The sequence below is a fragment of the Neopsephotus bourkii genome, unplaced genomic scaffold, assembly GCF_033783945.1.
Source record: "Neopsephotus bourkii isolate Nb327-2 ecotype Australia unplaced genomic scaffold, CSIRO-AGI_Nbou_v1 NB_333, whole genome shotgun sequence".
Lineage (NCBI taxonomy): Eukaryota > Metazoa > Chordata > Aves > Psittaciformes > Psittacidae > Neopsephotus > Neopsephotus bourkii.
The window spans coordinates 962729-1034056 of NW_026900839.1; the positions used below are offsets into that span (position 1 = coordinate 962729).

The 71328-nt window shown below is 45.9% G+C and overlaps 1 protein-coding gene across 1 annotated transcript; it reads left to right on the forward strand.

The window, feature by feature from the left end:
* Window positions 1-26010: 26010 nt before the first annotated feature.
* On the forward strand, window positions 26011-31205 carry SPSB1 (splA/ryanodine receptor domain and SOCS box containing 1). Its single transcript, XM_061347929.1, has 2 exons — window positions 26011-26719; window positions 30170-31205. The coding sequence occupies exons 1-2, from the start codon at window positions 26026-26028 to the stop codon at window positions 30295-30297; spliced, it is 822 nt and encodes a 273-aa protein (XP_061203913.1). The 5' UTR covers window positions 26011-26025; the 3' UTR covers window positions 30298-31205.
* Window positions 31206-71328: the final 40123 nt, after the last annotated feature.

A 71328-nucleotide genomic window follows, 5' to 3' on the forward strand; every position in this document is an offset into this window, starting at 1 on the left:
CCAGCCTCACTCAGCTCGATAGGTGCCTGGCCCTGGCCTGGTAGTTGTGATGATGGATGCATAAAGCAGCAATTTAGACTTTCCTCCCGTTGAAGCCAAGGGATGAGCTTCAGCAGTGCATCCCTCTGGGGGCATCATATTGTTGCAGCGCATCAGCAGCAGGCTTTTGCAGCCTCTCTCCTCTGCTTGAGAGGCTGCTGAAGTGCACTGTAATGTGGTTGGAGCTTGTTTGTAAACTTGTGTTGGAGATTTTGGCCATGAGGGTTTGTGTTCTGGGAACCGGCTAGCTGCTGTGTGCTGTTTGTGTGGAGTCACCTCAGGATTGCTAGATCCTGGCTGTGGAAAATGCGTTCCGCTTGTTGCTCTCCCATGTATTTACTTCTTTTCCCTGGCACCTACGATTCATTTCCTTGGACAGGGTGAAGGGAACCTGCAGGGGCTGCTGGTCTTGTCAAGTCTGGCTTGTGAGGGCTAATTATGAATTCCTGAAGCTCCTGGAATGAAGACTCTGTAGCTAGTGAGGATGCTGTATGCCAGGCTTTGAGTGAGTGCAGACCACACTGCCAGTGCATCTTCCAAGTTACAGCATAGTGTATGAAGACTATTAGATGTGGAAGGGAGTATGCTCTGTGGCTGTCTGAGGTTTGTGCCTCAGTTGAATTCTGTGCCTGATGCCACTGAATATACTGGAGTTGGCAGTTGGTATGCTACCAGATAAGCCAGTGCAAGTTGTGTTTATAGTTTTGAGTTGTAGTGTACGTGTACTGACAGTCTGAAGTCATGGAGGGCTTGTGTTGACAAGGGGAATAAGGTTTAACTGGTGTTGGCAGGGAACATCAGTGAGATGACCTCAGTGGGGCTGTGCATTTTCATGTCCTGTGGAAGGAGGTTTGTGCATGTATCAACTGGTAGCTTAGTGCAGCATTATAGCAGTGGGGAAACAGCTTACTAGACCTGCATGGATTACTCTAGTGAGCTATTTTGGTGTGAGTTTCCCCTAAACTTGACTCTACCAAAGGCTGGTCTATGTGGCTGGCTTGGAAATAGCTGCTGTGCTCCTCTGTGTTCACAGGCATGTGATGTGACCTAGCAAGTCAAGTTGCTGGTACAAGATAGACCCTCGCTGCTTCCAGACCAAGCTGTGTGAGGCCTGTGGAATAAAACTGAGTAAGTGTCTGAGGACCAAGGTTAGCAAACTGCAGTCACTGGGCTGCTCTGCTGGTGGCCATTGCAGAATGTGTTGGTTGATGTCAAGGCGTTGACTCACTTCCAGTTACTACACTGCTCCGAGCAGCAGAAATTCTTTGTTTGAGTTACTCCATGTTAGTAACTGCTACAGCTGCCACTGTTTCAATGAATAATTGGTGGGGGGCATGAGGGAAGTTGCCTGTAGCAAAGATAGGATATGTGCTACAGGAGATGGCCAAGCACTCCACTCACTGACTGTTAGAAAGCCTAGCTCCAATGTACTAGTTCCCAAACACATGCTGGTTTTCCACTGTTAACTGTGTTTCCCCAGCAGCTACTTAAAGCAGTGCCACCTCTAAAAGAAGTAGGGAAGGGTTTGTTCAGATTCCCCTTTAACTCTGTGCTGCTCTGCTCTCATAGGTAATGCTTTGGAAGCTCCTGGGCTAAAGTAAGCTGTATTGATCTGGAAATGGTTCCACAGGGTCCTACTGTAAGTGAAGTAGTATCAAGCTAGAAAGAATATATAATGGATCTGTCTTGGGAAGATTTAGCAATTGAATATGATAGGAGACTGAGGAAACTCTCTTGTGCATGGCAGGGTGCCTTCCTGGAGGAATTAGTGAGCTACAGAAACATAATATGTATATGTAGTCATGAGTGTGACTGAGATGCAGCCTTGTCTTACACATGGGACAAGGGCACACCAAGTCATCTGCAGGATATGAGCATGCTACTGGAGATGAGGGTGTCTGGTTTGGTGCATACCACTGGGAGAACTCGTATGTCATTCTCTTTATGTCTGCTTCTGCTTCCCTCAGAGCTGAGAGGTCAGGAGCAATCTGTTGTCTACCCTCATCCTTCCACCAAAGGGCAGACTGAAACAGTGAGACTTAGTTGCAGGAACTGATGTTCTTGGTGGCAGTGAAATCTTCCTCCTATTCAGTGATTGCACCAACCAACCAGGTACCAAAGTGCCAACAAATCCTGTACAGCTTCATAGGATGGACTTGACTTTCCTCCCTTGCAGTCAGTTAAGCTGGAAGCTGCTCTTCCTTCCTAAATATGAAGGTTTCTTCAAGTCAACCATAATGTCTGTTGCAAATGAATCCTATTATGAGGAATTTAAAAGCCAGCAACATTCCAACAGTGACTTCTTAGCTTGTTGCTAAAGAATCTGTCACCATCTGCCTGAACACAGGGGTTCAGTGTGATCTTGGAGCAAGCCTGTCTGAGCTCTGAAGCAGGCTGTGCCAGCATGGTTTTGGTCCTGAAGAGGCTCAGGAGTTATTGGTGCTCCAGAGTTGCCAATCTGGAAAAAGTGTGTGACTTAGGAGTGGTTTTTACAGCAAATGTGATTTAAATCTTCATTCTGGGTGTTAATTTGGTACAGGAGCTGCTTGCTTCTGTAGCAGCGGGGTGGCACAAGCTGCCTCAACTCTGTAGCATTGACGGCAAAGAGCATGCTTACCCTAGTAAAATAGATATGGGGTGAGCTGGATGCTGTGTTGAGGTCCACCTCTAGCATGGGAAGCAGTAAAGGTGCTGACAAAACAGCCAGCTGAAACAATGTCCTGCTATTGAGCTGAAACTGGGTAAAACTTCAACTGTCCCATCCCAAGGGATGCCTGGGATACTGTAGATGTAGACTGCCTTTAGCAAGAGTACAGCGGTATGAACAGTTTCTTAGCATGTTAACTCCATGTATGGGGCTTTGGGCCACTGGGATGAGCAGATGCAAGTGCTGGCTAGTGAGGTGGGTGCTTGGTGCTGTCTCATGACTGCTGGGGACAGTTCTTTGTCACATGTCATGCTTGGGAATGACTTAAGCTCCAGAGCTTTCCAGGCCAGCTGGTGCTTGTGGCAAGCTGACAGTATTGTGTGTGCCCCAGGGAATGTGGTTTAGAGGGATGAGTGTAGGGCTGCAAGCCAAGGACAGCTGTGGGCTAATCCTTCCTATATATCTGACTTGATGTGTGGCCTTGCTTCAGTCACTCCACATTTTGCTTTAGGGTTTTTAAAGGAGAAAATAAAGCCAATGCTTTTCTGGTCTGATCACCTTTGGCAGGGGGGGATGCTAATACCAGGGTTTATTTAAGGGGTTGTACCCTGTGGCTCATCAAAACCATAAAGACTGGGGAGGGGGGGGAGAAGCAACAGAACCAAACTCAACCCCACCACCATCTGCTTGATTTCAAAGTCAGAGCAACAACTCTTGAGTCAAGAGCTCTGTGGCAGAAGGTGGTAATGTCTGCATGGAGTTACCAAGCCTGGGCTTTTGCTTTTAGCCTGGGAGGGGAATTTGATGAGGCTTGTAAGTCAGAGCAGCTGTGTAGATGTTAGCTTCAAACTGCTTTCTTTGGATAGCTGGTATGTTATCAAGTCAGGAATCTGTCCTGAGGAGATCCCAGATGGGGCCTTGACACCATAAATGTACAAAGGCACTCGGTTGCACAAAAACTGCAGAAACAGCTTAGTTCTAAAGACTGTGAGCCACAAATGGTAAACAGCCAAGAAAAGCAAGCAAGGGTTAAGGCCAAGCTGCTCGCTATGTGAGGAGGCTGCACTGGTCTCAGATGCTTAGAGATTCTTAGTCTAAACTTTAGAGAACTTCACTGTGGATACATTCTGGTTTGAATGGCCTTTTGAAAGTTAAACTCTGTTAAGTGGAGATGTGAAAAATGCCTGGATTCCAAGTGCAGTGTTTGGAGGCCTGAAGGAAGTCGTGGAGTTTGCCAAATTGCAGTTCAGAGTGATACGGTGCTTCAGGATCCCTGGGTCTGTTGTGGTACAGCTTAGTGAGCTGTGCTGCAAGGAAAGAAGCATTGCTTCACAGTGGGAAGAGAAGAATGGTCCTTGAAATACATCCAAGCAGTAGTCTTTGGTCTGTACTGTGGAGGAATTGGGACACTGGTGATGTGGAATGGATAGGGTTGGTTCTATGTTGCCAGCAGTTCCACATGGGGCCTGTCTCTGATAGACAGTCCTCCCATGCTATTTAAAGGCAAAACTGATCATGTTATTGAATATGGACAATGAAGGAAGGATTGCTTGGTCCCATGCTAATTTCAGGGCACTGGTATATCTGGGACTTAAAGCATCAAGTGGTGCCTGTGTAAGGAAATACCTAAACCTCTTTGGACCAACTGCTAAGGAGTAAGCTGAACTGGGAGTGTTTGTGTCCTAGTTCCTATGAACTGTTGAACGGCTGCAGAAGAAACCTATTGATGCTTCTGCTGAAGAGATTTGCAGCCTGTGTAAATGCAGAAAGTACCTGGCTTGACTCCTATGGGCAGGAAATAGTTGCTTGGACTTTGTATTCTGGGGTTATGTGGTGGGTACAAGCTGCTGCAGGCTGGGCTGTGGTGCTACCCTGCAGCTTGCTGCTGAGCTTCTGCACTACTGGCTTGAACACTTGGCTTCCTTGCCTGATGTTTCACTATTGATGTGCCGGGGTTTTCCATGTGGCATGTTGTGCACTTCCAGCTGGAACAAAGTAGAGCTGGGGTGGGAGTGAATCAATAGAATGAACAGTTCTTGGTTTTTTTTGTGAGCCAAGCCATTGCTTTCCTCCTACTACCTCAGAGCTTTTCTGGAGTGCTGTGTGCTCCTCCTGCAACAAGGATCAGACAAGCAGTTGCAAGCGGTTTCAGTGTCAGATTTGATTCTGGTACTGATTCAGGCACCTCTAAGATCTTGCTCGCATAACTTAGTTAGCAGCCTAAGAGGAAAAGGGCAGAAGGGCTGCACACATGGCGCTGATTCCAGCAGGATATTGCTCTAAGGTTAGGTATGTGGCACACTGTCTTGCCAACGCGCAGCTGCTGTGGAGGAGTTGAAAACGGAGCAGCTAATCTGCTGTGAAGTGGTTGTGAGCTTGGGTAATGGTGAAAACCCAGGGAGTGAAGGCAGACCAGCATGGTAATTGGCTTTGCAAGCTGTTGGTTTGATTTGCTCTATGTTGGGATGGGGAAAAGAAAGGGCAAAGTGTGTATTTTATGCTTGTTGATGTGGATCCATTTCAGTGGCTGAGGTTCATTTTAGAATGTGGATCCTGTAGTGTGTTCTTGATGTCTGCCTTAGTTAATGGACTTTGAGATGATCTACTCAAGGACCAGCAAGCTGCTGAATAGTGTACCTTAACTTGCTGTTAGCAAGAAGCAGCATTTGAAGGAACTAGGAGGTTTCCTGGAAGGTCCATTCTACATGTTCCCCAGCTGAATCTTTCCTGGTTTAATGAGGTATTGGTGTTCCTCATATGCCTCTGATCCTGTGGGTATGAGACATGCCAAGTGGCTGCAAGATGTTCCCTTCCAGTGAGATTGTTGAGGTCATAACGTGCCCACACAAGCCCAAATCTGCTCTTTTGGCATGAGTAACATTAAATCCCGAGGCTTTATCTGAGTAATCAGATAAAGCTGGTGTGTGGACACTGAACTGGATTGGCAAGAGGCACAGCTTTGTGTCAACACTTTAAGTGGGAGGGGACACCTGACTGGAGAGAGCCTGGAAGGAGCAATAGCTCGCATCTGCAGGCAGGCTGGGGTTGTGCAACCACCGTCCTGCTTGCTCCATAGCCAGAGCAGTGTGCTGTGTAACTAGGGGAGCCTTGCCGAGTATGCGGTGACACTCCAGGATGGCAGATACATCCAGACGTTTGCCTACAAGGAACTTCAGTGAATCTGCTGCTTTACTGGGCTTATTGGCTTTGGAAGAGGAGAACCTTTGCTGCTGTGTCTACTTGCATATGTTTGTGGCGGTATGTTTTTCCTATGAGGACACGTCCTCTCCAAAAAGGAATTTGGCTGTGACTGGTCATGTGCCTTTAGTCTTTGTTCCTTGATGTAGGGTTACCATATATTAAGACTGATGACAAATCCCTCTGTGTTTGGTACCCAAGAATGGTTTTCAAGCTTATGGCTATTCAGATGAAGAGGAAGGATGGGGTATTATAACCAGTACTCATTTGGAGGCATGTTCTTTTATGGTATTTGGAATAGGATGTCTTCACATGTGCCAAAAAATGCCAGTTTAGATCATTCTTGAAAGAACACTTGGCCTCATGGGAATCTCAATTCCAAGGCGCAAAACACTAGAGCAGAAAGCTCATCAGTGTTTTTACTGTTGGGATGGCTTTTGTGCTAGTGTAGTGCTCAATGTACTCATGTTTTGGCATGTCTAAGATGCCTACAAAACCAGCTTGTCATGGAAATTGTCTGTCCCAGGATTGTGGTGCTGGATAGGTAGCAGGCCTGAGTGGACAAAGGAGATGGTCCAGGAGGTGGCAGGCAGGCAGCAGTCAAAGAAGTGGCACTGTATGTTGCTGAGGGTAGCCCTTTCTGCTTGCAAGTCAGATAAAGGTGGACAGTACAATTAATACATGCCAATTAATACTACATGAATGTCTCTGTAGCCAGCTTCTTCAGGTCCTAGTGTGGTATTAGGCAGAAGCTCTTCCCTGTGAGGGTGCTGAGGCGCTAGCACAGGGTGCCCAGAGAAGCTGTGGCTGCCCCATCCCTGGCAGTGCTCAAGGCCAGGTTGGACACAGGGGCTTGGAGCAAGCTGCTCTAATGGAAGGGGTCCCTGTCTATGGCGGGGGTTGGAACTGGATGAGGTTTAAGGTCCCTTCCAACACAAACCAGCCTGGGATTCTGTGCTGTCACTAAACCACTGGGATTATGTAGGGGATGGGTGTGCAGGCTGACTTCAGCTTACGCTTTCGTTGAGTATTGGTAGTACTGTAATGAATTGACTATAGATACAGAACTGCAAGGTAAGTTTTTTCCGGTGTGAGGTTTTTAAGGGAGGAAAGTACTGTTGGATGTGGCGGCTTTGTTTGATATTCCAGGCATTAGACATTCAGACAGTTTACATCCATTCCATGTTTGGGAGGTTGTGGTGCACTGGATGGTGGGTGGCATTGGCCTCATTACTTTCCAGTTGATGCCTGTGAACAGCGAATCCTAGCAAAGCCATCCTGCCTCCTCAAAAGGAGGCGTGAGGACTTCAATAGCAGTTGAGAGAGTTGAACATAGTTTGGCTGAGACTGACAAGCCTTAGAAAAGACAAGCTTAGATAGAAGGGAGCAGCTAACAGAACTGTGCTAAGATCTAATTCTTGCTCACTGAACTCTGAAGAAGCAAGGCAGCTTATCTTCTGTGCTTGTTCCTGTGTCTTTATTAAGAACAGATCTTTCTACAAGGTTTCTTCCCTTTTCTCTCTTCCTTAAGTTCTATTAATGTGTTTCAGATTTGGTGTCCTAATTGGAAACTTTCCATTGATGTCATGGGAGCTTTCTGTGGCCCACATCAAATACTTGGTTCACCAGGAATTAAGTGACTGTACAAATGTTGATATTAAACACTTATTTAGAAGGCATGTTGACTTACGAGGACCTGTGATGACTACTGCGGTATGTTGGGAGGGTAGGTTGACTGTACAGCTTTTGTCTTGCCTTTGAACTGTAAAAGTACTGGCAGCTGTTTAATGCCTAGATAAGACAGCTCAGGCTGGCTTGTATCTACCAAGCTTGTCCCATCACTCACTGTTGCACTATTTCTTGTCTCATGTTGGAGAGGTTTTTGGATGGGTAACCTGAATGGAAAAGACTCAGATGGTAATGTCTGGAATAGTCACAGCAGAAAGCTCTTGGCTTAATTACAGGTACTGGAACTTTGCTGTTTTAGAAAGGAAACCCACAGTTTAGTCTGCTGAGAAGCCCTAGGGAGGGAAGGGAGGGATGATGAACATGTATGTTCTTCAAACTCTGCTTACTCAGGCTTCTGTGGTGGTGTCAGGGTATTTGAAAGGTGAAAATAGAAGGAATACAAACTGTTTTAGCATTCCCTGTCATCCAAAAATAGACATGGAGCAGTGGTTGTCTCTGCTTCCCTGTAGGAGATGGTGCTTCTTCCTAATTTAAATGGAAGACCTTTTCAAAGCTGTTTGGGGTGTTGGGGAGCCTTCCTGATGAACACAATGGTGTAGTAGCCACTCTCTCTGCAGCAGACTCTAATAAAAACCTTTGTATCAGTCAGCTCTGCAAGACTCGCTGGATTCCTGCACTATGTGGCTGTGCACTCTGGGTATGCAGCATCAATCTGTTTCTGAGTTATGGGGAGCAGGGGGAAGTCTGGTGTAGAGCTGCAAATTGCATTCAGTTACTTCACTTTTGAGGTCTTTTTGAAAACTTACTGTTGAAGCCTGAACAATAGGAGCAGCAAGGCTTTAGGTGTGACTTTGATATCTGAAATTAAGCAGTATCTTTTCACGTAAAGAATGTTTAAATGCTTTTACTGCTCTTTCCAAGAGGTCCAGTATTGGTCTGCTGTCAGACTAAACTGCCTAGAAAGCCAAGTGTGCCTACGCAAATTTGAACTGAGATCTTTGGTACGGTGCTCTGCCTTGAAATCAGGATAGATGTTTGATATGTAAGGGAGGAGATTCCATTTCCTTTACGCAAACTTTCCTTCTAGCATCCTTCCTCAAACTGATGGTGAAGTTGTCATGGATATTCTGATTGCAGTCTTTCCATGTTCCAGCATTGAGGCTGTTGATGTAACTGTAAATGGTGAGCTAGGAGGCTTTTTGCAAGTAGATGATTTGGGAGACACATTCTTGTTGCTGGGTGTAAAGATGGGCTGCTCCGTACAAGACTTGATGTTGTGAGTCTGGATCATCAGGCCAAAGTGGCTCAGAGTAAGAGTTTCTGTGCTTTCAGATGCTGTCTGAAGAGGTGATGCTTCAAGCTGTTCACAACCAAAATGCAGTTTATTGAGCCCATATATCCTGTCTCTTCAGCAATATATTGTTCAAAGCATGACTCTCCTAACTAGTTGTTCCAGTTGCCTGTGCTGAAGCAACTGATGTGAACTGTTACTTCATACTCATTTCTAATGAAGAGGTACTACCATTATGTAAAGTAATGTTGGACCTAATCATACACATTTGCTTCCTTGCTCAGATTAAACGATTGAGGTGCAGCTTAATTTTGGTACGCAGGAGATGATGAGGAAGCCACTTAAAGTATTACTTAATTTACAAAGCTTAAGCTAGTGAAACTGGGGTTTAGGAATGTGTTTGAGTGTGTCCCAGTAAGACTAAGGGACAAATTCCACTCCTTGCGACTTGAACCAGCCGCTCTGGACACCAAGCAGTAGTGAAGCAGCTGTGAACAGGGCTGTAGGTGCAAGTCTTGGTCATGATTTTTGGCAAAAAACCTCTTGTTCTGTATTACCACAACTGTTATTTCCAGGAAAAAGTTGCTCTTGGATATTTGGCCACCTGACAGTACAGATGTCCTGAAGGCAGCATGTGTATTCCTGCAGCCACGGTTTGTGTCATGTGCTTTAATCCGTTTCATTTGGGCGCACTCTGCGCTTTCAGATCTGATGTGTCTGGTTGTGCTTTAATAGGGATAAAGCTTGAAGCAGTCAGGCTAGGAAGGCTTTTGAAAACCAATGTTATGTGAAGCCTTTTGGTGGATGATGTAAGAACCCAGCTGATGCTGTGGTCACTCTGCCTATCTCAAACCACCACTGCCATTTCCAAGGACCCTTTCAGGTAATGGTGAAAGCAAAGCGTTGCATCATGCAGTGCCTGCACCCAGCTGTAGGCTTCACTGAGATGTACAATGCCTCTTCCTAATTATGGTATGTCCAAGGTCATTCGGCTTTAAACACAGAGTCCAACCATACCATTAAACCTTTTCTGGGTAATGACAAGTCAGAAGTGTAGTGAGGCACCATCCCAGAGGGCTGTGCTCTGAGGAGGTGCTGTGCGTGTTCCAGTAAAGCTGACACTGGGAGTTGGCTCTTGTGTAATCTGCCTGCCAGGAATATCCTCTTCAGCACTTTGAGAGCTGGCTCTGAGGTGGCTCCTTGTGTATATTCTTGCCTCTGGTGGGCTTACCTTCCTAAGCAGACTGATGGTGTGGTTTCAGTGTTGATGAATGTCTCAGCACTAGTCTGTTGTGTGTTTATCTGGCTCTTTCGTTGGGTTTTTGCTCATATAACTAATGTCTGAGTTAGAGCTTCTGGCAGCTGCCTCAGAAATGGGGTGAGCAGCATCTTTCTAGAGACTGGCAATGGGTTGGGTCAGGCAGAGTACACTGTGATGGCTTCTCTCTGGTATTATCAAATCATTTAAGGGTTAGATGGAAGCAGCTTTTCGTATTTACTGCTAATGAGTGGACGGATGAGGATCTATACTGAATTCCAGGCTGAAGTAGAACAATAAATGTCTGCATGTAATCAACACAGCATTTAGATTCTGCAAGTCTTGTACCAGATCCATGTTTCATAGCTGGTTCTTGTGAGCTGCTTGTACCTTGTACTTCAGTGCTAGCTGTCTTGTACTCTCCAGATGCTTGCCCCAAGCTCCGGCAGATGAAGCTTGATGCCTCTAAAAAACATGGAGAAAGAGCAGAGAACAGCCCTTTCCTACCCAAAACCTCAGGATGGCAGATCTAGCTGGCCCTTGGGAGAGACATTTAATGAGTCTGCATAGATAAGATAGAGGGACTTTCCCAGGTACTGGGAGCAAGGTGAGCAAGAGCAAGGTGCTTTTACATCCTGCCTGTTTAGATGGTGCAGGTGGCATTGCAGAACACCAGTTGTCTGTTTGTTTCCAGTGGAAGCCCATTGTACACTACAGCGTGGCTGCTCTTCCTAATGGATTCCATGTTGTGAAAGCTACCATCTCTTGCCCTAGTGTGTGCAGTGCCAGTAAATCCACATCAGGGCACTGCTGACCAACCCTTGATACACTTGTGATGAACTGTGCCTTGGTGACAGGGCTAGACTTGAGCATGTCTAGAAATGTGTTGTATAAGAAACTCGTGGTGATCCCGAGCTCCCTCTGCAAAGAACAGAGTGTACCAGGCAGACAAGGAATGCCAGTGCTGTTTTCCTTTCTCTGCTGCCTGGGTTGCAAGCCATTTGTACCCAAATGTTCTGGAGGTCTTTGCCATGGTGTGACTGCTTCCTTTCTGCTAAGGGATCCCTGAGAAACTGTTTTCCTTCTGAAGACTTGGAGGGGAAGAAAGAGGGAATTGGAAACCGAAGGAGGATGTCATGACTTGAGCAAGCCAAGGTGCTTGATTACACTGGGATAGCAAGTCTGGATTTGTCTGGACTCCTCGTCTCAATGGGCTGTTGTAGCAATTGGAGAAGAGAACTTGCATCTTCTGGCTATGTTGCTGGATTTGGAAAGGGTTTTTCCACAGCTTTTATTCTGTTCTAAGGGTTGTTGTTCCCAGATCAAGCTTGAATAGAAAATATAAGGCTGCTGCCAGCTTTCTGTCACAGACACCTTTTATCTTGCATTCATCTTGTCAAAGCAGATGCTGCTTTCATTTCTTCCACTATTTTGCTACAAGACTAAAATTACCAGCTCTTTGATGCAGGGGAAGAAATTGTATTTCAAAGCCAAGTACCTTGTTAACTTTGATAATAAAACTGTTGGTTTTATCTTGAAGGTAACTGTGTTCCTTTGAAACCAATCTGAGGGTTGGAAGCTCCTGAACCCTGCTTGCTCTAAGCTAACATACAGCTCCCTCTTTGCCTGGGAACACCAGTGGCTGTTGTTTTTAGGTGGGAGGTATAGATGGAGCTGATTTGCTCAAGGTCCACCCTGCCCTCCCTACCCTTCCTGCCTTCAAAGACTTGTACTGAGCATGAGGCTCATGAACATGCAGCTTCTGGCTTTCATCTCTCACTTAAAAAGATGAGCCCTGTTCCTGTAAGGTGCAGTACTTGTAAAGGGGTGATGGGGCCCAGCTACTTGCTCTGGGAGGGTTGTTTGCAAGGGGGATGCCTGTCCTCATAGGGAGGACAACCGGTGGATAAGGCTGAGCTTACAGCATTGCTCATGTAGCAGGTCACTCTGGGGAATGAAGAATTCCATGGCTGGCTTGGGTAGGGGTCAGGGCATGGAAGAAAAAATATGTTGCTGGCTTCATTTAGCATGTTAGAAGAACTATCCGATATGCAGTTATGGGTCCCAGATCTCACTGAGAGTAGGGGCTGCGGGAAATACCTCCTGGGAAATGGTAGAAACCAGGTGCTTTTGGAGATGAATTGCAAAAGGCTTTTCTTTGGAAGTGGCTGTTTTCTTGCCTGCCTAATCCTACTGAACCCACCAGACTTAAAGCCTCCTATGGCCCCCTCTTTGCTTACAGGCAGGTAAGCGTGAAGGCATTGAAGAGTAAGAACCTGACAAGTTTTTGGGTTAGGAAGCCTAAACTTGATTTAAAGACCCTGTCATGATTGCGTGATGCTTGTGTACGGGTTGACTTCTAAACCCATCCTTTTGCTTAAAGGAACAGATTGGTTTCCTCAACAGTATGAAAAAAAATCACTTCCTCTGACTCAGCTGTCTCCTCTTGTGAGGTTTTTGTCTTCAGAGGTGACACCTCAGTCTCCACAGCCCTCGGGACAGGAAAGATCTGACTCTGTACTTGAAACTATGAAAGATCTACTGGGTCTTTATACACAAGGATGTAACGTGAGCTTTCTTTTCCAATGTTTAAGAAGCCTTTAATGAAGAGATGTGGGTAAACTTTGTGGAGGAATGCTGAGTTTTACCATGTGGCAAGGTAAGACAAAGAGACGTGTGGGCTAAATCTGTGCTTAGTGCTTAATATGCTGTCACTAAGGGGGCAATAACAGCTGGTACAAGAGGCTGAACTATGTTCACTTCTTTAGGGTTTATTTGACCTGAGGTTTAACACTAAATTCAACCTAAAACTGGAATGACTTGAACAGGGAGGAAGATGCTTAATCTTAAGTACAAGGAGAAGCTTTGTCACCATGGGGCTTGTCAAGCATTGGAACAGGTTTGTCCAGATGTTGTACAGTCTTTTTTTTGTAGTTTTATGAGGTTGAACAGGATAAAGCTGTAACCTAATGTGACCCTGCTTTGAGGGAGAGATGGGTCTAGAGACCTCCTGAGGTCCTTTCCAGCCTGAATTAGTCTGATTCGATGAAGTAAGTTTGTATAGGCATCTTGCTCTGATATTATCAGAGGAGTTGCTGGAAATGGGCAGGCTGCTTTAGTGGTTGATAGCCAGCAAGACTGATCTTCTGCACAGCCAGGCTGGAAAGGACCTCGGGAGGTCCTGAATTGCAAAGTATAAGATCAGTTAAATGTATCTTTGGAAGATGTTTTGCTTCCTAGGCACTGCTGCCCAAGCCTTTAGCATGCTCTCTGCCTTCCAGGCTTACTACATGATGCTTACTAAGACAATAAATAAGCCAATTGCTAAACTGCAGAGCTTATATCTGTGGAACTTAGTTTGACTGCTTGATGTCAACCCCTCTATAAAGAGGGATGAGACTATCATGACAGGTCAAAGGAGCACAGATAATGTTCTCTCTTGACCTGGTGGTGAAAGGGTGGAGGGGAACTTACTGTACAGGCTGGGGCAGGCTGCAGTTTATGAGCTGGTGGAAGGAAAGAGCTTGGGGAGAAGTTGTGCTTGTTAATACTGCATCCTCCTCTGCTCTTTTTCTCTGCTTCAAGCTCTGTATGGGTTGGGTTATGCTCCAGCACTGGTCATATGTGGAAAGACATGCTAGCTATGCACAGATCATGAGTAGCATTAAGCCTCAGGGTTACAGAATGAATTTTCTATGTCTCATGATTTGATTGTCATAGTATCTGATCAGGTGGAAAAGACTCAGTCAGGAAACTCATTAGTTCATGACTGAGGGGCTTATTTCCTCCCTGAAAAATAGCAGCAAGCTTGCATGGCCGGATGGGAGTCTTCCTACATTCATCCTACTGACTGGCAGGATTGCTGTGACTAAATGCAGACAGTAAAAGGGAGGGTGAGAGGGATGAACTCGAAGTAGAGCATTATGTTGAATGTGAGGAGGAGGATGCCAGCTGAGCTGCTGAGGATGCAAATGTAAATAAATAGTAAAACTGGAGGAGAAAGGAAAGCTAATCTTTGCTTCCTTAAATATCAGGGATAAAGTGGCTTTCTGTGAGGAACTGAATACCATCCTGCTGGTATTAAGGGTGCTGGGCCTTAGGTTTCCCCCTCAATAGCAGGGAGTCTGTGGGGTGTCCTCTGTGGTCCTGTTGTTCACCTTCTCTCCCTGTGATGCAGCAATATGTGTATAACAATGCTTTCAGTGACCTGCTCTCACAAAAAGCATTTCTCCTGCCTTATGTGCAGGCTGACAGTGGCATTGATGCCCATCAAATGGGTGAAATCTATCCAAATCCAAGGAAAATGATGTACTGGAGCTTCCTACGCTGAGTGGCAATGAAGCAGGGATGGAATGCCGCCTCAGTTCTGCACCAGAGGGCCCTGATTTTGCTGTGACTGGGTGTACTGCTCTGCCCTTGTTTGCAGTGAGCAGTGTTCTGTTTGTGGTGCTTTGAGTCCAGTGCTCTGCTTGAGCAGAGAGATGCTGTTGCAATGGACCAAGGCTTATCTGTTACTAGTACTCAGCCCAGGTTTCAACTAGGCTTTTTCCATAGCGCTGATGAGTGGTACCAGACACTAGCAAAATTTCCCCTCTGGCAGAGATGTATTTGATGTAGATAAATGTACTGAAGCTTCAGACACAGTAAACCTATTTGAGGGCAAAAGGCTGAGTAATTTGGCGCTTGGCAGCTGCTCTGCTGGGGCTTTTCAGCTTTACTGTTACCAGTACTTGTGACATCTCTGGAAAGAGGAAGGAGGTGGCTCTAATCTTAATGTTAAAAGAGCTTGAACTGCTGTGGTTTTCCTCAGAAGGAATCCTGCTGGATTTTACAAGTCTCCTGACTGTCTACTGTATTACTTTTAGGAGCAGGGATTGGAATCCTCACAGTCTGCTGTGTACCTTATGTTTTCAAGCCATCTGTTTGAGAAAATGCTGCTTTTCAGGTCTATAATACCCAAATCTGTGACTTTAATACTGTAAGGGCTCAATTCCTGTTCTCATGCATTAGTATTAGTAATACTCTCAAGTATTAGTACTTGGGGTGTACTAGGTGACTTCATCCAACTCCTGATGGGATCTGCGTTTGTGGAGGTGGTGTGCATTGCCTTACTCTGCCCACTGAAAGCAGCACAGCAGCTATCCAGGAAAAACCTAGGACTTCTGAACTAGCACTTCCAGCAATTGGGATACCACAGGTCTACTCAAGCCTATAACAAGCCCAGTCATGTTACTTTCCCCATTCCTTCAAACATAGCATATGAGATATACTTCCTGAAACTTCGCTTCCAGGCCAAGGATGGCTGAAACAGGAGGCTGACCTGTGACCTGGCAGAGCATAGCACAAGATACAGCTCCACAAGTGTCTTTGCTCTGCCCTGTTGTCACCTAGGAAGGAGATGGGAGTTTTGGCAGGTGACTGCTGGGAATTTGAACATGGATTGGTTTTAATCCAGCTGCTGCTAGCATTAAACCACAGTAATGCAGTACCTCCTTAAAGGGGTGGAAGCAGCATTTTGGTACTAAAACCTTTGTCCTGATGGCTTATATTGTCGGGCAAAAAAGCACTTTTGATACAGGAATGGAAACTTTGGATAGAAGCAGAAACATCAAAGCTTCATTCTTTCCACCCACTGCTCCCTTTTCCACCTACTGATTGTCAGACAAAACTAATGAATCAAGATACTTCAGTGGACATGAGGATTGACACTGGGCTGTGTAGGCTGCAAATTACTAAGCGGGGAAATAACTAAAAGCAAGGAATTCTAATGCAAGCGGGTGGCTCGTGATGGATTATGTGGGCTTCTCTAATGCAAATAGTTCTGAACATAAGCATCTACTATTTAAAATTTATGGTGGCTTAATTGTGGAGGAAATGCCTTTCTAAATGCAGCCTATCTTGGGATGTTTGGCTTCAGTGCTCGAGGGAAGGAGGGAAAAACATTAGGCAGGCCTGGTAATTTGGTCAGGTGCTGGCTTGATTTTACAGACACTGATGTGGAGCAGCTTAGTGCTCCTCCTGTTGAATGGCTTTTGGAGGGGAGTGACTGTCAAAGTAATTGCTGCTTGCTTCTGCTCCTCTTGTGAGCTGGAGCAAATGTCTGCAGCACAGGGCAGTGAAACAGCTTTGGGAACATCATCCTGGATTGGTTCCCTAAACCCATCTTCAGTGTGATTGCAGTGATAACTGCATTGGTATAGCAGGGAAGGGCTGGAGGAAGAGAACATGGTAGCTAACAGACTGGTTTTCATTACACTTGAACAAGACCTGACCTGATGATCATCCTCCGGTGCAGCCAGTAACTGCAGTGAGGGGGTAGCCTGTCCTGCTTCCCCTGCTTCTTCCTGCTTCCAGGTGAGTTTCAGACAGAAGTTTTCGAGTAGCTGACCAACATAATCACAGTGACTGAAGTATGTTTGAATGGGAAGCTAAAGCAGACCAGTGCTGTAGTTTTGACTTTGACAGGGCAGGTAGCTTTGTCATTCATGTTCATTTTCCTGACGCTGCTTGGACCATCTTTTGATAACTACATTTTAAGGCACAGTTCAAAGGCAGACTTAAATGCTAGCTTCTTCCTCAAGTGTTTTAGGCTGGATTAAGAGCCCAGGGACTTCTTCCTGAGTAGCGTTCTAACCTACAGGTCCTGAGGGTAAGCTCATGTGGGACATTCCATGCTGGCTGCGTTAGCACTTGGCTGTCTTAGAGTTGAGAAGCTCCTTGTACAGATAAAATGACAGCCCTGTTCTCTGAAAGCCCTTATCAAAGGGTATATGGTATCTGAACCAGTATAATCCGTGGTTATAGAAGAATTGAAGAACTAGGCTGTTGTTTAAGAACGTTTGGCAGTAGAAAAGCAGCATGGAGTTGAGTGCTAAAGGACAGGGAAGTTGTAAGGCAAGTCCTGTTAGGCAGCGTTGTGGGTACTTCAGTCCCATGAACTAGTCTTTCAAGTGCAGCTTGTTTCTAGAACTGGGGTTTTCTGTTTACAGATGTGAGGCTTCCTCTGGAAGCTTGGTTATATGCAGAGTCTCAATAACACCAGGAAAAATGAATTGAAGGTGGTTGGACAGGTACAAAGACGTAAGAAAGGTGAACCTCTGGGCAAGGTGAAAGAAAAGAGGCTTGTCACCCTTCTTCTTGATACCTGTGTGATTTCCCTTAGTGCTTAGTGTACAAGCAAATCATAAAGCCATCTCTTGAGCACATTTAAAACTGAAAAGACTGTGCCTCTTGCAGGTGACCTCTGCAGCTGGCACATCTACACTAGACTAGGGGTTTTTTTCCTCCTTGGAGGAGCTGTTGTGAGACACAAGTGCCTTTTTCTGAAGGCAAAGACTACTGAAGCAACCTGGGAGCATCCTTCCATAGTTATATCAAACAGTTTTAATTTCATACACGCAAACTCTATCCCCAGAAAATAGATTCTTGCCCCAAGCAATGAGGAAAAGCATCACTTGGCTGAAAGGCTTAGGCTGGAAGTGCTTCCAGGAGTTAAAAAAATGACTTGGCCAAATGTGACCAGTGTGATGAGAACCCTGTGTGTGGGAGGGATGTCTTGCCTGGTCTGGAAGATACTTGATCTGGTGCTGCTGTGTTCTCCAAGTAGGTATCTGCACGCTGAAGCATGCAGAGAACTTGCTGTACTGGTGGAACATGTTGTAGCTGGAGTGCTATAGCCTTCCATAAGCTGCTCAAATCACTGCAATCAGCTGTAAACAGCTTGCACTCCAGAATGGCTGTGCTGATGGTGTGCAAAGCACTTTGAGAACAGGGCTGTACATAAGGATGTAGTAACCGTACCAACTCACTGGTTGCTTCCAGGCTCTCTGCAGTTGCTGCATTGGTTTGTGCCCCTGCTGTCACATCCCTGTTCTTACAGGGTCAGTCTTCCTGCTCCCATAACACTGTACAGGTGCTATCTCAGCTCAGACCTAACTGCCAAACCACAGCTGCTTGGTTATTTCCACCAAAAGAATCTATTTGGAGTGCTGATCTATGGTTCAAAGCTGAGCTTGACACATCTGATCACCAGCAACGTCCCCACTACAGCTTGCCCACAACTTGTGCATTAAAAACAAGCGATGTCTGTAATCCATCTGTATGTATTGTTAACTTCAGAGCCACAGGCAAGTGGTTAGGCTGCCAGCTGAGCTGTCATCTGAGCATGTGCCAGTCTTGTCTTGTGGCACGAAGCATGAACAAGATGCTGGTTTCTACCTGGATCCCAAGCTCATTCAGTCAGTCTTCTGCATTTGTAACCATGGCCTGCAAATACTTGCCAGAATGGAGTTTAAATTTGCTGCTGGAAAATAGGACTTCACCAGTTGGCTACAGACAAATGCAGGAAGTTAGGACAAAGGGGAGAGGTGTAAGGAAGGTCAGTGCTGCAGCTGTGGGACATGGGAAGGGACTCTGGCTAAATCTCTCAGTGCAGAGCTGTCATTTTAGTGAGGGGTGGTTACATTAGGGCTCCATCATACCCTATGAGGAAGAGCTTCAGTTGCTGGCTTTCTGGTCTGTTCAGCTTTCCTACTGACTGTGCACACTTTACCATGCCTTCTCTTGGGCCCAATTGTCAACTTAGCAAGCCTTCTTATGCCATGTAGTGCTGTTTACTCTGCAGTACAGGCACTTGTCTGCCTGTGAGGCAGTGTTATACAATGCTAGGGGTATGTTTGGAGTGAATTTGTTGTGCAACAAAGATGTTTGGAACCCAGAGCAAATGGCTTAACTCCTGCTAACACCTTGATGTGTCAGTACCAGTATGTGAACTGTTCCTAGCCAGGGTCTCTTTGTCCTGTTATGAACACTCACTAGTCGTAAGTGGCAGAGCCACGTTTGAGTGTGGTCTGAAGGCTTATTAGGCAAGAGCCTGTCATTTTAAGTAGAGGGTTTGAGTGAAAAGGACAGCTTGAGTCCAAAGGTTGGATGCTTTTGACTCGATGCCCACCAAAGATGGCATAGTCACAGACCTCTTAGAGCAATCTGCTTCTAAGAAGCTATTTTAAAGAGCCTTGAGGAGCCTTTGTGTCTGGTCTTTAGCATGCATTTGGCATTCCTGAGGTCCCTGAGAGGTGCCTTATGCAGGCTTATGGTCTTTCTGAAACATCCACTAAACTTTCTGTGACAAAAACCAGTCCAAGGTCACTGTGTTCATTTAAGGAAACGTTGTAGCTTCTCTGCAACCAAAATGTCTGTTTGTAAGTGGCCTGTAACAGGAGGGATCTCAGGTGGTAACTTATTGAACTCCTTTTGTCTGGGTTGCTTCCATCACTGCAAGACAGTTTGCAAAGTAACCTCTCTTACCTTCCTTAGTATTTCCTGCTAGATCCTGCAGTGCTGCAGTTAACAGGAACTGCCTGGGGATGTGAACGGTTGAAGCTTGCTTAAGTTGGTTTCTAGTAAGTGCTGAGTTGAAAATTGGGGGTGGTTCTTACTTTAGGTTTTAGTTTACTCAGATGGGCTGCTGTAAATAACCTCAGTGCTTTGCTTTGGAGAACCAGACACCTCACACCCAGTGTAAGAGAGCTTGCTGCCTCCATCACCCTGCCTGGCAACACTGCAAAAGTAGCTAGGTATCTTCTGCAGTCTGAATTATCCCAAGAGGAGCAATGTTGGAGTGCTCTGTTGGTACAGACAAGCTGGTTCTTAGTGGTTGCAAGTCGTAGCAGCATTGTATGATGACATGCTCTTGGCTTCCTTGGACAGAAGCCTTTCCTGGTAAGTCTCAGGTGGGCATGCTAATGCGAGCTGCTTAATGTACAGAGGAGCTCTTGGTGTCTGCTTAGTAGATGAATGAGGCTGTTTGCTTTGTGAAGCAGCTGAACTTTGTAGTATAGATAAATCAGCTGCCTTGTTCTCATCATCCCTGGTATATCTGGAGCAGTTACTTACCAGGGGCTTCTTACACTGCTGGAGGACAGTGCTGGCTATTTGCTGATCACTGGGACATGTGCCATCTTGCTTCATTCTTCCTTGCTCAACCTCTTGTGCTCTCAGTGAGTGCAGTTTCACTTTCTGTGGAGGCCTCAGCCCTGCCAGCAGCTCAACCTGCTGATCCAAGCCACCCCTGCTCATCAGTAGGTGGGGCTGAGGAAGCTGCCCCTGTGGCAACCCTCTATGTGTGGCACAAGCAGTGAGGCTGTTGGCTGCCAAACCCAATGCTGTGCACACAGGTTGCCTGCCCAGTCCTGATCTAAGCAGAGTTGCAACACTCAAACTAGTCCTAACCATGTTGTTAGTGCAGTTGTTCCTGTCATCTCTTCCATAGCTGCCTGGTCTCTGCTAACACAGCACTGAAACTTCAACTGTATAGGTGAGCTGACTCTCTTTCCCCAAGGCTTCATCAGTATTTAGTGGGGTGGGCAAGGTGCTAAAACCATAATGTGGGAAAGTGGTAGCATAAATGCTGAGCGGAGTGTCCCAGGCTTATGTGACCAGCATCTGTAGTAAGCAGAAATACCCAGTCCAAGGCAGGTGTGTGTTTGTGATGCTAAGAATTAAAACCAGGGAAAATGGAGCATCCTGGTCTTTTGAGGCTAAAATTTAAATGCTATTTGAGGCATGCAAGTTCTTCTCTCTGCAGCCTAGTTGTTCTGTAGCACTGCTGATCTACCTTTGCTTTTAGCTTGGTTTTACACAAGGTCTGCATGATCGAGGGATGTGTTCCTAGCATCACCAAGGGAGGAAGGGGAAAACCTCTGGTGGTGAAGCAGCTTCTAGAATCATGTTCAAGAAGGGCTGGCACTGTGAAGGATGTTTGTGGGAGTCATAACAACGTACAGCTTGTGCACATACCTGAAGGATTTGAAGGGTGTCCCCAGGTAAACTGCTGCCAGCAGGTTAGTCAGCAAACTACAAGTAGTGTAGCTCTTTTGTTGGCGTGTGGGGTGAACATGTAGCCTAAGAATATGGACCAAGTTTACTTAATGCTTTACTAGAAAAATCATGGAAACCTGAGCAAAGCAGTTGTCTGTTAGTATCATTTGTTAGTACTGTCTGGGATGCTGTTGGTCAGGTTTCCAAAGCTGTAAGCAAGGAAATGCCCATGTGCAGAATATATATTTCCTTTTTCTGAGGTGTGTTCCAGGATGGAAATCTTCATGGTAGGGCTCTGATTCATTGTCTGTTGAGCACCCAAAATATGCCAAGGTGTTTAAAGGTCTGGTCTCAGTGTAGCAGCACACTCAATGTTATGGAGGCGGTAAACAGAGCCACAGTCAACTGACCTGAAGGAATAAAGAAACACTGGGTCAGGAATGAAGGTATTTCAGAGCCTTCATGTGTTTTTGGAGTTGATGTTAAAGATGGGTGTTCTGTAAGCGCAAGGGAGTAGTCAGTGGTTTTCTGAACTGAAGTTATCCAACTTCCTGTGACTGAAGTGGTTCTGGTCCATATTTCTGGTGAGGTTTAACTGAAGAAGAATGGTTTGCTAGCCTCCAGCCTCCAGAACACAGATGTTCTCAGTGGCTGAGTGCCTCACAGGTGCTTTAACAACTGCAGGTGTCTTGCAATGAGTTTTGGGTTGTTTTTTTTTTTCCTTCCCTTTGTTTTGGAGAGATGCTTCTAAGAACTCTGCTCTGGATCTCTCAGTTGTGAGCCATCAGTGCTATACCATGCCTCTGGCAGCACTTTGGCAGCTCAGTTGTGTTAGTTACTGGAACCAGTGGTGACAGTGGCTCCTGAATGGCAAGTGCTAATACTTTGCCTTGCGTGCAGATGTTAGACTGGGACCTTGAGGCTCTTGCTGCTGTGCAAGTTCCTTCCAAATGGAGCTGGAAATCTGCACAGCAGCCTGTTAAAATTCTTGCATCACTCCGAGATGTAGGTACCTGAAGTAAACTCCCAGTGGGTGATATAACCTGCATGGGAAAGAACAGCCATTTGGCTTCAGATAAAACAGTGAGGGTATTTTGGGTGACTAGTCTTTGGCTTAAATTCACTATCTTGATAGCTTGGATTGCATTTCTAGTGTGTGTTTGGGTGAGGTGAAGGGTCTGAATAGGTAGGAATGAGGTAAATCATCAGGGAGCAGTAAGGAGCCTTGTTTTGAATGTGGATGGCTTCTTTAAACCTAGCTGTGTGAATTGTTTAGCCTGCTTAGCATCATGCTGGCAAGGTTTTGGGGGACACTAGGGAGGTAACTGAAATCAAGATTAGCTGTTTGATTCATACTGGGGGACAAAACATCACACAGGTCTTAACTATCCACAGCACAACATCTCCCTCGCTGGGTTCTTGGCTGCATCCTGAGGTTCACTGCAAGCTGAAGGGGGTAAACTGTGTCCATGGACAGAGAATGCCTGTGTTCTGTGGTACACAACATACTGGTAAACTAAATCAAGGTGACTGCCTCGGCTGGAGGAGTCTGTGTAGGCAGTTACCTTGCCTGGATCATGTCAGTGTGTAAACAGAAGATGGACACCAGCTCTGCTCTGCCATATATACTCTTTGGAGCTGCGTTTTCCCCATGCAGCAGCAGGGATGTCAACATCTGCCTCTGAAATGCCTTTGCTGTCTCCTGCCTTCTCTATTTGCAGCAAGCAGTGCTTTTGAAACCTGGCATGTCTTTAGTATGGCAAATTGCCTACTTGCTCAGAGCAGCTAAACTGAGGGAGATCTAATTCTCCCTGAAAATAGCAGTGAATATTTGTTTTCCTGAGACACTCTTATAATTTTGTTCCAAAGCTTTTAAGCCTAGAGGTGAACAAAAGAACTGAAAATAGCATGGGAGCAGAACAGTGTCATGGGGATGAGCTTGTGTTTACAAAGCAGAGCAGAATTGCAGCAAGCCTGAGCTGTTGATAGTGCCAGATAAAAGCACTTTCAGTGCTTACACTTGTACTTCAACCTGGAACAGCTCAAAGGCTTTGAAGTAGCTAATTCCCTTGCGTATCTGTTCATTTACGGCTGGCTGTGTCTCCTATAAAGCTGCCTAAGGCATTAAGCCATTCATTGAAGAGGGAGAGCTTTCCTGTATCTGTCCGAGTGAGAGTACCTGTATTGTCTTGCGTATGATGAGGCTTTTCCTTTTGAAGACTGAGGATGTAATTCTGCTTCCTGGCAGTAGGGCAAGGTGCCACCCTGCGGTTCTAGAGCAGTGCCAGGGACAATGGAGCCAGCTCTGAGCAGGAATTGTTGCCTTGCCCTAATAAGGAGCCATGATGCACTTAGATCTCGGCATATGGTGTTCAGCATTAGACCTGTTCTCACTCTAACCCACCCCTTTGCTCCAATCTTTGTCTTTCCCCCTTTGCTTTCTTCTAGCTGTGGTCCTTCATTTAGTGTTAATAGCTTGCTTGGGGAAAGTGTCATAACTAAATACAAGGTGCTTGTGTTCAGGAGGAGGTGCTTTCTTTCTGAAGCAGGCAATGAGAGGTATCCATATCCCATGTGCTTCAGAATTCCCTGTTGTCCTTCAGGGTGGTGATTCCCTTTCTGGTGCAGCAGCCTTTAGGAAAGTATGCTGAAGCTTCTGGTGACAAAAGGCAACAAGCCATAAGGAATGAGGCATTGTTTTGCTAATGGAGAGCACAGAATTGTGTTTGCTTACTTCTCTTGAGCATTTTGGGCTTCAGAGCAGTTGGTACCAATAGCCTTGCAGTCTGCTTTGGTTCTAGCTTCCTATGGAGTGTTCTCCTGCACGCTGTAGAGCCCTTAGGAAATCTGCCTTCCTCCTAACAATGTTTTGCTGCTTTATGCTAACCAAAATTCCAACAGCTGAATTCGTGTAGATTTCTGAATGTGCTTTAGCCAGTGCCTTGTTGACAGCCTTTAGTTGACAGCTTGTGCGTTGGGACGTGACTTTTAAAGACCCTCAGGCATTTTTCTTGCCGTATTTAAAAAGAGGGAAGGAAAAGTCATTTTGTTTCTCTTAAGAGCTACAATTTGAGCTCACAGTTCCAATGGCATACTCTGGACTAGTAGTAAAAACGGGTTGGGAAGCTGGTGAATTGCTCCCTAACCCAGAGCAACCATGAGCCTTCCCTGTCACCTTCTAGCTGAAGCTTTGCTTCTTAGGTTTAGTAACCTTATTTTTAAACCAGATATGATTCATGCTCTGTTTTCCATGCCAGATGAGGTCCTTGGTTGTGAGTGCTGGGAGTGCAGCTGGCAGGAGCCCTGTGTGATTGCCTCACTTCAGGAAATGTTAAAATAACACTTTTTTTTCTTTCTTAGAAAGCTGGTTCCCTCCCCTCCCACTTCTCATTCTCCTAATAGCTGCCCCCAGTTTGGCAGCTGCCTTAGGGCTTGTTTGTGTTGCTGAGTGAGAGCAGAGACGCTCTGGTGGATGCAGTGCTGGAGGAGAGGTACATGAAGTGAGTTAGTACTATCTCTAGCCAAGCTGGCTTCAGCTCTTCATAGGCTTCTCTGAACTCTGGAAGGAGAACTGCAGAACTGTGAGAAGCGTCTTGCTCCTCCCCCTGGATCCTGTTTCTCAAGCTGGGGATTTTTTCCTTTTGGAGAAGAGCAGCTGCCCCAGCTGAAGCTACTCATTCAAGACAGCAGACAGCAGCTTTATTTGCTTTTGACTACAGTAATTCAGCAGCGCCAATAGTGCCCATAGCTGCTGGAATGGGCATCCCTCAAGGCTGGACCCAGCAGGTTTTGTCTGCTGCTTCGCAGTCAGGCCTCTAAGGTACTTAGCAGAGCTGTAGTGGGGTTGCAAAGGATGCTCAAACGTGTATCAATGGCTGCTGGCTGCTTTGCCAGCTGCTCTGTGGAAGGTTTGTAACTCTCCAGATGGAGAAGCTTTCATTTTCCTTGCTTGGCTCTTACCTTCTTTGATCACTGCTATGGGGAGATGGTTTGTGTTCAGTGCTTTGCTTCTCTTTTGGAACTGTTTGTGCTAAGGGAAGAAAATCTTGCCTGTTGTTATCCTGCCATTACCTGTGTGTGTCTTTGCAGTATGTAGCCTTTATTCTAGGGGATGCTCATGTCCTAGAGATTCCCCAAGAACAACGAGTCAGCTATAGCATGTTACTACGGTGTCCAAAGTCAATGCCATTGTCAGCTCAGGTCTATATTAGAAAAATTGACTGTAGCTGTTGGGATTCCTCTTCTGTTAAATGCCCTGTGTGTTTTGGCTCCCTTGTGGATAGCTACAGAGATGGCTTTGGCAGGAGAAATTCTCCATGGTGGTTGGAAGAAGCTAGAGTGGGGAATGCCAGTGGGCAGCCTGGGCCTTCACTGGGATGTCTTCATCAGCCTGGCCTTATGGTATGAACTGGGGCAGGAAGACCAGGCAAAATTATGTGTATACAAGACCCTGTTGTCAGTCTTCTTTCCAACTGAAGATAACCAGGGCAGGCTTAAGTCTGCAGCATTACTGTGTACGGAGTTCCAAGCCTTCTGCCTGATTAAACTCTCTTGAATTTTTCTGGACAACATAGAAGTGATGATGATATAAAAGCAAGGTTTGCTGGAGGCTGCTTAAGTATAAATGTGCTCTCTTAAGGGTTAGTGATGCAGTAATAAGCAGCAGTGCATTCAGTGTGGAGAGATGATGAGCTGAATCTATACATTCCTTAGAGAAAGAAGCAGAAATTCAAGTGCCTTTCTGAAGGGGACATTAGAAACTTTGTACCCATCTATTTGATTTATATGCTATCACTGCTATGCCAGGCGTACTGCATAAGTAGTACGCATTACCCTGCTGTGCTGGTGGAAAAGAAGGATGAGTTGTCAGGATAAACAGATTAAAGCAGTGCTCTGTAAATGTTGCCTACAAGGCTGTGTATGGTGATGTTTAACTCTTGCCTTGTTTTTCTTTCCATCCATTAGGCAATACTGACTGGTGCACATCTTGACAGTCTCCAGGCAACCTGTTCTGTAGGGCTGAATGCCAGCAGGAGCGGCCGGCTAAATCCATGAGCCTATAAATAGGCAGCATCAGAACACACCATGGGTCAGAAGGTCACAGGTGGGATAAAGACTGTGGATATGAGGGACCCTGTCTACAGGCCACTGAAACAGGAACTCCAAGGACTTGACTACAGCAAACCCACACGTCTGGATTTGCTACTGGACATGCCTCCGGTGTCCTATGAAGTGCAGTTACTACATTCATGGAACAATGATGATCGCTCGCTGAATGTGTTTGTGAAAGAGGATGACAAACTCATATTTCACCGGCATCCGGTGGCTCAGAGTACAGATGCCATCAGAGGCAAAGTGGGATATACCAGGGGACTCCACGTGTGGCAGATCACGTGGGCAATGAGGCAGCGAGGCACGCATGCTGTGGTCGGGGTGGCAACAGCAGATGCCCCTTTGCATTCAGTAGGATACACGACGCTGGTAGGAAATAACCATGAATCTTGGGGCTGGGACCTAGGGCGCAACAGGCTGTACCATGATGGCAAGAACCAGCCAAGTAAAACCTACCCTGCCTTCTTAGAACCAGATGAAACTTTCATCGTGCCGGATTCTTTCCTGGTGGTTCTGGACATGGATGATGGGACACTGAGCTTCATTGTAGATGGGCAGTACATGGGTGTTGCATTTCGAGGACTCAAAGGGAAAAAGCTATATCCAGTGGTAAGCGCAGTGTGGGGACACTGTGAAATACGGATGTGCTACTTGAATGGACTTGACCGTGAGTATGATTTCTTGTTATTAGTGCTAACAGCACAGATCCATGTGCTACTTAAGTGCAGGCTTACTAGACCATCCTGGGGAGGGTTTCCATTCCTCTAGAGAGGTGAGGACTTCATATTGGTAGAAGGATTGCAGGATACAGCTCTGAAGCTTTAATGCCTAATTCTAACAGTTTGGCTGTACACATGTACCGTTCCTACGGCACTACAGGGAGTAAGTAGGGTTTGGGGAGGTGATGCCAGCTATCTGTCTAGACATGAGAGGCCTTCCTATTTTGCTACCTAAGTATCAACAGGAATGTCAGGACAGTTATACTATTGGGGACATAATCCTGGTGTCCACAGGAAACACTGAGGGACAATTCTCTTCCTCAAATGGCTGATGAAGGGACTTTAAAAATCCCTTGCAGTCCAGAGTGGGAAGATCTGTCCCTAAGAAAATGGGAATCTCATCTTCCAAAAAGTAGCTCCTTTCTCTGCTTCTTTCAGGGCAGGATGTGCTCATATTTAGTGCGGGGCTGGGTTTTGTAGCCAGCCCAACTTGCATGCCAGGCCTTCTACTAATAGGGGCATCAATCTCTTTAAGTTTAGTAATAAATTTGGCTGTCAGAATGTGCTAAAGTCTGTTATCTCTCATAGTCAGAAGTTCCCATGGGGCCAGACTGTGACTCAGTCCTCTGAGTAGGGTGGAGGAGAGAGGTGAAGGAAGTGGATTAAAATCTGGATTTATGATGTTAGTGAAATAAATTTGGCTGTATTGATATGAAAAGAGCAGTGTTTCCCCTGCATTCCAGAACAGTGTCTGCCCAAAGGCTGTAACATACTGGGCTCTGATGTGTGCTTTAGAACATGTTCTAATGCTGGGCGAACAATGGCAAACCTCTGACACTGGTGACATGAGCCATAACAAAGCTGACAGTGGGCACCCCAAAAACTGAGCTGTCAGAATAGCCAGGAAAGCCTTGCAAAGGGATAGGAGCAACAGTGCTTTGAGAAATATGCTTCAACTCAGCAAGACCAGATAGAGAGCTCTTCTTGGCAGAGCATTTTCTCACCAAGAGAAAGAAACCCAGTTTGCTGTGCCACACCAGCTTACAGTATCCAGGGGTTTCTGAAGGGTCAAAGCCAAAATCTGCAGCTCCCCTCAAAGCCAGCAAGTCTGTGGAGCTGTTGGCACAGAACTGCACTTAGCAAGGAAATGGCCACCTCCAGTACTGGATTTGGTTGTAATGTGCTCTCAGCATAGGAGTGAATTGTGGGCATAAGGCCAGGAATGACGGGATGCTATTTTGGCACAGATAGAAAGAAGGTGTCTGGCTCTAACCGATTCTGAGCATTCAATAGCAACACTGTCCAGTGATTGCAGTGGTTGTGAATGGAAGGAGGTCAGATATGTGTGTGCTTTCTCTTTTGGTCTTGAGGCCTCCTGTCAGAGAGGGTTATCAGTGCAAACTAGATGAGGACAAAGTTCTTGTCTTTAATTCTGTGGGAAGAAGATCCTCTCCTTTTAAGGCCATTAAACTGGAATGTGTTTGTTAGGCTAATGTCTATAGGCTTTTCAGGTCAGGGCCCCTTGTCCTCTGGGATGCTGGCTAGACAATGCCTCTGTCCCAGCTATCTCCATACAGAGCAGGAGTGATTGGGACAGACTTAGAATACAGCATATTTGTATCCCAGTGGTTTAAGAGTAAGCTACATTGGGAAGTGCCAAAGGAGTGCTGCCAGTAACAGGCTTCTCTGGCAGTATCGCAGCCAGAGCTGAGATGTGCAGGCCAGCAGTCAAGACCTGTCCCTGCAGAAGAGGCAGCATGGATCCTGAAGGAGGTCATGAGCAGGCAAGGCCAGCAGTACTTTGGGCTGAGAGCCTTCGTTTCGCTTGTGGCACAGAACATGTGTGAGACATGGTGGGGCTTGGGGAGCAACAGCACTGCCCTGATGGATCTGTTTGCTCTCCAGCAAGCTGTCAGTGCAGAAGAGGGGTGCATATAGAGATGATTCCTCACAATAACCAGTGCTTCGAGCACAGGGAGAACTTTGGAGAACTGCTAGGAAAAATGGTTCCACTGCCACTTCCCCTGGAGCAGGTAACAGCTTGTGATCCACAGCAGGGAAGGAGAGAGGGGAACAGGGCATTAGTTCAGCTCTGGCTGCTAATCTGAGGAGGAGACAGCTCAATTCAAGCATGCATTTCCTGACTCCGTTACCAAGTCTCCCCTCAGCTTACGAGCTCTCCTTCTCACAGACTTGTTGCTACGAGCTCTCCTTCTCACAGACTTGTTGCCAAACATGAGATGAAAATTAGCTTTTTTCCACTTCTCACTGGAAGTGTTTTCTACATGGAGCAGTCTGTTTACTTTTTCAGGAGTGGCCTGATCAGAGGCTACTGACAACACCTCTGCTTCAGCTTTTCAGTATTAGCTGTTTGTTATCTTTGAACCTGGAAGGGATGCACTTGTGTCCACCTTACTGACGGAATGAATTCTGGTGAGAAATGGAGTAACATGACCATGCTCAGAGCAAACAAAGCTTTCCCTGTGTCTCAGCTGTTCAAAACACTTATATGAACAGTCAGATTAATTTGGCTTGTCTAGTGGAAGTTAAAGCTGTTGGCTTCTATCAAGGTTCTTGAAAACTACAGCTTCTCAGCCAAACTCTCCCACATCCTGTGGATGTTTTTAGGTGTGTCTGTGTTTAGCCCAAGATGTCTGTAAAGGAAGCTTTCTAATGATGCATGCTGAGGCCTCAGGCTGTTAGAAGGATGGCCAGGTATCTGCTTCATTTGGGATGTCTTTGTGTTCTCCTCTTGGGGGAGGAGAAACCCCTTAGGCTTGAGCAGTGTGTTGTGTAAAGGTGAGCTTGGACAGACGTAGTGACAGAAGCTGTGAGAAACTAAAGCTGTATCTTCCTTCTGTGCAGCTGTGATGTGTTAACTCTGGCTTTGACCTTAGTACCCTGTATGTTGTGAATGACCCTTCAGCATCAAAGGGCCCCATGTGCCATTCCTGAAAAACTAGTATTATCTTGTTCAGTGTGTGTAAGTACAGGATGCAGAAAGGATAGCCAAAGGCTTGTGTCTTTCCTGGGTTTGACACAGGAGGGAATCCTCTAATGGAAAATGTCACAGTACAAGTAGTGATGTGAAGCTTTGACAGATGGCTTTGTTTTTCATGGGAAGCACTTATACAAATGAAGGGGTTGACAGCTGTTATCCTACTAGATGAGACAAATCGTGGTACTTTCTGGCTACTCATACCACATCATGCTATCAGAGTGTGCACTGCAGTGTTTTACTTCAGTGAATCCTAATAAGGTTTTGGGGTACCGTAGGAAGTGGCACAAGCTAGAAGATGAATTCTGACTTGAGTAACTGGTATTGCAGAGGGGAACTTCCATGTGGGCTTTCTAGTGTAACTTGCAGGTATATTAATGTCTTGGGTCTCTTTTCCCAGCTGAACCACTGCCTTTGATGGACTTGTGTCGGCGAGCTGTGAGGCTTGCTCTGGGCAAGGAAAGACTGAATGAGATCCCTACACTGCCACTGCCAGCATCCCTCAAGAGTTACCTGCTCTACCAATGACCTTCGTGTTCAAGGATGGAGAGTTGGAACCAAGGCAAAAATATCAGAGTTGACCCACTGAGCAATGGGCTCTCCACCCTTGTGTCATCGCTACTGTTGGAACTCCTTGGCCAAAGTATTCCTGCCACTGCTTAGATCTCCATGTGCCCTTATTGGCAACTCTCAAGTAATCCTTGTTTCACAACTGAAGTGTTTTGTTCTTTGGAATTCTTCCCTAGCATGCTTACAAAAGGAACATTTACAGAAGCTCTGTGCTTCCCTGCTTCTCCTGATGAAAGGCTGTGCTGCGTCCTTTGGGTTGTAGAGCTTAGGAGTGAATGGGTTTTCTGTACCAGCCCAAGGGAAGAACATAATTTGGGGAAAGGGAAGGCGTTAGGAGTGGAAATGTTAAAACCAGGTTCTAAGAATGGAAAGGCATGCGGTGACCAGCAGAGTTGGGAAGAGTGTGGAATACCAAGAATGAATTGCTGAGTTCTTAAAAACCAAAAAAGAAATATTAAAGAATACAACCCCAAGTCCTGAAACACCAAAACCAAGAACCCTTCCACCAGGAGACTTTCTAATTTGGCGATGTCAGTGATGCCAGTATGTCTGCCAGGACTTCTCACTATGTACTAATGTTATTTCATAGTGAATCCTGTGTGCTTGTTTATCACCATTGCTTGCTCGGTTCTCCTGCTCCGTTCTTTGTTCTGCTGCCTCTCAGTGGCTTTGACTAGGCTGACTGAGCAGTCATACTGTGTCTTTACCTGCTCTCTTCTTTCTGACTTAAAACTGCAGGCTTTAGTCTGGGATCAGGGGTCTCTTGCTGGTGTGAGCACAGAGAAGGGATGAACTTCTCCCTCAATAGGCTGAGACAGGCTGTACGAGCTGAGATTTGTTACACAGCTATACATCCTGTATTTTAAGTCTGTTCCATGTTCCAGGCTTTACAGAAGCATACTTACGTGTTTCTCTGATGGCTCTGCCAGGGAATTCTCTTAGATAAGCTGCTCAGAGGCATCCAGACCAGGCTTTCTTCTGCCATAGACCATCAGTGTAATCTCCACTTAACTATGCAGCCAGAATAGTTCTGTTTCTTGCTTGTGGGTGGGAGTCTTCCCATAGAAGGTGGCAGAAGTGTGGCTGCAGAATGTAGCTGTTGAGACTTTACCAGAAGGGATGATCTTCAGGCACAGCAAGAAGAAACTGAACCTCTCTAGAGCTGAGGGTGGGGGTAGGAGAGAACTGCAATAAAGAGAACAAGCAATTCAGGCAAAATCAGCACATCCCAAATAGATTCTCACCTCAGTAGCCAAGTAAAGAGGATGACACTCCTTTACTAGCAGGAGCTGCTCTCTTGACCTCTCCACAGGTTACTATGCTGCCTTTCTGGGGTTATTTTGCACATTTCTTTGTCTTGAAAAATGTTTGTGTGGTTGGTTTGTATTTTGTTTTTTTTTTGCTCTTGAGTTACCCCTTCAGTTCTGTGTAGGTACAAATGAGTTTAGTTGTTGAAAATGTTAATATATATATTTGTGGTGTTATGTATAAGAACATGTTTTAAACAGCTGCTGTAGGGTACCTTTTTTAAGATAAACTACTTGCATAGTATATTTTTTAAAGCACAGATTTGGTGCCAAGACTGGGTGGGGTGTGATGTGCCCCTTTTTTAATCTAATGTTATATGATTTCTTTTTTAATGTAGGGGTTTGTACTAGTTTCTGTTACAGGGTGGGACACAAGAATATTCAGTGTGGAGCCCTGCTTGGTTGCCTTCAACTTGAACCAGTGTCTTCCAGAACTCCAGGGAAGTAGCTGTGTTCTTCCTACTTCTAATGCTCTTCTTGCTCCCTTGTTTCCATCTCTTCTCACCTCACCAGTACATTGCTTTGTACAGTTTTAAATCCTGACTTTCTATTTTATGACTGTAGATAATACTCAGTAACCTAATAAACTTTATTAAGTATTACTTGATGTTGGTTTTCATTTGCATGAATCGAGTAGAGTGCTCTCTTATCTAGTTTCTACATGATTGGTGAGCTTACTCCAAGGAAGGCAGCTCAGACAGGTAAAGCAGGGGCTGTTGTGGCCTTATCTCTGCTTGGAAGAAAAACAAAGCTGGCATCTAAAAGGTGGAGATGAAGATGGAGTTGGATAAAGGCTGTGATGAGATACAGCCTTGGTTTCCTAACTGAACTTAGTTTACAACTGACTTACTAAAGCCCTACTCCTTTTTCTTTGCATAGATAGAAGTAGGTTCAATAGACAGAGCTCTGCTGTAGGTTCAATAGACAGAGCTCTGCTTGTCTTCATGCATTGGGCAGGTTTGCAAATTTCATTCCTAGATTACAACAAACAACTTTCCTTTTTCTATCAGGAAAAGCAGCTCCTATGAAAACAAATCACTAACCTATTTATGTTGATACCAAGACTGCCCTTTTTGTTAGGGATGGAGAAGGATAGAAGAAAGCAAAATAAAATGGTGAGGGCTAAAGGCATCCCTAGCCCATAGAACAGCAGAGTGAATTGCAGAAGGTGCTGTGGCAAGTTAAGCTGAGTGTTGGGACAGTCATTCTTGTATGATGTGTGCTTGAAAAGTGGCAGACTGATTTCAGTGTGTTCTGGGTAACTTCTTTAGGTCATGAACTTGATTTAGCTCAAGTCACTTGATATTAGTTTTCAGTCACTCCCTATGGACTGTTATAAATTGCAGTGTTTTCATACATTTTGAGATCTGTTTGCACAAGAGACTTCATTCCTGGGCTGTGAGGAGGTGGAGATTACACTGTGGAGAACAAAGCGTTCACTTGTGGATTGTGCCTTCCGTCTCTTCCACCTCCAACCTGTGCAGTACAGAGATGCTCTCAAATTCTATCAGTGGTGAGGTTAAGCCTCCCCAGAGTGGAAGTGAGATGACTTGGTACTTCTGTCAATTATGACAAAGGCTTTCATTCCCTCTCCTGTCCACGTGCTTTTTTGTCTCCCCTGCAGCTACCAACTTGTGTGTGGAAACCAAATGCTTTAATCAGTTCACACAAACACTACAGCATGTGAGGCTCATCTCAAGCTCAGAGCTATACTTATAAACTGCCTTATAAGGGTACTGGGTGAGGAGAGCTTAATAAAAAAAGCAAGTGGTTTCTTGCCTTTGTCTCCAGTCAGGGCAAGCATTCTGTGAATGTTGGATGGCTTGATCTTGTTTTTTCCCACATGTAGAAGACAGTGTTTGTAGATCCGAAGCCTAAACATGCAGCATTGAGTAATCATTTTTATTTTGCTCCAGGTAGTGGAGGAATTGAGTGGAGCACTTACCTTCTGGCTCTGTGTGACCAAGGCCAGCTTCCCCTTTCTTTTCAGGGGAAGGCTGCCTCTGCTTTGCTGGCAGTGTGGCTGGAGGGGTTCTGGAGGCTGCAGAAGGTGGGGCGGGTGCAGAAGACTGAGAAATTAGTTCATGCTCAGCTCCAGACACCCAAACAGGCTTGTGTTCCAGCTGCATGGAATATTTGAAACAAATGACCTGCTCAGGGCTGGGAGCCTGTGCTGTTTATGTACAGTGCCATGGTAACAGTGGAGGAAGTCATGAGATGGTGATTGGACCTGCTGGAATCAACAAATGATATCACAGATTAGCAAATCCTAATGAATCAGTGGCTCCCCGCTTCCCCTGCTAGTGCCTGTGTTCAAGCACTGGCATACGGCAGGAATATACACTCCTTTTTGAGCAGCATTAAAAATTGCTAGTCCTACTTGTATCAGGGCCTCCTTGAAAACCAGCCCTTTTATTGCTGGCCAGCACCTCATCTGCCTGCTGCTGCTGACTAATCATGTTTATGCACATGGAACTGTTCCTACATTTTATAGGAGGCTTCTGGCCTTGACAGTTTGCCTGCTGTTGCCGTGCTGGTGATGCAGGAGTGCTGTGGCAATTCTGCAGGGAATTTTTGTATCCTGATGCTCCAGACAAGCAGCGGAGTCGCTTTTGTGTACTCCTGGAAGTTGAGCTTTGGCAAAAGTAATTCAAGTCTAGAAATGCATGCAAGGGGGAGAGTGTTCAGTGGGGAGTTCAGTAGCTGTCATATTACTTGTATGTCATTACTTTAGTCTTGCCGTGAGTCCTTTCAAAAGAGAAGCCTGTCTCAGGTACAGGTTACATTCCTGTGCAGCATATCTGTGCCAGCAGACATACCTACTGTGGGTCTTGGTTGAAGCTATGACATTGTCAAGACAGAAAAACTCTGGGGAGATGAGACAGTTGCCAATTCTCTCCATGTGCTGAACTAAGAATTTACTTTTAAGCTCAAACATCTTTCGTGTTGGAGCCTACATGTCAGTCTGTGCCTGTCAAGTCCTTTGCCAGTTACAGCACAAGGCAATTTTCTCTTTCCCTGTGCCTGAGATGTGCAGACTTAAATGGACGTGCATCATACTTGTAAGAACTTACTTTGGCAGTTACACCTTCTCCCCTGCACAAGGTAAGACAATTATGAAGAACATTTCCTAGCATGCTCCCCCTCTACTCTCCCATGTGCTTCCCATGCAGACCTAGTGCTCTTGATCTTATGCCAGAGACTAACTTGCATTTGACTGGAGAAGGAAATACATGGGGATTTATTTAGTCAAGTTTATTAAAAGTAAAAACCTAACCCAAAGCAAAACCTTTCTTGGCATACAAAACAGCGCTGAAGGGAACAAGACTCATTCAGTGCTTGCACAAAACACACTGGAGCACTAATCCTGTCCTTGCACATGTTTTGATTTGAAACTATTGCAGGCTTGTCTGCCCTTCAGACAGAAAACTATTTGAAGCAGCTGCCAGATGTTTTGTCTGACTTGTGTTTTACAGTTTGCTTACTGCTTTGCAATGCTCTTCCCATGCTGTGTTGAAGCTGTCCTTGTGTATTCTGTTCCTGTGGCACCTCTGTACTTGTTTCCTGCCCCTTGGCCCTAGTTGCATGCACGTAGCACAGGGGAGATACAAGTGTGAGCATTTTACTCCAAGGCTCAGCATTGCACGTCTGCTGCCCAATCTGCTGACCTCATCTAGGACCTTTTCTGGGACTAGCATAGACCAGCCACATTCCTCTGCTCCCATGTTGCCACGGTGTATAAAAGTTAAGGTGATTTACAGTCTTATAAAAGCACTTAAAGCCTGAATTTAGGCCTTGCTAAACAGCCTTACACTGAACACCCACAGTTCATGCCTTGGGCAGCCTCTTTGGCTGTAACTTAGCTGAGTTATAAATCTTCCTTTACCCCTAGGAGTAACACTGGCAATACTTTCTCAAATACAATTAAGTGGGGCAAAGACCTTTTGTGTTTTGCAGAACTGTGACACATTTGATGCAAATGAAAGACATGCCAGCAGGGATACCTCAAGATTCCCTTGGTGTTTGCCTGGCTCTGCCAGCATCCCAAGCAATTACATTATCTGTGTCAAGCTCCTCAGCTGGGAGCAGCCTCCAGGTTTACAAGCGCACATCCTTGGCTTTTTTGTACTGCTGTACCACTCGAGCTCCTACAAACCCACATCTGTACAAGTACAGCATCTTGTGAGGCCTTGTTAAATGTGTTTAACCTGCAATTTTTCACTTTGCTCAGCCTTACACCTTTAAATAATTCGAGGGCTTGGGTCCACACTGCTCTGCATTTTCCTCTATGACTGTTCTGCAGGCAAGAGCTTATGGCTCAGGGAAGCTGTGCTGTGTAATGGTATTGTGTGGAAAACAGGCCAAGAAATAGATGCTACCTCTGCATACCTAGATAGCACCTTGTTTGTCCTGAGGCGTTTCACAGATGCCTCTTCCTACCGGAGTCTGTCATTGTTCCCTCTCAGAACATCTTGCGAAGCTTTTAACTATTACCTAGGAGGGCCTAACACAATTTTACTGTCTAAAAGCTACATAAGCAAACATGCTCTCCAACTTATTATTATAAAGGGTACATTGGCAATAAACATTGGCCTAAACTGGCATCTGGTTGGGACACAGATAGTGATCTTTTTTCTTTTATCATGAAGAATAGTGAAGGTATAACCTCTGAGAGTCTGAACTCTTTGCTCTCCAATGTTCCAAAAGAGGGACCTTTGGGAGTGCAGAGCTTCCTCTTGGGTTACACAAGTGGTGTTGATCTGAATGGTGAAGTGTCACCTATTGAACCAGTAACTTCATTTCCTGCAACACGGAGGATGTTTCCTTTGGAAGAGGATCACTTCATATTGATAAGGTCTGTTCCTACTTAATTCGAGGTCCAACAGAGAGAGACTTGAGGAATACCAGCTGTTCCTCCTGAATATGATCTGTGTTTTTCAGAGCGTCTAGACACCTGGGTGGGTTGCACGCACGTTACCAGCAAAGCTACTTAATCATGTCGAACTCCTTCTTTCTCTAAAGGCCTGCTTTGGGTTTGTTTTGTTTAATGGGCTATATGGAAACCCAGGGGAAGGCAGTGAATCAAGCAGACAAGTGGGGAAATCTGATCACTAAGGCTGACATTTGGACATTTTTCATTCTGACCTGGTATAGACAGTGCACAGACTTCAGGGTTTCAGGAGTTATTGGCTGTGGGGTTTGATAACAACACTGGCACAGTAAATCCTTAAACCAGCTGTGTTGATGTATCATCTAGAGCCTCTGTGAAATGCTGTTAAATGAAAACTGTCAAACTGTGCTGCGTGATAAGAAATACAGCAATGAAAATAAGATTTACAGAATGTTAGAAATGAAGTTTTCAATGGATTTTGTAAAGGAAAACCTAAAAGAACAAGTCCTTATGATGCATCTTGCTTGGATAAATCCACACATTTTTGGTTCATGTCCTGACAGATGCCAGCTATCTATTCCAAAGTAAGTGCTGCACAATAAGATCCTCATTAGAAGGGAAAGAAGGTGATTCTTCATATGCAATCTGACATTTTTATTTGTATTTTAAAAATAGTCAGAAAAAATGCAAATAAACCTGGAGTTCAAAAGGGTGACACGTTTCTGGACAGGAAGCCCCTCTGAGAAGCTGCATCCTGGAGCTCAGGCACTCTTGAGGTGAGTTTGCAGATCCTCAGGCAAGTGATGCCTTGGAGGATGCCTAACATTTAGAGCAAGAGACTTGTGCTCCACATGCTTTAGGTCTGCATTTTCTTGTATTGGTGTTTGCCAACTATGTTTTGAACTTCATAACCAAGAGTAACAGAGACCTTCATGACAATAGACCTGTTTTCTTCTTTAAGGTTGCCTGGCACTAGCACTAAGCTCAGGAACATTTCAGTAGGTACAAGGCACGTATGTTTCTCTACAACAACAAATGCACATAATATTATAGTCATACCTGTAAGATACCTGCAACCTAAATAAGCATGAGCATCCCAAGACCAGCTATGATGCATTTCCCAGGAAGTTTCACTTGGAGTCAAGGAGAATCAAGCACCAGCATTAACTATCACCTCCCCAGATGGGTGTTAAATAGTGTTTTCAGGAAGGGATGAACACCAAAAGAGCAGATCCAACTTCAGAAGAAGCCAAGGTGCAAAAAGATCATTGGTCAGGGAAAGCCTTTGACATGCTGATCATGATGCTAGGCACAGTGAGAGACACAGCATGCTGCAGCTTCAGTTTCTAAAGTCCTTCAGATACCTTTCTTGCCAGATTCTCTTGGAGGGAGGTTGTGCAATCAAACTGGGTTGCATGTAAAAACACACTTGTGTAAGTCCAGGCATGCAGGGTATTGCCAAAGTGGACAGACTGTCCTGCTTGTGCCTGCCAGAAAAGTTGTGTTTTGTCCAGAGGAAAAGAAAACATCCTTTTCTCTGGAATTTGTCTTTTCAGGCTCTGATCTCATCAGCAGTGTCTCCATACTATAACAGGTTTGACAACCTTGGGTGAGGACCGTGGTCCAGTAAATTGAGTCTTACAGCAGTAGCTAGAACTCAACTATTCTCCACAGAAAATGACCCTCTCAGTAACGTGGTGGATGCTTTTAACGTTGCAGAGAGCAGGTAAGAAGAAAGGGGGCTCATCTTTAGTTTCTTGTACACAAAGTCTTTTGTCCTACTTGTTCTTTGGACTATCTGTCCAAAATGACATTATCCATCTGCAGACAAAGTAGACAGAAGGATAGTTTGATCCCTGACATATTTAACAGCTGAATTTTAGAAGGCAGATAGCAGAGGTGATTTGCACAAGGCTGTGTATGAACTCTGTTATCACAGCTGGAAATTAAGCACATGCTGTAGGTACACTACCATCATGAATCTTTCTTTCCTGGATGTTCCATATAGCTGGAAAGGCTGCCTTTTCAAGAACCCAGTACTTGAATAGAGTGGTATTTTTGCTGTGACTTAAGCCCTGCTCCTAACCCAGCACTGACCTTTTTTTTTCCCCCTCTACTGTCTGCATTGGATTAAAATGGCAGATTTCCTTGGATTACATATTAAAATGAGACTACCCACTCTAATTGGCAGTTTCAGTAAATGCAGACCATGCTCTGCATTCATGTTTGGGAGCTGCCAGAATGGTTACATGAGAAAACCCCACATTAGACACTAGTGAAGTAAACCAGAAGGGCTTAGTGCTCTTGAGGCTCACAGAACTAAGGGTTGCTTCTCCCCTCAGAGACCTCTGAGTCAAAACCCTTTCTAACTGATGAGGACTTCTGCCCATCACCTTTAGCCTGACTCTTGCCCCTGCCAATGCTGCACAGACAGTCCATAGCCAGCTTGATACTGCTGTGTTTTCCTGCAGCTGCTGCCTGAACTGCCCCTGTGTGGTTTGAGCACTGCAGCACTTCACAAACCAAGCCATTTTGTATTAGGTCTAATGCTTCACTTAATATGAGCTCTCTGCTTCACCAAGGAGCTGGTGGCCCCTTCTAAAAGGGGAAGGTCTCATACCTTCGTGTTGCTTGTCTTTAAAGTTTGGCAGCTGCTGTGTAAGATTATAGGGTGACTCCATCAAGCTCTATTTATACACTGCCCTGGGTGCTGGTGCAGTGCTCATTGAAGGGAAGGGAGCAGATGGAGCCCAGAAGTTTGCTTTGCTCTTTTCCTGCTTAGCTCCATGTCTGGAAACCTCCTAAAGCCTGTCAACTGGAAGTGAAAAATGAGTGCAGTGTTGAAGGCCAAGCAGGTGGTCTGCAGCAGCCAGGCCAAGTGCAGTAGGCACTGATGGCTGCCTGGCAGTAGAAGGGCAGACCACAGGCTCCTGCTATCTGCCTCCCTGCTCTTATTCTTTATTGCTGGCAGACATAAAACCATTGACAGATATCCGTGTCAATGTGACATTTTGCTGCATCTGTGACACGCAGAATCTCTCTGCATGAAAACATAGCAGCTCCCAGTTCCAAGGATTTTCTTGAAAGGGCCAGAGCTGCCCCTCTCCAGTCCCAGTTCTCAATTGGGTGACCAGTTTGTTAGAAACTTCTCTCTTAGGGGGTGTTTGGGGATATGCTTAAAGCAGACAAACAAAGGTGGGAGGAGAGGAAGCAAAAGGAAATACTCCTCTGAAGCCAAGTTGGTTTGGGGAGGTGGCTGGGAGGGGCAAGATGTTTTGTTTGCTGAGGAAACATCTCTACAGCCAAGACATACAAAGATGCCTTCTCTAGATCTTGTTACCTTTGGTCTCCACAGGCTTTGTCTCAGCTCCCAGATTATTTTTATGAACTGTTTAATCCAGGGCTTTTATTTCCCCTGTAAATAAATGGTATTTCAGATTCCAGCACAGCTTCAGATCCTTATACCAGCTGTTGAGACAAAGAGTGGCCCCATGGACATGAGCATAAATAAAAATAGGCTTGGAGCTTTGGGGTTTATTTTTCCTTCCTTCCCTTGTCAAGGCAGCTCACAGCCAGGACTGGCAGGAGAGGCCGGCTGTGTGAAGAGAGGCACAGCACTGTTCCCACTTCCTTTGCCATCTCTTGGAGGGGAATGGAGCTGGCTGGGGCCATGCCAAGAGATGCTTGGTGTCTCAGTAAAGAATTATTCTCCAGATTTACTGTCTAGTTACTTACTTGCTGGTAGTGAGATCTGCCTTTTACAGAGCAGGAAAACTGTAGAAGAGAACAAATTAAATGAGTAAACCTTCAGAGCCTGTGATGGAGAGGCAGGTAGGATCAAAGGATCCCGGACTGTTCTTCCTGTGCAGAGGTGATCTCTCTGACATCAAGACTTGTCTTGTTAAATTTCCTTTTCTGACACTATTTAAGGAAGCATGTGCTGATCTTTTCCTAATGGTGGAGCTCATGTCAAAGTGCACCACAGGCTGGACAAATGGATCAGTTACTCCTGCAGCACTGCTGCATTCATCTCTGACAGGCATCTGTGACGTGCCTGTCACAGATGGATGGGGATATGCACATTCCTGGCTGACCTACCTTTGTATTGTCAAAATCCATAAGCAAGAAAAGAAGGAGTGAGAGGCCTTTAAGAATGGGGATGTACTCACAGACTAGTCTCTTGGCCTGTACTGCACAATTGCTGCTGCCTGATAGTGTTATCTTGTTGCAGAAGTAAATTCTGTTTTGTTTTGGGGCCTTTTCTCTTAATTGTGTTTAAGAAAACACAAACGTTTGGATCTGTCCCCATGTGTCCCACTTCTTGTTAGCCTGCTAAGGTGCCTTGGTATGTGTCTCTTGGAGGGATCAGGCAGGGCTTTGGTACAAGAACTCTTGCACTGCTAGGAGCAGATCATTCCCAGCTTCCTGAAAAACCCAACATGTTCTCAGGACATCTAAGGAGAGAGTTTAGTGCTATTAGTCAACAGAGGGCTGCCTGGAACAAAGATGCAGAGTTGACAAGAGCTAAGCCTATAGAATATGCTACATAAATATCCCAGACCAGTCATCTACAGGAACAGCTCCCACTGAATTGCTGTTGACGTTAAAGAATGATGGTACTTAAAAAGAGCAAGGAAAAAGAAACTATCCTAATGAGGGGAAATTCAAGGTGCAGTCCTTTAGGTTGTGTATAGCAAATTCAGATTCCTGGCAAGAAAACCTGTATGCATGTGATGTATCTTTTACAAACACTTGTGCATGTTCATTCTCAGCTGTTCAACATGAAAAATTTCTGTTCTCTAGCTGTTTGGCAACAGAGCCAATCTATATTCTTTATTTCAAGTGGGGGAGATACATATAGGGCTATGGGTAAGAAGCAATATTTAAGTCACTTCAAATCAGTAGCATCTCCTTCCACCCAAAAGTTTCATGAAGCTTTAGCATGAATTGAAAGAACAAACCTTTCTGAGACAGTAATGGCTACATCCACTGGGAATTCTCTTGCTGTTTGCACCCAAGTGTTACTGACTAGGGCAGAAGCAGCCACATAGCCAACTGGATCCATGCATTTCCCATCACAGCCAAGCCATAACCAGCTTAAGAAATGAACAGCCTAACTACAAATGTCCCTAGGGAGCAGGACAATATCTTTCATTACCTGGAGAAAAATGTTTTCAGTTTTTCACAGCAGAAAGCGTTATCCAGCCTGCCACAACCCCAGGCAGCATTTCTTTCCAGGGACCTGATTAGATCTTCCCAAAAGGCCTCTTAAAGAAGGAATAGTCAAGCTGAAACCATTTTAAAGGAACATTTATCATTGTCCTTACACCCAGTGTTGACTCACATGGCCTTTGCTAAACTGTGTAGAAGGAATGGAATTTATTTATTGCTTGCCTCGGGAAGACAGGGCCGGGAGCCAGAGTGGCATCCTCGTGGAAATTGCCGTGCTCTGAAGGAGACAAGATACTTGTGCATAGAACACATTCTCTTCCGATCTGAAAGAGCAGTTGTACTTGATAAAAACCAGATGAGCAACACTTAAAGGCCAGCTCATTCACATCACCAAGGGATGAAGGGCATACAACAGTGCCTAGGTACTGGAAAAACAAGGTCTTGCTTTACCATTTCAATGACAATTGTAATTAGGAATGGGCTTATGCTAAATCCTATTGATGGCAGTGGCAAAGCTTGGTTCAGTGATCTCAGTGCCTGCCTTTGGCCTCAGCTCAGGAACATGCCAAGCTGGGGTTTTAGCACCTGCTCTAATTTAAACACTCACATAGGTGACCTCTGTAAAGAACACTTGAGTTAACTTTACTGTTACCACCAGTTAGCATCAGTTCTCCCTGAAGGGAGCTTATTGCAGAAAGAAAATCACAAAGCTTAAAAAGCTTAAAAAAACCTATCAGTGCTGTTCTCTTGACACATAAAGAGGCAGTTAGGTACAGAACAAAGAAAGTTTTCATGTTGCCTTTTAAATACTGGAAGATTCAGACTCATACACTTGTATTGGACGTGGATATTATTTCAAAAGAAGCAGAATGATACAGTTAGATGGTTCCTGACCAAAACTAAATTCAGAACCCTCATTTTGTGGGAAATTTCAACATTTCAACACTTTTCCAATACTGCCATTTGTAAGAAATCCCCGAATTCCTGCTCCCAAGCAGCCTTTCTGGCCAGCAGTACGAGACACAATGCCAAAACCCAGCAGAAAGAGTGTCTTCTAACAGTGTCCACACACCATGTTTATAAAACCTGCCTTTTGTTTTTAGCTGACTCTCTGAGAGGATGTGCAACTTCCTCAGCATTTCATTTCCATAGGTTCTCCAAAGGCTCGGGGTATTCCAAGCTGGCCATGAACCAAAGGAACCATAAATCAACCATGACAAGAAGTTCCCTTCTCCTCTGTCCTGCTTCCCCATGACAGCATCTTGGGGAGCATAATGTTTTCATTTTAAACACACCACTGGCCTCAGCAGGGCACTTTCTTTGGCACTATGATTTCAAGGAGGTTTTAACGATTCTAGGCAAAAGGCTTATGTACTCCATGTGTACCTGTGGAGCCTGCTCTGGCACCACTCAGGAAAGTGGTGCTGTGATGCAAGTGCAGTGATGGACATGACAGAGAACTGTGTTTTAGCATCAGTTTCCTAGGCTATGGTCTTTTTTAGGATGCAAAATCCAGGACTAGAGCTTTGTTCTGAACAAAAATGTCTTATGGATAAGATCTGGAATGGGTGTGAGATGACCCAGAAGGGACTTTTTTCACTGGAGTTGGGGCAGGGGAGGTATTTGGACTTCTTTTCCAACATACAAAGGCCTAGAAGGCCTTGGTGCTTCTTTCTTTTATTAAACTGTCCCTTTTAGCGTTTCCAGAAGGTGACAGCAGGTAGTCAGAAAGACAGCAGCATTTCTGTGGGCTGGTATGGTTTCTAAACATGGTATGTGTTACTACAGGGCAGTGTCTGGCTGGTGAATGCACAGAGCAAATCTATATAGGCCAAGCAAAACCTCAAAAATAATGAAATGTAAGTGTCCTACATGGGCTGTGGCACTTCTACCCAAAGAGAGCCTGCCGCAGGGCTGCCTGGTGCTTCCACAGAGTTCTTCAGATCGGTCCAGGGCATGCTTCCTCCTCCAGGCAGCAGGACAGATCTGCTGATTCTCCTCTAGGAAGGTGAGGCGAGCGCAGCCAGGAAGCTGGTGCTGTTACAGTTCTGAATTTCCCCAGTTTGCTAGCAGCCAGGGCAGAGGAACCGTGAAGGGAGGGGGAATGGGCAGATGGATTTTCCAGGTAACACCTGGCAAAAGAAGGCTGATACAGTCTCACACAGAACAATGGGCTTGTTTTGAGTTGCTTGTCAGGAACTGACCTCTTTCCCCTCTCATCCTCTGAGCGTGTGATCCTTGGGGTCCTTGTTTTCTTTCTGCTCTCCCTCCCTGAGATGACTTTTTCCTCTCACTTGTCACAGTGACGCATACAGTGTCCATCAATTCTTCTTGACATCAGTGCCTCTAAGGCTAAGTCCTTGCTGTGGAAAGACTCTGAGGGTGTACTCTGGTTACAGAGGGCAGATAATAGTAATTCCCCAGCCAGCTGCCTCCTCTTTTGTCAGATACAGGGGCTATGTGAGGGACAACACGTTCAATTCCCTTTCACCCACCAGCCAAGCACTTTGCGCAGGGCAGGCACACTTAGAAGGCTGGTTATTGCTGGAGTTCTGCAGAAGGAAAATACAAGTGCAAGTCTGGTGGGGAGGATACAGCTGCATCCTCTTGAGTGTACAGGCTGCAGCGGATACGGCCCTCCCTGTCAGGGGTCTGTTGCTGTTCTACTGGCTGCTTTCTCCGGAAGCCATAGCCATGAGACACCCACTAGGAATGAACATTGCTCACAGCCTCTGTAATCAAAATACAATCTGAACCCACACTTACTGCATGCCCCCTACTCAGAGCCCCTCTGCTGAGATCCCAGCCAAAGCACTGAAGTGTGGGTAGATGGGGAAGCAAGCCAAGGACAGGCTCTGCTCTTCACACTGGCCTGGCAAGTTCTGGGATGGGTCCTGATATTGTGTTCATTCTTGTGGCATCCACCACAAGCCTTGTCTCTGCCCACACCATGTTCATGCGCCATTCTAGGCCCCACAGAGCAAACAACTGCTGGCTGGTCGCTGCGGAGAGATTTCCACACATTGTGCTGGTACTGTACAGGCCTCACTGGGCTGCTCCTACGTTATACTGGGTCAGTGCTGGTAACAACACTTGTTTCCTCAGTCCCACCAGCACTGCTGTGTCAGTGGGATGTTGTTCCACCCTGCGGATGGGTCAAAGGGACTGCACCCAGGATCACACCGCTGCTGCCCCTCTCTTAGGCACTGTGCTCTCCACAGCTTGGATGGACAGAGAGTGTGTGCCTGACTGTGTCAGCAACATGCTGCCAAGGGCTGTTAGTGTTGCTTCTTTAGCTATTAGGCACCTGATCCTGGGATGGGACATGTGGGGAAGCTGCTCTAGGCTGTGAATCCCAGAGAGTTCTGCAGTTGTTAATGCGGCACACACCTCCCCGTGTTTTCCATGACCTGTCCGCTCCTTCCTGCCCTCATGGCCTGCCCCTCTGCAGGAAAGGGCTGTTTCCCAGCTGGGCAGCCATTGGAAAACCCAGCTGAAAGCAGGACATCTCCCCAGCCCAGCTTCCCGCTGCTGTAGCTCTGCCCTGCTGTCCTTGCCTCTGGGGCCTGAGGAGAGCCAGGCGCCATCTTGTCAGCCAGCCTGAGGTAATGCAGGGAGGTGCGCAAATCCCTGTGCTCCCTGCGTGTCCACATAGATTGCCTTTCTGAAGGAGAGGGATATTTCCCTGCTGGATAGCCACCTTTCCCCAGGAGACCTTTCCAGGGCTGCAGGCCTGTGCTGTAGTCTACACTGTGCTGTACTTCCCTCTGGAGACTGAGGAGCGCCAGGCACCATATTGTCAACCTGAGGTGGCGCATGCAGGTGAGCAGCCTTCCAGTATCTCAAGGGGGCCGATAGGGGTGCTGGGGAGGGACAAGGGGTAACGGGGTAAAACTTCAACAGGGGAAGTTTATATTGGATATAAGGAGGAAATTCTTTCCTGTTAGGGTGGTGAGGCACTGGAATGGGTTGCCCAGGGAAGTTGTGAATGCTCCATCCCTGGTGGTGTTCAAGGCCAGGTTGGACGAGGCCTTGGGTGAGATGGTTTAGTGTGAGGTGTCCCTGCCCATGGCAGGGGGGTTGGAACTGGATGATCTTAAGGTCCTTTCCAACCCGAACTATTCTATGATTCTATGAAATCCCTGCAGTCGCCCTTCATGCACATGGACGGCCTGTCTGAAGGAGAAGGATATATCCCTGCTGGATGACTGCCTCTCTCCACCACAGCTTTCCAGGGCTGCAGACCTGTGCTGTAGCCTGCACCTTGCCTCTGGGTGCTGAGGAGAGCCGGGGCCGGGTCCACGTACAAAAAACCCACCAGGCGCCATCTCATCAAGGCAGCGTGAGGTGATGCAGCGAGCTGAGGAAATTCCCACACTTCCCCTGTGTCCACAGCAGCAGGGATATGAGACCTAAACCAGTGTGTGCTATAGTGCCAAATAGTGCCAAGCCTCTCCTCAGAGAGGAGCAGTAAATGCAGCCTGCTAGCTGTTCCAAGAGGGATGCTCCATGAAGAGGATGGCTGAGAAGCCCTGCCGGCTGCGTGCTGTGAGGGCAGGCAAGCCGTGCCCGTGGTCCCCGCTGGTTGTAATGCCTGGATGCAGGCCACGTGAATCATCATCCATCAGCCTCCTCCCAGGCACTCCTCCCTGCTCTCACTCTGTGCAGCTGACAGGACACTGCTTGGAGTGGCTCCCTGTGGCACTGGCCAGCCATCAGGAGCGGCACGGGAGAGCAGAGGGCAGCCATGGCCCAGGCTCCACTCTTCAGTGTGTGTTGGCCAAACCTTGGTTATCTCAGCCAGTCACACAAGTGCCATGGCCTTGTGTGTGTATAATGGCCTGCTGTCATGGGAGGGTTAGTGGGAGCATGTGTAGGTAAAGCTGCATGTAGTATCAAACATTGTGCGTTCACACACAAAGGAAATACATTGTAGTAAAGTCCCTTAAGTAAATAGCAAAGGTTTTTGTTGTGAAGAGACAACACTAAACAGCTGTGCCACAGAATGCTTTATCCTGATTTAGAGCTAAAATATAAGAATAGAAAGATATAAAAAGAATGAAAGTAAAAGAGAAAAATCAAAAGGATGAAAGTAAAGGAGAAAACTCATCACTGTCTGTAACAGCAGAGACTGGTTTCTCATTCTGTGTGCAGAAAACCAACCCTGCAAATGCCAGCAGCAGCGGAGGTCTCCTTGTGCTTCTCAGGAGCTGTCTGCTAGCAACCCTCACCATGGAAGCAGGAGAACGGGGTACACCTGACCCTGGGCACCACTAAAAGGAAGTGACTAGCCTTCAAATGGGCTTGGTAAAGACCTGCCAGCAAAGCTTCTGCGTGGAAACCCTCCTGGGAAGAGGTCAGGAAGGTACTTTTTACATTTCATGGTCACTGAAATCACAAAAAGGGGACAAAGAAGGGAAAGGGGCTTTTCAGTTTTTTTTTTCTAGTTTGCTTTTAAAACTTGGCGTGCTTCTAATTAGGTGATGCAAATTCTTCAGATGATCTCTGGGTCTGAGGGGGAATATAAGGTTTTATGGAGCCCGGCATGAGGTTGTGTGTTTTGTACCTTGTCTCCTAGCAGCAAAAACCACATGGATGTGAGAGGCTGTTTTATGATCCGCCAGGGCTGTTGTTGGACAGGCTACAGTGAGCAGAGTTATTCCAACCACATTGGATTGCTGTTCCCTCCCTCTTTCTTTCTCATTCTCCCCCTCTGTCCCATCTTCTTTTTATTCCTTCTCTCTTTTCCCTTTTTTCTTTCTTTCTTCTTTTGTTTTGTCTTTTTCCTCCTCACCAGGCAAGTGTCAGAGAGGATGGAGGCTTTCATCTTCCGTGTGCCAGCGCTCTCTGACTGGATTTGGCATCAGCATGCTTCTCATCTCCCTTGCATACCCTTTTCCTTTGCTGGCTAGGATTACACCAGGCATTTCTAAAGAGGCAGTGAACTATGTTGGTGACTCTTCCAGTTGCTCATCTCTTTAGTGTTTCAAAAAAAGGAAAAAAAAACAACCCAAACCAACCCAAAAAACAACTTTGTGCTCATGCTGTGCAGCAGCTTCCATCAGAGGATTTCTAAGCAGCTTGGCAAACACTAATGTGTTCAGCCTCACAGTGCCCCTGTGTAGGAGGGAAGGGTTGTCATCTCTATTTCACAGCTGGGGAAACTGAGGTGTGGGGAAGCCAGAAGATTTGCCTGGGCACACACAGTGTCTCAATTCCACCCTGACCTGGGTTGACTTCCCTTTTTGGTATTTTAACTTGTTCAGGTTGATTCTGTTCTTGCCTTCCCTCCTTTTACACTCTGACCGCAGTTCTTCCTGCCAGTCAGTCTGGTGGCTTTGCAAGTTGTGATAACAGAAATAACATTCTCTCACCTTTTCTATGTTCCCAATCAGTCCTGGGAACTACATGATTCTCTTTTTTGTTGGAAAAGAACTTGTAACTGCTCCTGCCAGAGAGAGACAACTTTAGATCTACATCAGAGCATCATAACAGCCCTCTGCTACCTTCATATTTCACATCACTTTCCTTATACTGCCTTTTTTTCTCTTATTTTCTGCTTGTTATGCTCATGAAGCAGAATTAAATATTGGCATAGTCCTGCATTTAGCACCACTCCTGGTAGAGCCATTCTGTGTAAGGACAGTATTGAATTGTTCCCCTGGCTTTGGAAGTAACCACCTGCACAATCTTTTCAGCTCACCTGAAGTTCAATCCAAAGAAAACTGAAAGAACAGTGAGTGTTTGCATGGGCTTTGGAGGCCTTTGGGTCATAATCCAAACCACATACTGAAAGATTTTGAGGACTTTTGAGTAAGAACCTTCCCTGCCATTCCTCTCAATTCACAGAGCTTCACACCACCAATAACTCCCAGCTTCTTCACTGTTCTTTAAAACATAGAGGAAAAACTCCCTGCAAAGGAAATGCAACTGCAGGGCAACTTCCTCTCCATGGAATGCTTTTGGGCTATTCTATGAGCTGCCACCCACAGTTCTGCATAAGACTGACATCATGAGTCATGGCAGAAGGGAGCAGAAAGCCTGAGGCATGGACCAGAGAGTGATTCGTGCTTAAAGGTGGAATGCTGAGGTATGGTACTGGCTCCAGACAGTTAGTGATGCAGAAACAGGGCACAAGTCATGGTTATGAATGAATTGCTGATAGCATCAGATAGGAAAGGTGAGTGTCCCTCAAAAGACAATGTGTAACCCAGAACTGATGAATTGGTTTGATTACAGAGAGGGTAATTTTCACAGCTTTTACCACTTGACTTGTTTTACCCTGGATTTAGGCCCTTTGACTGTCTGCACGTACAATCATTGGCCTATTGCAAATGAGTCTAATAGAGAGGAAAAGATTCCTAAGCCATTAAGTGCCTGCAAGTTCTATTGAAATGGCATCTGGTCAAGGGCAGAGAGGCTTTTGTGATAGTCTTTACTGGGAAAAGTTGCCTTCTGAGTTCAGTTCCTAAGAACTACCTGTAATACATGGCTGGTCTTTCTAAATACAGAAAATTGCTTGCTTGCTGCTTGTTACAGATTGAGAATCAATTTGACTTTTAGGCTAATACACACCCATCACTTGGCTGTTAAGTCTTCTGGCTCCCTGTTTCCTGTCAGATGCAGTCAGTGGTGTAACATACTTCTGATTTGATTTTCAAAGGTGCTGCGCACATTGCATGCCATGAAGCTACAGAGACTTAGAGTTGCTCAGCATCACTGAAGCCCATAATAGGAATCTATGTTCTCAGTCCTTTGTGCATATTGTACCTTCTATCCTAAGGTCTCTTGCACATAATAAAGGGTAGAGGAAGAATTACCACCTCCATGTATATATCTGGGGAAACTGAGATGCAAAAGGTCCCACAGGGAGCCCATAGTAAAGCTGGAAAACAAATCCATGGAAATCTGATTCCTTTTCTTCCACCTGGCATGTTGGGCCTCACAGGCAAACATTCGTGAAGAATCAGAACAGTGAAAAGGCTTCTGTCACAAGCCTGAAACCTGGCATTGATGGAAGCAAGGGAGTAAACCAGAAGGCAGCTCACAGCATGCTTGTAGTCTACCTTGCATTATTTCCTTAAACATCTGTTACTTACCACTGTCAAAGAAAGATGCTGGCTAGAGATCCATGTGGCATTCTTTATGGAGCAGGAAGAAAACACAAATGAGCTTTGTGCCTTCCTGCCCTTCAGAGAGGGAAACTTTGCATTGTCCCTGTCTTGCTGTAAGTGGAAACAGGCTGCTCATGGAAAGAAAGTCTGATCTGAGATGAAAACATCTGGCTCAGCTCAGTCTTATCCAGCCCAGGCTGGGATTTGCACCAGTTGTTATCTGAATCTTCTGAGTGCTTGTTTCTATTCTGCCAAGGTTAGCACCAAGCTTTTATTCATAGTGGGGATGTTATTCACAACGTGCACATTGAGGCAAGGGTGGGGAGGACTTGACTGATTGTGGTGATGGCTGATTGTAATGACAGCTATGTTTCATCATCAGTAAACTTGAGGCCAAACTGCAACTTATCAATGTCTACATAAATACATATGGTTCAGAGATGCCCATTTCAGTCCTGGATACAAAGGACATGAAGGTGAGGAGGCCTGTCTGTGGCTCCCCAGCTTATTTCAGGCCAGGCAAAACATTATCTGGACATGTCCTGAATATTAGGGTGCCAACTCTACCCCAGACAGATGGCAGAGAAAAGTGACAATGCTGCTCGCATCCAGTGGCTCCTTTGCTTTCCAGTGGCATGGAATTGGCCAGGATTTATTTGCCGCTACCAGAGGAAAGGTCTGTGATTAATTGTTTTCCCTGTGCAGCCAGTTTTCTGTGTGTGAGACAAATCAGGTCACAAGTCAGCCAGAGCAGGAAGTTTGCAAAAGGCACAGACCCCAAAGAATTTGCCTGCTTTGCTTGTGACCATAAGGATGCATGATTCAACATGTTAGAGGACTGTGACCCGAGGCACAAAATCTCAGGGAGATTTTGAATGGAATGCTGCTCTCATTCACACTGGTATAAAGCTGTCGGTTCCTTCCTGGTGATTACAGAAGTGTAACTGGCTCCTTCCTGGTATGAATAAATCACCAGCTGAATGATGGGGAGAATCAGCAGAGTTCAAACCCCTGTGTTTGCTCCTTGCTCTTTTCTGCCAGGTTTAGATCACTGGATGTACATATGATTCCTGCACATAGCTAATGGCCAAATGCCACCCAAGCTAAGCATCAGAGGACAGGAAAAATCATCTTTGCTTTAAAAAGAGAACAAGCATGGAAAATCCCCCTAATTATTGAGAATTGCAGCCAAAACCACTTGAAAGCAGAATAGTTCATGCTGGTTAAGTAGAGTTCATAGTTTGAAAATGTTGTGTTTAATTAGCAAATCACCTTCTTAAGGTCACACAGGCAAACTGGCAGAAGATACATCATAAGTCCACAGCAAGAGGGTATGTGAGTGCTGCTGGAAGCAAACTGAATGTGCAGGAATCTCACTGAAGGTGTGCTGTCTTGGCAGCTGGTGTTCTACATTCATACAGAAGGGACGCTTTTAAGAGCAGAGGGGACACTGGAAATGTCAGAGGAGCACAAGTGTTACATGTATAGGAAGTCATCTAGCTCTGGGTTCAGAGCTAGATGTCTATCTGGAAGTCCATCTGACTGACTTCATAGTGAACAGGCATCCACCACCCATTTCTTCCTTCCTCCCTTCCCGGGACAGTGCTTTTCTGGAGATAATCCAGGGTTTGTGCTGTGAATTATTCTAGGAATTACGAATCGGTTCTTCTAGACAAGACATTCTAGGGCTTCCTGTTTCTGAAGGGAACAAAGTTTGCCCCATTGAAGTGATCAAATCCAACTGCATGGTACGTCTGTCTGCTGACATCAGCGTATTGATACCACAGATGGAACTGATCCAGTCCTTCAGACTGGATCATCTCAATGTTTTTGAAGTGATTTATACTAACGGCTGGATTCACTTTGCTTGCTGCTCTCTTCCTTTGGTTTTGCTCTTTCTTGCCTCTTTATCTCTCTTTACACTCTTCCTCCCCAGGCAGGTCCCCTGTTTTGTCCCCCTCCTTTTCCACCGCATGTGGAGAGGATGACATCCTCCTGCAGCCACCTCGGAGGCTTCTGTCTGTGCTGTGAACAGTGCAGCTTCCTGACAGAGAGAGGGCCAGACAGTGCAGCGGTTCATTCCTCCTGCTCTGGCTGTGCTTCAGAGAGCTGCGGCAGACAGGCTTGCGCGAGCGGTGCTGCCCACATGGCTTTGTGCAGCAGCAAGAACAGGCTGTGACTAATCAGGATTACACCACAATTAGAGAAAAGACACAGAGAGAGTGCCCTGTGTGAGGAAGGGAAGGAATGGCCTTGAGGTCCCTGAGGCCCTAATCTGCACAGCCAAATACTGCTACTCTTTACCCTCAGGCACTGCATGTTATTTTCACTGTTACTGCTGTGTATCTCAAGCAGAAAACTGCTGCCCTCTGTATAGCTCAAGCAGGACAAAAAATACAGTTTTTCTACATGCAGGGGAAGAGCTAATCTGGTTTATCAAGGCCTTGTAAATGTTTTAGGTAAATTGTTTGTGTCTTGCTTCTTTCTAGTTCCACTTTCCTGCAGACTTGTCCAGCCTCTCCAAGCTGTTCTGGATTACTGGCTGTGCTCAGATCTCAGGAGACCTGGGAGCAGTTGCTAGCAATGTGTATATATGCTGGCCCATCTTAAACACTCCACCTATTCAGTAGTGGCCAAAATATGCCATGCAGCTGCTCTCTCTGCTTTGCTTTCCATGCTCTGCCTGCTTAGTTTCTTTTCTGTAGTAAAGACAATTGTATTTCTTTTTATTTGGTTCATATGCAGCCAGTTACAGAGAAGCAATGTGAAGAAACATGATTTAATACATCAATGTTTACAAATATGTAAAGGGTGAGTGTCAGGATGATGGAGCTGGGTTTTTTTCAGTGATGTCCAGTGCTAGGACAAGGGGCAATGGGTGTAAACTGGAGAATAGAAGGTTCCATGTGAATATCAGGGAAAATTTTTTTTACTGTGAGAGTGACAGAGCACTGGAACAGGTTGCCCAGGTGGTTTGTGGAGTCTCCTACATTGGAGATATTCAGGGCCCGTCTGGACAAGCTCCTGTGTGATGTACTCTAGGTTATCCTGCTCTTGCAGGGAGGTTGAACTAGATGATCTTTTGAGGTCCCTTCCAACCCTTGGGATTCTGTGTGTGTGGATACAATGGTGTTTACTAAATACCCCCTAACATTTAATGCCTGACTCTGTCCGTCCTGCTAATTCCTGGAGTGCTCCCTAGTGCAGGACATAGTGCCAGTAGAAAGCTTCCTAACTGTTTAAAGAAATACCCCCTCATTGCTCTGTGCTACAACAAAACATGTGCACTTGTATTTTCTTTCACTGAAATGTACTTCTTTCATTCACCTGCATTTACAAAAGCGAGTGAGAATGCTTGTGTACAGTGAAACAAGACAGAGAAGAAAATGCTGTCCAGTGTGTTGAGATTTATTTCAGTTTCATTCCCACCAGAAATACTTCATCCGGGGGGAGAGGGGAATATCCCTTCTGTGTAAAAGCCACTGGCCACCCACAAAGGGAGAGCCAAAAAGGCACCTGCTGTATAATGTCTTCAAATCCTCCCAGTTCCTCAGAGTAAAGATCCAAAGGGAGCAACGTGAAGCTTGCTATTACCATCTTTCTGTGCTAGTGTTCTCTAGCAAAGACTGCTGTGCTGGCCAGATGGCAGAGCTGGCAGACACCTAACATCCACAGCTATCACACAGTGTTGGCACCCACAGTGGGTACCAGCAGATAGCACTGGTGCCATTCCGGGCATTTCCTGGATTGTGCAGGAGGGCTTCCCGTAACTTACTGTCAGGGTGGGATGTGCTGGTTGATCAGTACAAATGCAGATAGAGATGTGCACTGCTTTCTTCTCATTTCATGGCATCCTGCAAGTCTGGCATGTAAATATTCCCTATGCTCTAACTAACCGGAGAGGGAGTGCTCAGACCAGAAGTGTAGGTATCCGGACTGCTACTCTCTCCCTACCACAAGACCCAGATGGATCCTCTAAACCCACTGAGCATCCATGTAGTAATTAAAACAATCCTGTAATCAGTGTTCTCACTTTGCTTGCCAGTTAGAAATATTTTATCCTGATTCCACCAGGTACTTTATCACCTTGTACAGGCTTATCATCTGCCATGTCCAAACTGAACTTAGACTTAGAAATTATATAGCAAGAACAAAAGGGTTGTGCAGATCCTGCACATAAACACACTTTTTGGTCTAATTTAGCCTATGCTTCCTTAATAGAATTAGGAAGAGCAGTATATGGTGCTTAAAAAGCATGACTTTTCTACCGCTCCATTTATGCTTCCTACTCTACTTATCAAAACCAGACTGGATTTGATTCTTCTTCTTGCCGTACTTGAACAGTAGCTTTTAACGGACTCCATTCAAACACCCACTGATGTCAAGGAAGATTTTCTTGTAATTCACAAGCAGAAAATGGTTGATTGAATTAACTCTAATTAGAGCAGATACTCTGTCTGTATTTGCTGAAAAATGTTAATTTTGATTTCAGGGTCGATCTTCGTTCTTGAATAAAGCATAGAATTACCTTATCATAGAAGGAGTTACAATACCAAAGCCTCAGATGCAATACAGCAACTTCTTCATGCAGAAAGCCATTAACCATTTTCTCCCATATTTCTTTTAAAACTAGTCCACAGTGCACTTTTTTTTTTTAAATGAAGTCATGCTTATGTACCTTTTATTTTGATGGAGGAATATGAGCAACATGAGCCCAGCAGAAACAAATGGTCCCATTTGAGAGGAGGGTTTTGCAAGGCCACTGTCAGGTATTGCTGCAGCTCATCAGCCACAGAGCTGGGGCAGTTTCCAGTAAACACAGTTTCAGTCTCTCACATGCTAGCTCTAGACAGACTAACCACAACCACAGGCTACATCTAGTGGCAGCGGTGGACAGGAAACCAGGAGCATCTGGCCTTTGACTTCCTTTAAAAAGATTTGGGTTTAGGTTGTTCTCTTTTTTCCCTTTTCCCTCTCTCTGTTGGCTTTCACTTCTGCTCAATATGACCAGGAGGCAGGCAGGACTTGAAACCACACAGAGGAGACACGCTGCAGTCAGCCCAACCTCTGCTAGGCCTTCATGAGGTTGGCATTGAGAAAGGGAGGGCTTACTCCTGATGTGACCTTGTTAGGGTCATTTTTACATAGCCTTTCTCCTTCTCCTCAGCCAAAGGGGTTAATGTCTGTGCACTTTCCATCTTCTCGTTCTCCTCAAATTGAACACACCCTTCCTTGAGGACACAAAACCAGCTCTGTTCACAAGATGCCCTGGGCAGGATGTCACCATGTCATCTAGCCAAGCTAGTCTGCATTATTTTGCTGCTTCTTCCTGGCTGATGGAGCTGTGGTTTGTTTACTTGTTAGTATACTTGTTGAAGTACAGGATCCCGCAGAAAGAATGCAACCTAGTAAACACATCAGGAACAGGGATCATGCTGAGGCTGAATTAGGCTAGCCTGGTATCAGCAGTTTTTAACAGTTACCGAGGAGTGTTCAGCAGTAGACCCCCAAGGATGTCTGTATCGTTGCTGTTACCATAGTAGGGAAACTGAGGCATGGATCAATGAATTGACTCATTGAATGGCAGTCAAAATGCCAATGTAGCTAGGAATCAAGCCACAGCCTCTTGAATTGCAGCCCAGAGCTCTCTTCACAGAGACACAGTGCTGCTGGGTTTGGGTGTTACCCAGTTTTTATGCTGCTCTGTCTGCACAGGAAGCAGTTTGCTCAAGACATTGAATAAACGTGAAGAGAGCTGGAGTTTGATGGGTTTTTTTTTCTTTCTAAAGGACAGTCTCCCAAAATAAATGTTCCCTTGAGTCAGTTCGAGCTCTGGTAGGAAGAGTTTCCACAGAGTAAAGACCTTTACCATGAGAAGTGTACAAATGGGTGAGTCAAAACTTAAAAAAATAGCCCATGATCATATAACTTGCTATATTAGGAACTTGTGTAATTGAGTCTTCTGCTCACTAACTTCTGAGAAGAGCTGGTATAGATACCTCAGAGGAAAACAGAACCTTGTACTCCCTTTTACCTGCACCATGATCTCTAGAAAAGAGAACTGTGTAATGTTAATTTCTCTGTAATCTCAGCTGTGTCTTTGGGACCAGCATTGTTACCCTTCCAGCCTTTGATCCCTGTAAATGGCCTGATCTCCAGTTTGGCTTCCTAGCTGAGGTTCCCATAGGGTGTGACCAAGGACTATTCAACACATGCAGCACTGCCCTTTCCTCAGTGGTTTCAGATTCCTCTGCTACGTTTTTTCCCCGGTCTTGGTGAGTTTGTCCTGAGTACCTCAGTATTGAGACCTTCCATCCTTTATTCACTCTTCTCTACACTGACTCACTAGTATGACCTGACTATAGCTTCTTTACTGAGCACAGTGCTTAAATGACACTAATTATCGTCATAAGGGCAGCATTGGTTTGGCATCTCCCTATTCTTTGTCAGAATGCACTTTCCAAACCATGGTGGCAGAACAGAAGAGGATCCCCATGAACAGTGTCACCATTAAAGTGAATGTCTGTATGTCTCTGGCCCTGCCACACTGCAGAAATGAAAGGGAACAGGAACTGAAGAGGGAAAAACCTCAGAGAGATAGGACTTAATAGTGGTGCTGACACCTCTAGGAAGGGAGGGGGAGAGTGAGACAGACAAGGGTAGGAAATGCAGCTTCCTGGTAGAACTTTGGCTTGACATGTTTGCTGTGAGTAAGGCAGAATTAGTGACCCCTGTCTGATAGCTATTTATAGCTCCCTTGCAACGATTCCTTTATCACGAGGCCACAGTCAGTGTCTCTGCATCAGGCAGGGGGAGGAATCAAGTCAGAGGTGGTGTTTTTGCAACAGGAATAAGTGAATTGCCAAGAACCCCATTGTCCTCTGAGTGAGGCCATGCTCCAACAGTATACATGTGTTCAGAATGAGAGAAAGGACCCTTGTGCTACCCACACACTGTAGATCAAAGGAATTAAATGCAAGCTGTCACAGCTCTTCACCAAAGCACACAGAGCCAAGACACTGCCCCTTTTGGGAAGCCCTCCCTAATTAGGCTGGGAGCACATGAGGTGAAAGGTTGTCAGCAAGTGTCTTGCTGGGACATTGCTGACCTGTTGTGTCATGACCATATGTGTTTTGAAGTTCACAAGAGCTGGCTAAATAGATTGCCCATAGTGCACAAGGGCATTCTTGCCTCATGGTGTATTTTACTAGCTGAAAATGAGAACTGTACAAAACTTAGATGTAAAATTCCTAGAAAAATGGTAGGAGACAAAAGGGAACTCTTTAAAGCAGAATTAGCGCTCTCTTGCATGCATATATATGGATTTCTTAGGAATCTTTAACAATAGAAAGTGTGTCAGATCTTGTTTGTTTGTATCACTTCCTTCCTTCCCGATTCTAAGTATTCCCTAGTTATCTTTTCCTGCTGCTAAAGTTGTGCTGCACTGCATAGCAGTTCTACATACCATAAACACAATGTTCCTTCTTGTTCCTGAGCTACATCTTACACCTGAGTTTCTCCTCTAACCATGAGCTCAATGTCATTAGTACAATGTCCTGGAAGTCCCTGGCTGTGAAATAAGTGGAATGTACTCACAGACCTGAAAACTCCATATAGGTACTACTTTCCTGTTAGCTACTTACAACTATATGGGTGAAGATCCCTTAGCAGCAGTGAAGTTTCCAAAGAAGCTTGACAATTTCCCTTTTCAACCAGTTGGCAGCAAACTATCTGGGAAGAAATGTGTTTGGGGTAAGGAAAAACTTTCAACCTACTATTTAACATGTCTGGCGCAGGCAAAAACTCATTGTGAGCTTAGAGCAGCTGAATAAAGAGCAGCTGAAGTCCAGAGCCAGCAGAGGATGAAGGAAGCAGCAATTGCATTTTGGAGATTGCAGAGATACCCAGACCCTGGAGAGAGCAATTTGAATTCTAGAGATTTTTCATGTGCAAATGGATATTTCCTTTGAGAGGCTCTAGACTAAATAATCCTCTTCTTGTCTAAATGGACAACATATCCTGCTGACCTGGCAGCATCCTCTCAGCCCAGCACAAACCAAGTAATGCCCTACAGCTGCTTGAGAAGGATAAAAAAGGGGGAGGAAGAGGATGAGGCATGAGTCAGGTTGATCTTTATCAATAATTTCTCCCCCTCTCTCACACATTTCTCTTTCCTATTTTTCATACCCAGAAAGTCTCAACACTTTGGTTAATGCCATGCTGTAAGTCTTGGATAAGGGGAACAGCACTTTCTCACCTTCATGTGTCAAAGTGCACACGGGTTGTAGCTTGTGGAGCAATGTGGGGCACTCAGATGTTTGACCCATGTGCTCAGCAGTAGCCTGAGAAGGGTGCAAGTACTTTTTCAACAGAAGGGAGAGTCTTTGGTTCTTTGCAGCTGGGAGGATGCAATGCACAAGCTGCCAGGAAGGATGCTGATGTAGTTGTTACCCACTTCATGCAGGAAAATGAACTGGGTGACCTCTCAAAGGCTTGTTCTGGGATGAGATGATTCAGCACCCTCACACTAACACTTTCCCCTCACAGCTGTATTTATGGCTGCCAGAGGAGATACTTGGCCCACGGAGATGGGCATTTGGTCACTGCACTGCCCACTTCTTTCTCTGTCTAAGTACAGTCCAAGTGCATGGGCTGACGTAATTTCTCATGGGTCAGATGGGCATGAAAGGGCAGAGACCATTTTGTCATTCATAGCACTCATGACTGATAAATGAGGCCTTCCACCAGAAAGATCCTGAGATCTGCAGGTCTCTGGACTGTATTGTCTGCCCTTCTCCCTCCAGAGACTAGATGTTGCAGAAACCAGTCTCTGCTGACAACCCCCTTCACTCTACAGAGAAGGCAGCAGGTACTTGAAAGGAGAGCTCCCTGACGTCCATGCAATCCCTTGCAAAGTTGACATACAAAACTATACCTCTAAGTGGGAGATGTTTGCCCCACAGTTTAAGTGAGGCACAGCACAGATTTGGGGCCAGTGCTCAAGGCAGAGTAAAGCTAATCTCACAGATTAGAAGAGCCTCCTCAAAAACCTGCTAGGGAGAAGGGATATCTTCCTAGTGAAAGCACTGAAGGATTCGACTCTTTGAACATTCTCTGACCTCTGGAATGAGCTAACATTTGGTCAGTATGCTTCCTGCTTGGATAATCCATCTCTGAGTGAGAGTGACATCTCTGTGCTCAGGGCAGAGGTCTGTAGGACAGATGTTTGCCTAGTGCGTGGGATTCTCAGGAGAAAGTGTGTTGGTGCAAGCTATCATTAAAGCCAATTATGTCTGTAAAAGTTTCTTTCCAGGTGGAAGGTTGAGGTGTTTCATGACATGTAAGTCACAGAAGGGACACAGATGGGTATTCACTGTCACACAAGTCCAACCTCACTCTTCCCCTTCTGCTCCCCCACTATCACCTGCGGAACCGGTTCTCCCCACCTAGAGGCAGTAACCTAAACCGCTCTGTAGCAAGATGAAGAAAGAAGAGGGAAGAGCCGTCATGTCCAGCTCTTGATGTGACACTCCTTTCCCTGCAGGCCTGAAAGGAAGATTTGACAAGGAGACTTCCTTCACCCTGTTATCATTGACTGATGTTGTCACTTTGCCTGGCTGTCTCAGCCAGCCTGTCTTACAGGGTGGCCATCTTCTAAGAGGCTTGGGACATTAACAGCCACCAGACATAACTTACCCACACTATAACATACCAGAACACTGTCTGGTGCAGCTAAAGCAGTTGAAACCCCCTGATTGCTGTATCAACAGCAAGACAGAATCAAAACCGTCTTGTGAGCCTACTCTAAGGGTGCAGTTTGCACAAGGAAGCAGAGAACTGGCTGAAAGCTCTGCCTCCCGGGCAAATAAAAACACATGGTGCTTCCGTCCTCTTTCACACCAAGAGCTCAAAGAGGTCCATAAATATTAATCCTGTACTAGACTAATTTTATCCACAAGCAGGCTAAGATTCTGGAACAAATCAGAACCCAGCTGAACCCAGGATACTCCTCTATTTCCTCAACTAGATCTTCAGCTGACATTGTCAGCTCAGGACAATGTTGCCCAAACCTTGCTTGACAGTGGACTGCATCTATGTTGTGAGAAACTGAATTGCAAGGAGCTGCTGAGATTGTATATCGTTATACTATATACATGTATGTAATGCCTTACTCCCTCCCAGCCTGAGCAGCCTGCAGGCTCACAGTACTCATGTGCTCTCGTGTTCAAGATGCAGCACAGATGCTGACTCCTGTTACTGCCATGAATTAGATAGTTCTTAGACTTGTGAGAGAGTTGCTGCCACTCCATCCACTGGACAGTGTTAAACTGGCAGGAGGGTTTCATCATGAATACTAGCTGCTGAATATGGACATTTTTGCTGTTGTGAGTGAATGGGCATTTTCTTGCATCTCAGGCAAGGCTGACCCAGCCCCTCACTCTTTTAGCTCTTTGGCAACAGGTAAAATGATGTTTATTCCTGAAGTGTGGTCAGTTTTAGTCTTGCAGAAGATTAGATAGTGATCTTAACTGCTGTTGTGTCCCATTCTCAGAACTCCCACTGATAGGGCAGCTTCTTCCCATCCCCAGGAAGCTGTGGCTCCTGCCCCTGGGGCTGTGGTACCCTACATTCAGCACTTGGATGTATAAATAGCTTTGCGCCTCATGGTGTTTGAATGTTGTTTATACCCCACTGCCTGCCACGTCATGTGCCAAGGCTATAAATATGCTACTGAGTCTAGACTGTATCTAAACTTGGCATTGGGTACCCAAGTTCATGAGAGGAGCAGTTTCATCTATTAGCACAAAGGGGGTGCCCCAATGTGTTTGATCATGGGTCCAGAGACGACTTGGCAAGAGACTTCTCCTGCCATGCCAGAGTAGCACTAGCCCTGCTTTCTGAAGGGGCCTTGGAAACTCTCTTCTTCCCCTGCTCCAAAGCTACTGGGCACCCAGCCCAAAGGAAATACCTCACCTTATCCTTTCCTGATGTGCTTCAATGCACCATTGAGTGCAAGAGGCCCAAAACATCACAGACTCACCTTCACTTCTGGGTAGATCCAAGCTGAGGCTGGGTTTGGGCTGGCGAGGCAGACTGAGGTACTGGGGAAAGGATGAACTGCTGCAAGACTGAGTTGGAAAGGAAGAACAAGCATTAGTTGTCTGTTCAAGCTGTGCTGATACAGCTGCATCAGGAGCCTCTGCTGGTAAATGCAGAGTCACAGGCAAAGCTGATGTATTTTCCTCATGCAACATTTGAGTGATAATATATATTTTGACTAAGGACAGTGAACCACTTAAAGCCAATGTGTATCTATGTCAGGAGGCTACATGAACTCCTTCCCACTTCTGGGTTTTGTTTGAGGCTAAGAGCACCTTTGGCACATTGTGGGGCTGTTATATGATGGATGAATGACAGAACAGAGGATCACATCTCACATCAGAGCACTGGCTGTACATGTATTTTGTGCCAAAACTGAAATCTTTCTGGACCATAACCTTAGGAAGCAGCATGCTGAAGCCTGCTTGACTCCATAGCTGGCTCACTGCTATACAGCATTGCTCCTCTCTAATTCACAAAGGACACAGCATTCCTTGAAGGAACAGGACAGACTTTTTGTGGCTTGACTGTGAATGTGGAACATCTCCATGTGGCTGTGGCATTGCAGGCAGACAGGGCTCCCAGCAGCAGGGAGCCCAGAGCTGACAGTCAGTCCCTGAGAGGTCCCTGATGATTTATAGGATGCAGTTAAGCTTCCACAGGCTTTAGAAAGGTAGAGAAAGTGTGCAGCCGTTCTGGGAGCACTTCCTTTTATGCTACATCACATCCCATTGGCCTCTCGCATGGATCCAAACCAGCCCCAAGTGGGTCCAGCTGCTTTAAGCAAGCCCAAGAAGGCAAAGCTGAATGAAAAAAAGAAAGGAAGTAAAATGGGTCAGTGATGACTTAGCTGAAGTATGAATGTCCCATGGCATGAGGCACAGAGAGCCAGGCACAGTGAAAGGACAGGCTTGGAATAGTGGGGTCAGGATACAGAACTCTGGGCAGGACATGGATCCCACCCAGTGGGTGCTCGGTACTGGCTGGGGCCTGGCTAATGGGAGCATCACCCTACCCTCTGGGGCACCCAGCACAGCAGCTGCTGACACTGGCTAAGGTGATGGAGTTGCTTTAGCCGCGGGGGATGAACATTTGGCCATCAACAAAAGGAAATAGGGGCAAGTTCTGTCTCTGCCATGATGCTAGGGAAGGTCATTCAGGACTTGATTTCTTTCTGGCCCCATCAGTTTTGTTTGCTGACAACTCCAACTCTTTTTGAGTTGAGCTGCAAGGATTACAGAGGTCTCATCTTGACACTTCTCTTGCTCTCAAGGGGGAGCAGAAGACGAAGACATGCATGAGAAATCTCTTTCATGGAAAACTAGAGAGGACACTGGTACCTTGCTCCCCACACTGTGCTTCTATGACCACTCTGGAGTTAGTCTTAATAAGCAAAGAAATAATCTCCAATTTGATTGCAATTGTCCTGGCAAAAATCACTCAGCTCTTCAGTAATGTGAAAACTGCTGCCATTCATGGAGTTAAACATTCCCTCGCATCAAGGCTCCCAGCAGGGGGTCACTAAAAGGAACTGAGTAACAGTTCAAGCAGACATACTTTGGAACCCCACTGGCATCTCATCGTATTTAAGACTATTGAAGAATTCCCAAGGATTGCTTTGCCAGTGCCTGCCTGGGAACAAGTATCCAAGCAGTGATTATTTCTGCTGGGGGAAGATTTCCGCCCATTCAGTACAAAAGGTGTCACCTGTGTACCTGTCTCCAGAATACCTGATGGTCCTTTTGATGCCGATACAATGTGAGATCTGGCCCATATCAGACATGACCTGTTGCAGAAGTGCCACCACACTTAAAGATGCAGGTCTCAATGCGGCAAGATGGCAAATCTTGATCTGGTGTGGCTCTTCTGTAACCTCACAGTGAGTCTGAAGAGTGCCAAAGATTATGTTCTGAGCTGCTCAGGGACTGATCCCTCACTCATTGACTTGGGCTTAGGAAAGGAAGAATAGGAGAAGAAAAACAAAGGTTTTGGGGTGCTGAAAGCACTCAGCAAGCACCTAACTGAACTGTAACAACATACTTGGGCAGGATGCATGTCTGTTTGCAGACACCACTGAAGTGTGAGCTGGAGTGCAACTGATGCCCCAGAGGTAACAAAACCAAAATAGCCCTCTGCAGATTTATGGGCACAGGGGAACTGAAGTGTTAAATGGCTCTGGTTTGCCTGTTTGACTTATCTCCTGACCCCTTCTCCAGCAATGACCCGTGGAACTAGGGGCACAGCACTTGCCTCTTGCACTCTTGCATGTCAGTACTTGTAACCTGATTTGCTCTTTGTTTCCTTGTGTGTTAGGACAGAAGTACATGCAAGGCACCATTTGCTCCTTTGGCAGCACCTCATTTCGATCTTGCTGTACCAAGCAACATGCAGATGTGTTTGTTTTGTTTCCTGTTAGCAGGTTGAGCCTCAGCACTGTGTTTTGACCTGGGAGATGAGCACATTTGATACGAAGGCTGTAGCAGGGACACCAGGCTTGATACTATCTCCTTTATGCACATTATATACTTCTTGTGACTTCAGTGAGTGAGGTGCCTGTGTTAGCAGCACAGGATTGCTGAGTGCCTGCCAGCCTCATTCCAGCTCCTTAACCCCTTCCATGGACTGAAAGGCTCTGTGTGTGTTGAGTTCCTCTATCTCAGCCCAGGCTGTGGCTCAGCAGGACACAGTATGTACTGCAGGCTTATGTATTTGGCTTTAAGTACTTTAAGTGTGTATCAGAGGACATACGCTTGCTGGAAGAGATGTTGGGAGAGGTAGGGAAGAGGTACCAATGGGAGGGGTGTGAGCTGGGCTGCATTTGCCTCATGGCTCTGCACGTGTTTGGAGAAGCTGAAGGGTGTGAGGGGTGGGGGAGATGCTGTGGATTTTGTGGCAGGCACTGTGTGCTCAGTGAGGTGCCTGCCCAGGAATCTGGCTGGGGATGTTTTGGATTGGCTCTCCAATATGCTGGGATGTCCTGGGGAGGCTGCAGAGCTCATTTCCTCAGTGCCTGGCACAAAGTCTGCTTCCCAGCTCTCCAGCAGCCATGCGGAGCTGCAGGGAGGCCACGAGGTGAGGCATGTTTGAGCTGTTACCTGGGCAACAGCTAAACACTGACTTCAGATAATAAGTGTAAAATAACTTAGCATCAGGGGCAGAGGGGGGCTGCCCTGCCCCTGCTCCCAGGGAGCCCCATAAAATCCACAGTGAAAAGCTACTTGTGCAGCCAAATTGGCTGAAGCTCAGCCTATGCTCAGAGCTCTTGACAAGCTGTACCCAAGGCAGAGGCACTGTGGTGTCTTGGTCCTTTCAGGTGGGCTCCTGCATCATCATATCCAGCCACCTGCTACTGCCTGTGTTGTCTGTGGCTTTATTGAGCCTTTGGATGGCCCCATGAAATGCATCCAAGGGGAAAGATTTACCCACAGTTTTCCCAAAGATTCTCGAGGCAGTATAGCCTCTTGGCACATCCTTACAGACTCTGAGCAGCAATCTGCGTCCCTTGCACACAAGAGCTTTGCTAGACTTTAGTCAATGATAGGTGAATTTATGGGGTTGTCCTTGAAACTAACAGCAAAAGAAAGAGAAAGCTCTAGGGCGGGTTGCATCTCTGCTGGTGTTGGTCCATTATGGTGGCTGGGAACCGAGTGTGACTTCGTTCTGCATGGAAATAGCCTGGGTGCTATGAGCATGGCTCAGCCATGGCTTGCATCTTGCTTTGCTTTGACTAAAGTCTGGCTTGAATGGGAAGCAGGAAGATCTCCCTGGGTTTTTAGATGCCTCAGAAATGGAACGGAGGAAGAAAAGAGCAGCAGTCTGTGGAGAAAGAGGCAGCCTCTTGTCCTTATCTTCTGTGCCTATACTTCTGGCTAAAAGGGACCAAGATGCATGGGCTGCATCAGCTGCTGCTGGATGGCGGCTGCAGTTTGCTCTGCTTGTCTGCATTGTGCTACCTAGAGGCACTTTGCACAAGCAAGAATAAAACTGAGCAGAGATCCTCCTGTTAGCTTGGTCGCACAGCACCTGGCATGCTGAGGATCCAGATCCATGACAAGGTCTTTAGGCACAAAAGCAATATCATGACAAATTCAGGGGTTTTGTACAGTGTGTATAGCATGACATAAACTTGTACCTAAGCACACAACCAGTCTGCATCACATACATGTTACAGCACAGGACTTGGTGTTTGTGTGCTGCTCCTACATTTACTGGAAAAAGCCTTGATGAGGGTAGGGTCTATAACACACAGTCATTAAAAGTTCCTAGCAGTGTTCTGTCTCTATAGTAAAGCTGGCCCTGGTGCAGTGGGGACTTGCTTCCAGACAGATGGAGCTGTAGCATTAGGTCGTCATGGGAGGGATGGGATTATAACTGACGAGCAGCATGAGGTCACTTTCTCAGTCCCCTTTGGGTGGGATATAACAACAGGCTGCTGTTTGCCTTGCATGCAGTGACTAATGTATTTTTTTAAGGTCTTCTTATGCTGCTTCCCCTTCCCTCTTAACTCATTCTTATCCTTTGCTTTTCTTTATTCAGTCAGAGATGACAAAGAAATGTGAACAACTGCAACAAATGATGACATTTGCCTTGGAGTCACAGATTAGCAACGGTATGTTTCTCACCATAGCCACCATACCATAAGGTCACACACTGATGCCACCCTGCAGTCAGCCACTTGCCAACTCCTGCAGGCATCTCTATACACCCATAAAATAAGAATAATCCTCCTTCTTTTACCTGCCTTATCACCTTAGATTGTGAACCATCTAGGCCTTCACAATGGGATTAAAACTGCAGTGGAATCCTCAGGATCAGATAAAAAGGTATCATAGCTGGCATGTAGGGTCCATCCAACATTTCCCTTAGGGATTGGTGTGGGCAGCATGCTGAAAAACAAAACATGAGCTGAAGGGTCACTTTTGGAGGTGACTGGATGAATTCCAAGAGAAGCCTGGAGAACTCCCCATTTTGTCAGCAGATCCATGCGCTGGATCCATTTATAGCAAGGTCTAAAGTTGGAAAATGGGTAAGTGGTTTTGAGGTGAAGCACCAGCAGGTTGTAACTTGCTAGGCCAACAAAAGCTGGGTGTTAGGATGGCAGCTTACACACTGTAGTGGATAGATGGTTTGGTTTGGAGACCAGTGCCAAAACCAGAATGAGGCCCAGCAGCACTGGGAGCAGTGGAAATGAAAAAGCCATTGTACAGTGAACTGTTAAAGTACATTCCCTCCACCCGCAGGCAACCTTGCTCTGAACTGTATGTCTGGGTGTCTCTCCTATACACACACAGTCACGACCAGGTTAGCTACAAGGCAGACTGCCATGGGAACAAACGCCAGCTCTCCTCCCAGAAGGGCTGGAACTGAAGTCTGACACAGCCCAGGACTGACAGTGTATCTCACCAGCTGGTTGGAGAAAACGGCTGTCAGCCGGTATATCCCTACCCTGAGAGGGACAGGACCCTGGGAATAAACCTGCTCTAGATCCTTGCCTCTGAACAAAATGTTCTTGGCATCTCCTGGAGCTTGCCCTACCAGAACTTGTTAAAACAAAAAGGTGCCTATGTTTCTGTGCAAGTCAGGCTGGCGTTTTCACTCCCCTGTCTTTGCTCAGCTCCTGGAATTACACCAGGTCATTCTTTCTGGTGAGGAGTGCTTGGGGTGGAAGTGGGAGGAGAGAAATGTTAGCTTCATGTTGTAGGTCAGTTGCCATCTGTGATTTCTCTTCTTAGCAAGGAAAGCAATGGCAGACAGCGTGGCAACTCCTGAGAGCTCCAGAGGACCTCTAACCCTATGAAGAAGGTGGATCTAACAAATCTTGAGCTGCAGTTTATTTCCAATGGCAAAACTAATGCTGGAATTGAAGCATTAGCATTTCTGTTTATCCAGCTCTACTGAAAGTAACTAATACATTTATACAGCACTTTGGATGTTTAGATTATGTTCAGGCATTAGAGACATCCTGTTCAGAAAAGCTACTTAAATGAGCCAGGGAATTCCAGGACAGAACTAAATTCTCTGTTGCTGTCTTCAGAAAACTTCAGTGGCTGCTGAAGGAGCGTGAATGGCTCTGAAGAGCTGCAGGTTCTCTGGGTGCAGGGGTGGAATGGGAAAGACACTGCCTCACCCCTTCTGGGTTCCTGTTGTGACCTTCTGTGCCACTGCTGGAGTGACAGATGGGTTTGCCTGGGGGCCTTGCTGGTGTTCTGCTGTTCCTGTTACCTGGGGGTTTATGCTGGTGGCTGAGAAGTTCCAACAGTTCTGTTCTTTCCCCTGAACTGGGCAAAGGTGGCTGAGGATGCTCACAGCAGGGCAGGGATCCTCAAGTGGAAGGAATTGGAGCAATGCACATGGCAGACAGATGCTGAATTCCTCCATGTTTCAGTTACTCACCAGAAGAGTATGCTGTGCTGTAGGCACAGGGACAAGGTGTGAGTAGGAAGTGTATAGGGAAGGGGGGTGCCTCTCCCACCAAGAATATGTGCTTTGTACCCTCCACTTTTCTGTTATTCAGCCTGCCAGCAAAATGAAAACCATGTGAGGGGTGGAGCAGGAGGGCAGGGATTTATGGGTTGTTTTATAGGAGATGATGTAAAACACTTTTATTTCAAGTTCTCTGTTGTGTTAATTTCCTTTCTCCTTCTCTTGCTCTTTTCATAACCACATGCAGGAGAGAGGCAGAGCAGGAGAGATCCAGGCCCTGTGCAGACACAGCGTAAATCTAACGACAGAATGCCAGTGGTCAGTGGCTAGCCCACCCCTTCTATTACCATGCCATTTATTCTGGTTTCTGGGAAATGAAACATGGAGCCAGGTGATGTCTTTGTGCTGTGGGCACCTCAGTCTGTGCTGGTTCCCAAGAGCTGTGCTGAAATGGGGAGTTACAATAAGTGTGCACTGTTTCCTTTCTAAATAACCATCCTGGGGGTTAGGGTTTACTGCTGTATGGCAAGATCCATATGTGTATATTGCTCCCGTGTCCAGACTGTAGCATTATAGAGCATATTTAAATGAAAATCCTTATCCACTGTGTAAAAATAACAACCCCAGGACAAAAAATCTGTTCAAATTGTAGCAATTATTGCTCTTATTTCCATAAACCTTAATCCTACCCTGGGCTATGAGACCAAGTCTTTTTAAAGCCATGTTGGACAGAAAGGTTTACTGAGATCAATCTGGAGGTCACCCAGAGCTTTCATGTTGTAGTTAGAGCCTCAGTAAGTTCGGGGGGTCTGTGCACGGGCTTCATGGCAGAATCAGGCTGTCAGGGATGAGATAAAGGAAGCAGTTGTGGAATAACCCAATGAACTTGTATGGCAAGGCATGGAAAATGCTAGGTTACAGGCTTGTTACTTCATTCTGGAGTGAGGACAGCAAAAATGAAGAGACAGGAAAGTTGGAAAGGATCGTTTAAAGCGAAGCTAATGATAATAAAAAAGCACATGTGGAAGGTAGTAAATGGGATGGGATGGGCAGCCATTCGCTAAGCACTTGAGGCTGATGGTAGCTACTAAAGCAGCAGTGGCTGGGAACAGAGCTCATCTCTGTGCATTCCACCCTTACTTGAATTAGTTTTTTCCTCCTTGTTTTTTTAAGGGAAAGTTGAAAGCGATGATGTGCAAATCCAGGGAGGTGAGAAGCACTTTTGAGATGAAGCATATCTCTCTTCATTCTTGCAGGTATTGTGTAGTTAAATTGCAGAGAAGCACAAACACAGGAAACAAAGATACTCAAATCACTGTCACTTTGAAATCAATCTTCCCCACCTTGTTCCTGCTCTAATTCCAGTTGGTGGGTGATGAGAGCATGTAGGTGATGCATCCATCCACCACCGGGATAAGTTTAAACTGGAAATGTGATCTATTGGTAAATTGAATTGGTTTAAATTGGAAACAGCTCCAATTCTTCTGCATAGCAGTTATATTGTTTACTTGCATTGTCTTAAGACCCCAGCAAGGACCAGTGTCCCCTCTTGCTAAACTTCAGCACATGCTTCAAATAGATCCCACACTGAGTAGACAACACACCTGGAAAACTTCCAGGTTTCCAGGAAGTCAGTGGGAGATCAGGAATGGCAGACATTTGCTGAGCCCCCAAGTCATTATGCAGGCCCTGTGTCAAACTCCAGTACTTTTCCAACCAAAAGGACAGTGAACTGAGGTACTGGTGTGAATGTCCAGCTGAAAATTGCAGCATCCTGTCACTACTGTGGCTTTCAGGGCCTGAGATGAGGAGACACTGAAGGAGCAGAGTGATTGCCAGAGCCCCTGGACTACTGCAGGGAAGAGAAGCTTGGCCAAAGAGTGCTAATAACAGCAGGATGTCAAAGAGAACCAGTGCAGGAGCAAGCTGCCATTTCTACAAAGCAAAGCAATCCTATGCAGCTTCAGTGCAAAGGTGGGTGAGTACATAATTTGTGTTTATACTCCTTATGGAAAAGGCAAAAAATGGAACATTGGGTGTGGATACAAACTTTCTCCAGTTTTGGGGGTGTTCTGATTCAGTGACTGTGGTTGTGGCCATTTTTCTCCTCTTTCAGTCAAAGAATAGTAGTTGTTGTGTAAGACACTGTAACAGCACAGTTGGTTTGCATTGTCTAAGGATCTGTCCTGGATACTTCAGACCAGTTCTTTGCTGTCCAGGACAGACCCTTTCAGGTGGTTTTCTACAGCTGTCCCCTGCCTATTAAGTGAGATGGTTAGCTGGATTATATTTGTGTGGAGTGATGAGTTTAGAGATAATGGCTGCTTTGTTCCTGGGATGGACAAAGGGAGGAAATTCCAAAGAGAAGGGAAAACGGTGAAAAAAAGATGGAGCAGAAAGGAGGAGAAGGGTTTATTTGTACATACAGACCATAAAGCAGCGGAGAGCATTGGCAGTGTCCTCAGTGAGGTGGGGGAATCTGCCTCCACCAAATTCCATAGAGGGGCTGAGCTACAGCCTCTAATTCCATCTTCAGCTCCACCAAAGTTGAGGGCATTTGATTTTGGTATCAGCCCATTGCTTGTAAATGTAGCTTCTTTCAAGTCCCTTAAGGCTTCAGAGCTTGAAAACTGGATGGATTGGAACCCTATGGAACTAATATGAGTTCAGCTCCAATTAAATTTGAGTAGGGAGGGAAGGAGATGTTGCACGGAAGATGTTAGTGACTCTCACGCTTTGTTGTGCTGGAATTGGAATGTTCCTCTCAGACTGGCATGTTGCCCTGGGAGGGTGGGAAGCACCAAACTGCAGCCTGTACCTTTTAAATTCCCCACCCAGCCCACTCCTCATTCATGAGATGTTTGATCCCTGAGCTCACTCCTGAATGGGGTCCAGGTAGCTCCTTAGTGCTTCAGCTGCTCGTCCTGGAGCCCTGGATCACAGACTCTCCTTCCATATGTTTCCTATTAATCCTAGTCTTGCCTTCAGAGAAGCTTGCTATGGGGATGGAGAGGAGTGGGTTCACAGAGGGATGCTGCTGCTCTTTTCCATTGCTCCTCTTTTCATTCTTCAGAAAGCAGGACTCTTTCTGCCTATATTTGGCTGCATTTGCAGTGAACTGCCAAGGGGGGGAGGACCTCTGCTCGCCCAGTGCATTTCAGTAATGCTGGCTCTTGGGAAAAGGCTCTCATGGGCTCCTGGTACTTTACAGATCCCAGGAATTTTATGTATCCTTTAGAGGGAAAACTACTGAGGTGTCTCAGCATTATGCTACAGGTCATCCTCGCCCACAGTGTGAAGGAACCAGGATTTTCTGCTGTTCATAGCAGAAGCAGAGCTGGTCTTCCTCAGTCAATGGCTGGCACATCTCTCAGTCAGTACTGAGCCAGGCTGTCCCCCAACAACCAAGGGTTCTTAGGGCCCTCAGTCATTCCTTACAAGTGATTACACCTCCTATTCTTCTAGAGAGAAAAAACAGAAGCCTAAATTCTTGGCCTCAGTGGCATCCTCTTACCATAAGCCCCCCGAATCCAGTTCCTTGTTAGTGTGGAAAAACACTTTTTCCCAGTTTCGATTTTATGGAGTTTCAAATTCTCTTGAATGTCCTTCTTGTTCCTGTGCTGACAGCCTCCTGCTCCCAGTGCTGGGTCAGCCCTGCAGTGGTTTCATGACACAGGATTTAAAACAGTAGCTGCTTCTTGGTGTCTTGGCCTTGAAAGTGGAACTAAGCCTATTTAGCAATGACAAGGTGTGTAGTAACAGAGGCCAAGTCTTGTAACAAACCAGGCCATGTGTAGCATCTGGGCACCGCTGACCAGGAAGTAGTACATGTTAGAACAGGTAACTGCTGACCTTTGAGCAAGGCAGTCTCTGCCCTGGCCTCCTCTCTGCTTGCTCATTTTGTACCTCTTGTCTTTATGCTTCTGCTTCCCACATGTAAACCAGGAGGAGTCGATAATCACTCACTGCAGAATGAGACAGA

Coding starts and splice junctions, on each gene's coding strand:
- SPSB1 (XM_061347929.1), top strand. CDS start 26,026: ATGGGTCAGAAGGTCACAGGTGGGATAAAGACTGTGGATATGAGGGAC. Junction 26,720..30,169: donor CTACTTGAATGGACTTGACC/GTGAGTATGATT, acceptor CTCTTTTCCCAG/CTGAACCACTGCCTTTGATG.